The 72,089-nt window shown below is 51.9% G+C and overlaps 1 protein-coding gene across 1 annotated transcript; it reads right to left on the bottom strand.

Moving 5' to 3' along the window:
* Window positions 1-13,022: 13,022 nt before the first annotated feature.
* Window positions 13,023-49,811, bottom strand: RGS10 (regulator of G protein signaling 10). The gene is made up of 5 exons (XM_083149922.1): window positions 49,082-49,811; window positions 37,769-37,884; window positions 34,812-34,898; window positions 34,234-34,377; window positions 13,023-14,296 (listed from the first exon to the last, which is right to left on the bottom strand). The coding sequence occupies exons 1-5, from the start codon at window positions 49,128-49,130 to the stop codon at window positions 14,147-14,149; spliced, it is 546 nt and encodes a 181-aa protein (XP_083006048.1). The 5' UTR covers window positions 49,131-49,811; the 3' UTR covers window positions 13,023-14,146.
* Window positions 49,812-72,089: the final 22,278 nt, after the last annotated feature.

Raw genomic sequence — 72,089 nt, 5'->3', positions numbered from 1 at the left:
AAGTTTTCCAGAGTTTTAGTTGGCAGTATTGACATATGTCAGAATGGACCCTATTGGTACAGGGGCGCCGACAGGTCGGCCAGGCCCCGGTAAAATGGAGGGGGGTGTGTACACTGGGAGGGTGTGTGGCCACAACTGGGTGAACAAAAAAATAAATGAGATGGAGAGAGGGTACAGGCTGCCGTGGCACCGAGCAGGGTCTGCTGAGCTGGGGAGAGAGGCTGTGCTGAATCCTGTCATCTCTCTCACCACACTGCCTGGCTCTCTGCAATGGGGGTGGATGACGCTGTTAGTAGTGTAGTACAGTTCCTTGCTGCGCTCCGCACACCTTCCTAGTCCCAATGGACGTCCACGTGGACCGTAGAGACTGCACAAATCCCCTCCAGCACAATATGGAAAGTTCCCGATCACTGTGTTAGTGCCAAGGATCTACGCCCCCACCCCAATAATGGTCTGTGCCAGTGCACCACAGGGTGCACCCCACAAGGAGCTTGGTCACATTATGAGATAAACGGCAATCTGATAATGATCTCTATTCTGAGAGGCCACGGATGGAGCCACGGGAGCAAGAAATACATCCACCATTACACATCTGCCACGCAGACATCTGTACCCATCATACTGACCGGGAATGTCACCTTATATAGGACGTGGTGTCTGGACCCTAGGTCGGCGTTCATTAGGTCAACACCCTATGGTCGACACCACCGAATGGGTGACAGGGTTGACACAAGCTTTAGGTTGACAATGGGATGGTTGACAGTGAAAAGGTTGTTACGTGTTTTGGTCCGACGTGTCGACAGGCGGTATTTCATGCCCTACCACCCACAAGAGAATAAAAGTGTTGCCAAGCGTAGCGAAACATGCCAGGGGACGCGGTACACTTTTTTAGTGTCCATGTCGACTGTGTTGACATTCGGGACAAAAAAGTGAAAAACTCATTTCAACTTTTTGACTGTTGACCTTCCCATTGTTGACCTAAAGCTTGTGTCAACCTTTAGACCCTGTCGTACATTCAGTGGTGCTGACCTACTGGCTGTTGACCCTAGGGTGTCGTCCTGGCGAATGTCGACCTAGCATACCATAACCATAGGAAATATAATCTTTTTTATTTATATAACAAACTAGTAAGCCCGCTCAAAGCCAAAGCTTCGAAAGCTAGCCTGCTACCTTCTGTGTTTGTGCATGTGTGAGAAAGAGATGTAGTGTCACTCTCTGCCAGCGGATGGCGGTGTGTCAGACACTAGACATATATATATAGACGATGGGCGCGACGCTGACGTTTTTAGCCAATATTTTGCCCCCCTCTCACAGAGATTTTGGCACACAAAGGGTTAATCCGCTTATATTGTATTTTATTTCATTACTTCCTAGTATTATATAGTCTCATGTTCAGCTGTTTCTCAGCTAGAGGGCGCCACACCTGAGATCAGCAACACACATTTGTGTACAGGTATCGGTCCCGGCAGCTGCAGTGCGCGCTGGGAGCTCCGCCCATTACTGATCAGGGATGTAGTTCCGGCAGGGTCCTCCAGTAATTCTTCCCCAGAAGAAGGCTCTGTGGTTTGGCTGTAGCTCCTCACAGCGCGGGGACGGACTCCACTATTAATACATCAGCTTGCGGTGATTACATATTGCAGTGCTATCCTGGGTGGTAAGATCACACCAGGGTTGCCTACCCTCCCGGATTCTGAGGTGCCCTCCAACATGACCCATTGCATTCGGTACACGATGCTCTGCTCCTGGACGTCCCTGGTAATGTATGATTGTCATCACCTGTGTTGAAACACCCTTCTCGTCAATTACCTAGTTCCACACAGGTGCTGGCAATCATACATTACCAGGGAAGCCCAGGAGCAGAGCATTGTGTCCTCCTGGAGAGGGGCATGCTGGGAGGTATGGATAATGTATGATTGCCAGCACCTGTGGGGAGCTAGGTAACTGATAAGAAAGGTGTCACCACAGGTGCTGGCAATCCTACATTACCAGGGAAGCCCAGGAACAGAGCATTGTGTCCTCCTGGAGAGGGGGATGCTGGGAGGTATGGATAATGTAGGATTACCAGCACCTGTGGGGCGCTAGGTAACTGATAAGAAAGGTGTCACCACAGGTGCTGGCAATCATACATTACCAGGGAAGCCCAGGAACAGAGCATTGTGTCCTCCTGGAGAGGGGCATGCTGGGAGGTATGGATAATGTATGATTGCCAGCACCTGTGGGGCGCTAGGTAACTGATAAGAAAGGTGTCACCACAGGTGCTGGCAATCATACATTACCAGGGAAGCCCAGGAGCAGAGCATTGTGTCCTCCTGGAGAGGGGCATGCTGGGAGGTATGGATAATGTATGATTGCCAGCACCTGTGGGGCGCTAGGTAACTGATAAGAAAGGTGTCACCACAGGTGCTGGCAATCATACATTACCAGGGAAGCCCAGGAGCAGAGCATTGTGTCCTCCTGGAGAGGGGCATGCTGGGAGGTATGGATAATGTATGATTGCCAGCACCTGTGGGGAGCTAGGTAACTGATAAGAAAGGTGTCACCACAGGTGCTGGCAATCATACATTACCAGGGAAGCCCAGGAACAGAGCACTGTGTCCTCCTGGAGAGGGGCATGCTGAGAGGTATGGATAATGTATGATTGGCAGCACCTGTGGGGAGCTAGGTAACTGATAAGAAAGGTGTCACCACAGGTGCTGACAATCCTACATTACCAGGGAAGCCCAGGAACAGAGCACTGTGTCCTCCTGGAGAGGGGCATGCTGGGAGGTATGGATAATGTATGATTGCCAGCACCTGTGGGGAGCTAGGTAACTGATAAGAAAGGTGTCACCACAGGTGCTGGCAATCATACATTACCGGGGAAGCCCAGGAACAGAGCACTGTGTCCTCCTGGAGAGGGGCATGCTGGGAGGTATGGATAATGTATGATTGCCAGCACCTGTGGGGGGCTAGGTAACTGATAAGAAAGGTGTCACCACAGGTGCTGGCAATCATACATTACCAGGGACGTCCAGGAGCAGAGCATTGTGTACCGAATGCAATGGGTCATGTTGGAGGGTATTCACCCAGGGTCCCGGTATATAAATAGCGCAACTCTGTGTTTAAATACCGGCTTTTTGGGAGGGGCGGGGCAAATCTCGGTATTTGCCGGACTGGGGGTGGGGCTTGATGATGCCGATATCAGGTCCCGCCTCCGCAGCTCTGATGACAGACTATAGAAGTAGGCATCCCTGAATCACACCCAGATCACATTGAATATGCAATCCTTAATAAATGGGCCCATAGTCACCGGAGTCATAAAAATGAGCAATTTGCAGTCGTGTAACAGTATGTGCAGATTGCACCTCTTAGAGTGCAATGCGTTACCCAGACTGCAGTGCTCCCACAGGCGGGTCGGACTGTCAATGCATGAACTGCAATACCAGGAAGTGCAGGGATTTCAGTTTGCTGCACCTCTCCCTGCTGCTGCACTTCTCCCTCTCTATTCCCCCTCCGCCTCCCTCTCTATTCCTCCCTCCTGCTGCACCTCTCCCTCTCTATTCCCCCTCCGTCTCCCTCTCTATTCCTCCCTCCTGCTGCACTTCTCCCTCTCTATTCCCCCTCCGTCTCCCTCCTGCTGCACCTCTCTCTCTATTCCCCCTCCGTCTCCCTCTCTATTCCTCCCTCCTGCTGCACCTCTCCCTCTCTATTCCCCCTCCGTCTCCCTCTATTCCTCCCTCCTGCTGCACCTCTCCCTCTCTATTCCCCCTCCGTCTCCCTCTCTGTTCCTCCCTCCTGCTGCACTTCTCCCTCTCTATTCCCCCTCCGTCTCCCTCTCTATTCCTCCCTCCTGCTGCACTTCTCCCTCTCTATTCCCCCTCCGTCTCCCTCCTGCTGCACCTCTCCCTCTCTATTCCCCCTCCGTCTCCCTCTCTATTCTTCCCTCCTGCTGCACCTCTCCCTCTCTATTCCCCCTCCGTCTCCCTCTCTATTCCTCCCTTCTGCTGCACTTCCCCCTCTCTATTCCATCCTCCGTCTCCCTCTCAATTCCTCCCTCCTGCTGCACCTCTCCCTCTCTATTCCCCCTCCGTCTCCCTCTCTGTTCCTCCCTCCTGCTGCACTTCTCCCTCTCTATTCCCCCTCCGTCTCCCTCTCTATTCCTCCCTCCTGCTGCACTTCTCCCTCTCTATTCCCCCTCCGTCTCCCTCCTGCTGCACCTCTCCCTCTCTATTCCCCCTCCGTCTCCTCCCTCTCTATTCGTTCCTCCTGCTGCACCTCTCCCTCTCTATTCCCCCTCCGTCTCCCTCTCTATTCCTCCCTCCTGCTGCACTTCTCTCTCTATTCCCCCTCTGTCTCCCTCTCTATTCCTCCCTCCTGCTGCACCACTCCCTCTCTATTCCCCCTCCGTCTCCCTCTCTATTCCTCCCTCCTGCTGCACCTCTCCCTCTCTATTCCCCCTCCGTCTCCCTCTCTATTCCTCCCTACTGCTGCACCTCTCCCTCTCTATTCCCCCTCCGTCTCCCTCTCTATTCCTCCCTCCTGCTGCACTTCTCCCTCTCTATTCCCCCTCCGTCTCCCTCTCTATTCCTCCCTCCTGCTGCACTTATCCCTCTCTATCCCCCCTCCGTCTCCTCTATTTCTCCCTCCTGCTGCATTTCTCCCTCTCTATTCCCCCTCCGTCTCCCTCTCTATTCCTCCCTCCTGCTGCACTTCTCCCTCTCTATTCCCCCTCCCTCTCTATTCCTCCCTCCTGCTGCACTTCTCCCTCTCTATTCCCCTCTGTCTCCTTCTCTATTCCTCCCTCCTGCTGCACTTCTCCCTCTCTATTCCCCCTCCCTCTCTATTCCTCCCTCCTGCTGCACTTCTCCCTCTCTATTCCCCTCTGTCTCCCTCTCTATTCCTCCCTCCTGCTGCACTTCTCCCTCTCTATTCCTCCCTCCTGCTGCACTTCTCCCTCTCTATTCCCCCTCCGTCTTCCCCTCTATTCCTCCCTCCTGCTGCACCTCTCCCTCCCTCTATTCCTCCCTCCTGCTGCACCTCTCCCTCTCTATTCCCCCTCCGTCTCCTTCTCTATTCCTCCCTCCTGCTGCACTTCTCCCTCTCTATTCCCCCTTTGTCTCCCTCTCTATTCCTCCCTCCTGCTGCACCTCTCCCTCTCTATTCCCCCTCCGTCTCCCTCTCTATTCCTCCCTCCTGCTGCACCACTCCCTCTCTATTCCCCCTCCGTCTCCCTCTCTATTCCTCCCTCCTGCTGCACCTCTCCCTCTCTATTCCCCCTCCGTCTCCCTCTCTATTCCTCCCTACTGCTGCACCTCTCCCTCTCTATTCCCCCTCCGTCTCCCTCTCTATTCCTCCCTCCTGCTGCACTTCTCCCTCTCTATTCCCCCTCCGTCTCCCTCTCTATTCCTCCCTCCTGCTGCACTTATCCCTCTCTATCCCCCCTCCGTCTCCTCTATTTCTCCCTCCTGCTGCATTTCTCCCTCTCTATTCCCCCTCCGTCTCCCTCTCTATTCCTCCCTCCTGCTGCACTTCTCACTCTCTATTCCCCCTCCGTCTCCCTCTCTATTCCTCCCTCCTGCTGCACCTCTCCCTCTCTATTTCTCCTCCGTATCCCCCTCTATTCCTCCCTCCTGCTGCACTTCTCCCTCTCTATTCCCCCTCCCTCTCTATTCCTCCCTCCTGCTGCACTTCTCCCTCTCTATTCCCCTCTGTCTCCCTCTCTATTCCTCCCTCCTGGTGCACTTCTCCCTCTCTATTCCCCTCTGTCTCCCTCTCTATTCCTCCCTCCTGCTGCACTTCTCCCTCTCTATTCCCCCTCCGTCTCCCTCTCTATTCCTCCCTCCTGCTGCACTTCTCCCTCTCTATTCCCCCTCCGTCTTCCCCTCTATTCCTCCCTCCTGCTGCACCTCTCCCTCTCTATTCCCCCTCCGTCTCATTTTCTCTATTCCTCCCTCCTGCGGCACTTCTCCCTCTCTATTCCCCCTTCGTCTCCCTCTCTATTCCTCCCTCCTGCTGCACCTCTCCCTCTCTATTCCCCCTCCGTCTTCCCCTCTATTCCTCCCTCCTGCTGCACCTCTCCCTCTCTATTCCCCCTCCGTCTCCCTCTCTATTCCTCCCTCCTGCTGCACTTCTCCCTCTCTATTCCCCCTCCGTCTCCCCCTCTATTCCTCCCTCCTGCTGCACCTCTCCCTCTCTATTCCCCCTCCGTCTCCCCCTCTATTCCTCCCTCCTGCTGCACCTCTCCCTCTCTATTCCCCCTCCGTCTCCCTCTCTATTACTCCCTCCTGCTGCACTTCTCCCTCTCTATTCCACCTCCGTCTCCATCTCTATTCCTCCCTCCTGCTGCACCTCTCCCTCTCTATTCCCCCTCCGTCTCCCTCTCAATTCCTCCCTCCTGCTGCACTTCTCCCTCTCTATTCCCCCTCCTTCTCCCTCTCTATTCCTCCCTCCTGCTGCACTTCCCCCTCTCTATTCCATCCTCCGTCTCCCTCTCAATTCCTCCCTCCTGCTGCACTTCTCCCTCTCTATTCCTCCCTCCTGCTGCACTACTCCCTCTCTATTCCCCCTCCGTCTCCCTCTCTATTCCTCCCTCCTGCTGCACTTCTCCCTCTCTATTCCCCCTCCGTCTCCCTCTCTATTCCTCCCTCCTGCTGCACTTCTCCCTCTCTATCCCCCCTCCGTCTCCCTCTATTCCTCCCTCCTGCTGCACCTCTCCCTCTCTATTCCCCCTCCGTCTCCCTCTCTGTTCCTCCCTCCTGCTGCACTTCTCCCTCTCTATTCCCCCTCTATCTCCCTCTCTATTCCTCCCTCCTGCTGCACTTCTCCCTCTCTATTCCCCCTCCGTCTCCCTCCTGCTGCACCTCTCCCTCTCTATTCCCCCTCCGTCTCCCTCTCTATTCCTCCCTCCTGCTGCACTTCTCTCTCTATTCCCCCTCTGTCTCCCTCTCTATTCCTCCCTACTGCTGCCCTTCTCCCTCTCTATTCCCCCTCCGTATCCCCCTCTATTCCTCACTCCTGCTGCACTTCTCCCTCTCTATTCCCCCTCTGTCTCCCTCTCTATTCCTCCCTCCTGCTGCACCACTCCCTCTCTATTCCCCCTCCGTCTCCCTCTCTATTCCTCCCTCCTGCTGCACTTCTCCCTCTCTATTCCCCTCTGTCTCCCTCTCTATTCCTCCCTCCTGGTGCACTTCTCCCTCTCTATTTCCCCTCCGTCTCCCTCTCTATTCCTCCCTCCTGCTGCACTTCTCCCTCTCTATTCCCCCACCGTCTCCCCCTCTATTCCTCCCTCCTGCTGCACCTCTCCCTCTCTATTCCCCCTCCGTCTCCTTCTCTATTCCTCCCTCCTGCTGCACTTCTCCCTCTCTATTTCCCCTTCGTCTCCCTCTCTATTCCTCCCTCCTGCTGCACTTCTCCCTCTCTATTCCCCCTCCGTCTCCCCCTCTATTCCTCCCTCCTGCTGCACCTCTCCCTCTCTATTCCCCCTCCGTCTCCCCCTCTATTCCTCCCTCCTGCTGCACCTCTCCCTCTCTATTCCCCCTCCGTCTCCCTCTCTATTTCTCCCTCCTGCTGCACTTCTCCCTCTCTATTCCACCTCCGTCTCCCTCTCTATTCCTCCCTCCTGCTGCACCTCTCCCTCTCTATTCCCCCTCCGTCTCCCTCTCAATTCCTCCCTCCTGCTGCACTTCTCCCTCTCTATTCCCCCTCCTTCTCCCTCTCTATTCCTCCCTCCTGCTGCACTTCCCCCTCTCTATTCCATCCTCCGTCTCCCTCTCAATTCCTCCCTCCTGCTGCACTACTCCCTCTCTATTCCCCCTCCGTCTCCCTCTCTATTCCTCCCTCCTGCTGCACTTCTCCCTCTCTATTCCCCCTCCGTCTCCCTCTCTATTCCTCCCTCCTGCTGCACTTCTCCCTCTCTATCCCCCCTCCGTCTCCCTCTATTCCTCCCTCCTTCTGCACCTCTCCCTCTCTATTCCCCCTCCGTCTCCCTCTCTGTTCCTCCCTCCTGCTGCACTTCTCCCTCTCTATTCCCCCTCCATCTCCCTCTCTATTCCTCCCTCCTGCTGCACTTCTCCCTCTCTATTCCCCCTCCGTCTCCCTCCTGCTGCACCTCTCCCTCTCTATTCCCCCTCCCTATTCGTCCCTCCTGCTGCACCTCTCCCTCTCTATTCCCCCTCCGTCTCCCTCTCTATTCCTCCCTCCTGCTGCACCTCTCCCTTTCTATTCCCCCTCCATCTCCCTCTCTATTCCTCCCTCCTGCTGCACTTCTCCCTCTCTATTCCCCCTCCGTATCCCCCTCTATTCCTCCCTCCTGCTGCACTTCTCCCTCTCTATTCCCCCTCCGTCTCCCTCTCTATTCCTCCCTCCTGCTGCACCTCTCCCTCTCTATTCACCCCTCCGTCTCCCTCTCTATTCCTCCCTCCTGCTGCACCTCTCCCTCTCTATTCACCCTCCGTCTCCCTCTCTATTCCTCCCTACTGCTGCACCTCTCCCTCTCTATTCCCCCTTTGTCTCCCTCTCTATTCCTCCCTACTGCTGCACCTCTCCCTCTCTATTCCCCCTCCGTCTCCCTCTCTATTCCTCCCTCCTGCTGCACTTCTCCCTCTCTATTCCCCCTCCGTCTCCCTCTCTATTCCTCCTTCCTGCTGCACTTCTCCCTCTCTATCCCACCTCCGTCTCCTCTATTTCTCCCTCCTGCTGCACTTCTCCCTCTCTATTCCCCCTCCGTCTCCCTCTATATTCCTCCCTCCTGCTGCACTTCTCCCTCTCTATTCCCCCTCCGTCTCCCTCTCTATTCCTCCCTCCTGCTGCACTTCTCCCTCTCTATTCCTCCCTCCTGCTGCACTTCTCACTCTCTATTCCTCCCTCCTGCTGCACTTCTCCCCCTCTATTCCCCCTCCGTCTCCCTCTCTATTCCTCCCTCCTGGTGCACTTCTCCCTCTCTATTCCCCCTCCGTCTCCCTCTCTATTCCTCCCTCCTGCTGCACTTCTCCCTCTCTATTCCCCCTCCCCCTCTATTCCTCCCTCCTGCTGCACCTCTCCCTCTCTATTACCCCTCTGTCTCCTTCTCTACTCCTCCCTCCTGCTGCACTTCTCCCTCTCTATTCCCCCTCTGTCTCCTTCTCTATTCCTCCCTCCTGCTGCACTTCTCCCTCTCTATTCCCCCTCCGTTTCCCCCTCTATTCCTCCCTCCTGCTGCACCTCTCCCTCTCTATTCCCCCTCCGTCTCCTTCTCTATTCCTCCCTCCTGCTGCACCTCTCCCTCTCTATTCCCCCTCCATCTCCCTCTCTATTCCTCCCTCCTGCTGCACTTCTCCCTCTCTATTCCCCCTCCATCTCCCTCTCAATTCCTCCCTCCTGCTGCACCTCTCCCTCTCTATTCCCCCTCCGTCTCCCTCTCTATTCCTCCCTCCTGCTGCACCTCTCCCTCTCTATTCCCCCTCCGTATCCCTCTCTATTCCTCCCTCCTGCTGCACCTCTCCCTCTCTATTCCTCCTCCGTCTCCCTCTCTATTCCTCCCTCCTGCAGCACTTCTCCCTCTCTATTCCCCCTCCGTCTCCTTCTCTATTCCTACCTCCTGCTGCACTTCTCCCTCTCTATTCCTCCTCCGTCTCCCTCTCTATTCCTCCCTCCTGCAGCAATTCTCCCTCTATTCCTCCCTCCTGCTGCACTTCTCACTCTCTAGTCCCCCTCCCTCTCTATTCCTCCCTCCTGCTGCACTTCTCCCTCTCTATTCCCCCTCCGTCTCCTTCTCTATTCCTCCCTCCTGCTGCACTTCTCACTCTCTAGTCCCCCTCCCTCTCTATTCCTCCCTCCTGCTGCACTTCTCACTCTCTAGTCCCCCTCCCTCTCTATTCCTCCCTCCTGCTGCACCTCTCCCTCTCTATTCCCCCTTCCGTCTCCTTCTCTATTCCTCCCTCCTGCTGCACTTCTCCCTCTCTATTCCCACTCCTTCTCCCTCTCTATTCCTCCCTCCTGCTGCACTTCCCCCTCTCTATTCCATCCTCCGTCCTCCGTCTCCCTCTCAATTCCTCCCTCCTGCTGCACTTCTCCCTCTCTTTTCCCCCTCCGTCTCCCTCTCAATTCCTCCCTCCTGCTGCACTTCTCCCTCTCTATTCCCCCTCTGTCTCCCTCTCTATTCCCCCTCCGTATCCTTCTCTATTCCTCCCTCCTGCTGCACCTCTCCCTCTCTATTCCCCCTCCGTATCCCTCTCTATTCCTCCCTTCTGCTGCACTTCTCCCTCTCTATTCCTCCTCCGTCTCCCTCTTAATTCCTCCCTCCTGCAGCACTTCTCCCTCTCTATTCCTCCCTCCTGCTGCACTTCTCCCTCTCTATTCCCCCTCCGTCTCCTTATCTATTCCTACCTCCTGCTGCACTTCTCCCTCTCTATTCCCCCTCCGTATCCCTCTCTATTCCTCCCTCCTGCTGCACCTCTCCCTCTCTATTCCCCCTCCATCTCCCTCTCTATTCCTCCCTCCTGCTACACTTCTCCCTCTCTATTCCCCCTCCGTCTCCCTCTCTATTCCTCCCTCCTGCTGCACTTCTCCCTCTCTATTCCCCCTCCGTCTCCCTCTCTATTCCTCCCTCCTGCTGCACTTCTACCTCTCTATTCCCCCTCCGTCTCCCTCTCTATTCCTCCCTCCTGCTGCACTTCTCCCTCTCTATTCCCCCTCCGTCTCCCTCTCTATTCCTCCCTCCCGCTGCACTTCTCCCTCTCTATTCCCCTCCGTCTCCCTCTCTATTCCTCCCTCCTGCTGCACCTCTCCATCTCTATTCCCCCTCCATCTCCCTCTCTATTCCTCCCTCCTGCTGCACTTCTCCCTCTCTATTCCCCCTCCGTCTCCCTCTCTATTCCTCACTCCTGCTGCACTTCTCCCTCTATTCCCCCTCCGTCTCCCTCTCTATTCCTCCCTCCTGCTGCACCTCTCCCTCTCTATTCCCCCTCCGTCTCCCTCTCTATTCCTCCCTCCTGCTGCACTTCTCTCTCTATTCCCCCTCTGTCTCCCTCTCTATTCCTCCCTCCTGCTGCACTTCTCCCTCTCCATTCCCCCTCCGTCTCCCTCTCTATTCCTCCCTCCTGCTGCACTTCTCCCTCTCTATTCCCCCCCCCTGTCTCCCTCTCTATTCCTCCCTCCTGACTGCACCTCTCCATCTCTATTCCCCCTCCATCTCCCTCTCTATTCCTCCCTCCTGCTGCACTTCTCCCTCTCTATTCCCCCTCCGTCTCCCTCTCTATTCCTCACTCCTGCTGCACTTCTCCCTCTATTCCCCCTCCGTCTCCCTCTCTATTCCTCCCTCCTGCTGCACCTCTCCCTCTCTATTCCCCCTCCGTCTCCCTCTCTATTCCTCCCTCCTGCTGCACTTCTCTCTCTATTCCCCCTCTGTCTCCCTCTCTATTCCTCCCTCCTGCTGCACTTCTCCCTCTCCATTCCCCCTCCGTCTCCCTCTCTATTCCTCCCTCCTGCTGCACTTCTCCCTCTCTATTCCCCCCCCCTGTCTCCCTCTCTATTCCTCCCTCCTGCTGCACTTCTCCCTCTCTATTCCCCCTCCGTCTCCCTCTCTATTCCTCACTCCTGCTGCACTTCTCCCTCTATTCCCCCTCCGTCTCCCTCTCTATTCCTCCCTCCTGCTGCACCTCTCCCTCTCTATTCCCCCTCCGTCTCCCTCTCTATTCCTCCCTCCTGCTGCACTTCTCTCTCTATTCCCCCTCTGTCTCCCTCTCTATTCCTCCCTCCTGCTGCACTTCTCCCTCTCCATTCCCCCTCCGTCTCCCTCTCTATTCCTCCCTCCTGCTGCACTTCTCCCTCTCTATTCCCCCTCTGTATCCCTCTCTATTCCTCCCTCCTGCTGCACCTCTCCCTCTCTATTCCTCCTCCGTCTCCCTCTCTATTCCTCCCTCCTGCTGCACTTCTCCCTCTCTATTCCTCCCTCCTGCTGCACTTCTCCCTCTCTATTCCCCCTCTGTATCCCTCTCTATTCCTCCCTCCTGCTGCACCTCTCCCTCTCTATTCCCCCTCCGTCTCCCTCTCTATTCCTCCCTCCTGCTGCAACTCTCCCTCTCTATTCCCACTCCGTCTCCCTCTCTATTCCTCCCTCCTGCTGCACTTCTCCCCTCTCTATTCCCCCTCCGTCTCCCTCTCTATTCCCCCTCTGTCTCCCTCTCTATTCCCACTCCGTCTCCCTCTCTATTCCTCCCTCCTGCTGCACTTCTCCCTCTCTATTCCGTCTCCCTCTCTATTCCTCCCTCCTGCTGCACTTCTCCCTCTATTCCCCCTCTCTATTCCTCCCTCCTGCTGCACTTCTCCCTCTCTATTCCCCCTCCGTCTCCCTCTCTATTCCTCCCTCCTGCTGCACTTCTCTCTCTCTATTCCCCCTCCGTCTCCCTCTCTATTCCTCCCTCCTGCTGCACTTCTCCCTCTCTATTCCCCCTCCGTCTCCCTCTCTATTCCCCCTCCGACAGCGGACAGAACATTCTGCGGAGCGCGAGGCAGAGACAGAGGACAGAACATTCTGCGGAGCGCGAGGCAGCGACAGCGGACAGAACATTCTGTGGAGCGCGAGGCAGCGACAGCGGACAGAACATTCGGCGGAGCGCGAGGCAGAGACAGCGGACAGAACATTCTGCGGAGCGCGAGGCAGCGACAGCAGACAGAACATTCTGCGGAGCATGAGGCAGAGACAGCAGACAGAACATTCTGCGGAGCATGAGGCAGAGACAGCGGACAGAACATTCTGCGGAGCGCGAGGCAGAGACAGCGGACAGAACATTCTGCAGAGCACGAGGCAGAGACAGCAGACAGAACATTCTGCGGAGCGCGAGGCAGAGACAGCGGACAGAACATTCTGCGGAGCGCGAGGCAGAGACAGCGGACAGAACATTCTGCGGAGCGCGAGGCAGAGACAGCGGACAGAACATTCTGCGGAGCGCGAGGCAGAGACAGCGGACAGAACATTCTGCAGAGCACGAGGCAGAGACAGCAGACAGAACATTCTGCGGAGCACGAGGCCGCGATCCAGCAATTACTGCAGAGACGAAACAACAAGATTTTTAAACTTTTCTTTATTTCCGACAACGGGTAAAAATCTTGCTGCTGTCAAATCCTAAAGAAATGAAGAAGCAAGGAATACAGCTGCTGCAGCGCCTCTTTGCTGGTTAGTTGCTGAGCCGGGCGCAGCCAGGGGAAATCAACTCTGACCTGCTGGGCGCAAGATGGGCCGGGGTGGGTTCAGCCGAGGAAAAAGGTTGAAAGTGACAAAAGGACGACACATAGAAGGCGCGCTGGAAACACTTTACACTTATATGGTGTCCATGTCGACTAAGACACGAAAAAATGTGGGTGCCGACCTAACCACTGTCTACCATCTATACCGTAACCCAGGACGAAGGGTCCAGGCGTCGGTCATGGGCCAGATTCTCCGGTAATGTCCCTTCTGCGCCAGCGGCCCTCCAATCAGATACAGACCGCGTCCAGGTGGTTACGGTGTGGATGCAGGACCCTCTGTCCTCGTCTGACACATTAATATCATCATACAGAGGATTCCAAATATATTCTTATCATTTTTAATTGTATTTTGAAATGCATTAGTAATCAGACGGGGTGGCACTGCCACGTGGGCAGGTAGCATTATTAATCAGACAGGGTGGCACTGCCACGTGGGCATGTAGAATTAGTAATTAGACAGGGTGGCACTGCCACGTGGGCATGTAGCATTAGTAATCAGACAGGGTGGCACTGCCACGTGGGCATGTAGCATTAGTAATCAGACAGGGTGGCACTGCCACGTGGGCATGTAGCATTAGTAATCAAACAGGGTGGCACTGCCACGTGGGCATGTAGCATTAGTAATTAGACAGGGTGGCACTGCCACGTGGGCATGTAGCATTAGCTCATGGGGGGCCAAGAGAAGCTCCCTGAGGATAGATGCAGTCATTATTATTATATGGGACTATCGGGAAACCACCGGAGAACGTTCTCTACCGCTGCTCATAGGTAAAAAGCGTATAATGGGCGCTGGTGGCGCCTGCCTCTGTCCATGTGCGTGGAAGCATAGCGCTATATTAATAGCGGCAGATGGTGGCCGCAGTCGCCTCCCATCTGCCCACTCAGAAGCCGCAGTCTTGTGATGCGCTAATCTCCTCCTCAGACCCCTTTCCTCGGGGTGGCGCCGTCACGTGTTGTAGACGATGGACGCTCTCTTTGCTGCGGATTCTCCGGCGCTGGAGGCCGCGCACTCGTCGCCCTCAGAGATTTTGAGCTTTTGGAATTTCTCCGACTTGAGAAAGCGTCCGTAGCTGTCATATTTCATCAGGTTATAAATCTGTGGAGACATAAGGAAGCGTCAGCAGTCTGCCGGCACCGTGTCAACACCGTGTCAGTAAGCTCCGAGGCGCGGAGCGTAAGAGACACCCCACAATGTCTGCAGTGCCAGGCAGGGGCATGATGGTCCATCCGGGGGAATGCAGTGGTAGGGGCCCATGTGTAAGGGTGTGGCCAAGGGTGTAGCTACGATAGGTGCAGGGGGTGCAGCTGCTATGGGGCCCAGAGCTGAGAGGGGCCACCTTCCCTGTCACAGTTACATGTGTTATATAAAGGGGTGTAGCTACCATAGGTGCAGGGGGTGCAGCTGCTATGGGGCCCAGAGCTGATAGGGGCCACCTTCCCTGTCACAGTTACATGTGTTATATACAGGGGTGTAGCTACCATAGGTGCAGGGGGTGCAGCTGCTATGTGGCCCAGAGCTGAGAGGGGCCACCTTCCCTGTCACAGTTACATGTGTTATATACAGGGGTGTAGCTACCATAGGTGCAGGGGGTGCAGCTGCTATGGGCCACCTTCCCTGTCACAGTTACATGTGTTATATACAGGGGTGTAGCTACCCTAGGTGCAGGGGATGCAGCTGCTATGGGGCCCAGAGCTGAGAGGGGCCACCTTCCCTGTCACAGTTACATGTGTTATATACAGGGTGTAGCTACCATAGGTGCAGGGGGTGCAGCTGCTATGGGGCCCAGAGCTGAGAGGGGCCACCTTCCCTGTCACAGTTACATGTGTTATATACAGGGATGTAGCTACCATAGGTGCAGGGGGTGCAGCCAGGGCCGTTTCTAGACAATTTAGCTCCCAGGGCAAAGGAATAAAAATGCGCCCCCCCCCCAAAAAAAATAAAAAATTAACACGTCATAGAAGAAATTGCGCGCGCTGTAAAAGGGGGCATGGTTTATTTGTAAAAGGGGTGTGGCTTAATATAAGGGCATGGTCTAGCAGGAAAACAATTACCTTACATCTCATGTTTGCAGCCTGCATGACCAGACATTGGTTACCGCAGGAATTGTCATTGTCCTCCCGCACTTTAGTTGGCGGGCTGAAGGCCACACAGTGACATAAAAATATAAAAGGCCCACACAGTGACCTAGTACGCCTCACGGATCAAGGCCAAACAATGACAGGCTACTTGAATTATTATACACTATTTATCCGTGATGCCAATTACACATGACGCCACACACCGTGATGACAATTACACATTGTCGCACACCGTGATGACAATTACACATTGTCGCACACCGTGATGACAATTACACATTATATCGCACACCGTGATGACAATTACACATTATATCGCACACCGTGATGACAATTACACATTGTTGCACACCGTGATGACAATTACACATGACGCCACACACCGTGATGCCAATTACACATGATGCCACACACCGTGATGACAATTACACATTGTCGCACACCGTGATGTCAATTACACATTGTCGCACACCGTGATGACAATTACACATTATATCGCACACCGTGATGACAATTACACATTATATCGCACACCGTGATGACAATTACACATTATGTCGCACACCGTGATGACAATTACACATTATATCGCACACCGTGATGACAATTACACATTATATCGCACACGTGATGACAATTACACATTGTTGCACACCGTGATGACAATTACACATTATATCGCACACCGTGATGACAATTACACATTATATCGCACACCGTGATGACAATTACACATTGTCGCACACCGTGATGACAATTACACATTATATCGCACACCGTGATGACAATTACACATTATGTCGCACACCGTGATGACAATTACACATTATATCGCACACCGTGATGACAATTACACATTATATCGCACACGTGATGACAATTACACATTGTTGCACACCGTGATGACAATTACACATTATGTCGCACACCGTGATGACAATTACACATTATATCGCACACCGTGATGACAATTACACATTATATCGCACACGTGATGACAATTACACATTGTTGCACACCGTGATGACAATTACACATTATATCGCACACCGTGATGACAATTACACATTATATCGCACACCGTGATGACAATTACACATTGTCGCACACCGTGATGACAATTACACATTATATCGCACACCGTGATGACAATTACACATTATGTCGCACACCGTGATGACAATTACACATTGGCGCACATTGGCGTCTGAGAAAAGACAACATAACTATAAAGGGAAATGTGAACTACTCATATTTATCAAACTTCAATTGTAAAATTAATTCGGAAGGGTCCCTAGTGATAATATTGCCACTTCTTAGAGGCGTTATGTAGGTATTATTTGCAATAAGGCTGCCTTAGCAGCCCCCCTCCCCCCCCCCCCTTCTCTCTCCCCCAATTGTGTGCAGTTCTCTAGGGAACAGATACCTTTTATTAATCTACTCTAAGCATTGTGACTCCATGCTTCTGTGCACTGTATGGGGGAAGAGATCCCTGCAGCTCCGTCTCTCACCTGTCCCCCCTCCCTCCCCCTCCTCATTTCTCCTGCGGGGGACTGTAATGTATAACAGCACAGGCAGGAGTGATTCTAAAATAAACATGTCCTGCTGTATATTCTATGGCACCAGCGCAGGGGAGGGAGAGGGGACAGGGGAGAGACAGAGCTGCAGGGATCTCTCCCCCTGTGCTGTGCAAGGAGGCAGAGTAAACCACATGAAGAAAAGTAGGAGCTGGAGCAGATGATCAGCAGAGAGGGGCCAGGTGCTTCTCTATATTAGTTTGTGTTAATAAAACAGTGTAAAGAAACATGTGTAGCCGGTGACCTCTCCCATGTCTGCCCTCCCTCCTCACTGCTGCCGGGGACTGAAATGTAGTGTACTGCAGCACTTCGAGCTCAGGCAGAAGTTCATGAGCCCACTGTGATTCTTCAGCAAACAGGGACTCTCCTGCCTGAGCTCCTGGGCGGCTGCTGTACACTCCCATCCATAGCAGCAGCGCTGGGGAGGGAGAGGGGACAGGGGGAGAGACGGAACTGCAGAATCTCTCCCACTGATACTAATGAAATCAGGAGCTGGGGAGGGAGGGGGGGACGGAGAGACGGAGCTGGAGGGCGGACGGACGTGGGAGAGACAGAGCTTACCTGCTCCACATGGATGTTTCTTTACAATGTTTTATTGAAAATATATATGGAAGCATCTGTCCCCTCTCCTCTGATCAGCTGCCCCAGCTCCTGCCTGCTTTATAAGCAAGGAGCAGCTGCTGCAGGGCACACGGGGAAAGTGAAAGTAAGCCTGCTGGCTAACTTTCTATTAGCTGCACATGCGCAGTAAGATCCTGGACTATTACACTGCGAACGGGGGGAGAGCAGGGAACTGAGTGGCAGCATTTAAAAAGAGGGGATGAGCCGTGCGGCGCCCCGGGCAGATGCACGGCTCGTCCCCCTGTAAAAACGGCCCTGGGTGCAGCTGCTATGGGCCCAGAGCTGAGAGGGGCCACCTTCCCTGTCACAGTTACATGTGTTATATACAGGGGTGTAGCTACCATAGGTGCAGGGAGTGCAGCTGCTATGGGGCCCAGAGCTGAGAGGGGCCACCTTCCCTGTCACAGTTACATGTGTTATATACAGGGTGTAGCTACCATAGGTGCAGGGGTGCAGCTGTTATGCGGCCCAGAGCTGAGAGGGGCCACCTTCCCTGTCACAGTTACATGTGTTATATACAGGTGTGTAGTTACCATAGGTGCAGGGGGTGCAGCTGTTATGGGGCCAGAGCTGAGAGGGGCCACCTTCCCTGTCACAGTTACATGTGTTATATACAGGATGTAGCTACCATAGGTGCAGGGGGTGCAGCTGCTATGGGGCCCAGAGCTGAGAGGGGCCACCTTCCCTGTCACAGTTACATGTGTTATATACAGGGGTGTAGCTACCATAGGTGCAGAGAGTGCAGCTGCTATGGGGCCCAGAGCTGAGAGGGGCCACCTTCCCTGTCACAGTTACATGTGTTATATACAGGGGTGTAGCTACCATAGGTGCAGGGGGTGCAGCTGCTATGGGGCCCAGAGCTGAGAGGGGCCATCTTCCCTGTCACAGTTACATGTGTTATATACAGGAGTGTAACTACCATAGGTGCAGGGAGTGCAGCTGCTATGGGGCCCAGAGCTGAGAGGGGCCACCTTCCCTGTCACAGTTACATGTGTTATATACAGGGGTGTAGCTAACATAGGTGCAGGGAGTGCAGCTGCTATGGGCCCAGAGCTGAGAGGGGCTACCTTCCCTGTCACAGTTACATGTGTTATATACAGGGTGTAGCTACCATAGGTGCAGGGGGTGCAGCTGCTATGGGGCCCAGAGCTGAGAGGGGCCACCTTCCCTGTCACAGTTACATGTGTTATATACAGGGGTGTAGCTACCATAGGTGCAGGGGGAGCAGCTGCTATGGGGCCCAGAGCTGAGAGGGGCCACCTTCCCTGTCACAGTTACATGTGTTATATACAGGGTGTAGCTACCATAGGTGCAGGGGGTGCAGCTGCTATGGGGCTCAGAGCTGAGAGGGGCCACCTTCCCTGTCACAGTTACATGTGTTATATACAGGGTGTAACTACCATAGGTGCAGGGGGTGCAGCTGCTATGGGGCCCAGAGCTGAGAGGGGCCACCTTCCCTGTCACAGTTACATGTGTTATATATAGGGTGTAGCTAACATAGGTGCAGGGAGTGCAGCTGCTATGGGGCCCAGAGCTGAGAGGGGCCACCTTCCCTGTCACAGTTACATGTATTATATACAGGGGTGTAGCTACCATAGGTGCAGGGGGTGCAGCTGCTATGGGCCCAGAGCTGAGAGGGGCCACCTTCCCTGTCACAGTTACATGTGTTATATATAGGGTGTAGCTAACATAGGTGCAGGGAGTGCAGCTGCTATGGGGCCCAGAGATGAGAGGGGCCACCTTCCCTGTCACAGTTACATGTGTTATATACAGGGGTGTAGCTACCATAGGTGCAGGGGATGCAGCTGCTATGGGGCCCAGAGCTGAGAGGGGCCACCTTCCCTGTCACAGGTACATGTGTTATATACAGGGGTGTAGCTACCATAGGTGCAGGGGGTGCAGCTGCTATAGGGACCAGAGCTGAGAGGGGCCACCTTCCCTGTCACAGTTACATGTGTTATATACAGGGAGTAGCTACCATAGGTGCAGGGGGTGCAGCTGCTATGGGGCCCAGAGCTGAGAGGGGCCACCTTCCCTGTCACAGTTACATGTGTTATATACAGGGGTGTAGCTACCATAGGTGCAGGGGATGCAGCTGCTATGGGGCCCAGAGCTGAGAGGGGCCACCTTCCCTGTCACAGTTACATGTGTTATATACAGGGGTGTAGCTACCATAGGTGCAGGGGGTGCAGCTGCTATGGGGCCCAGAGCTGAGAGGGGCCACCTTCCCTGTCACAGTTACATGTGTTATATACAGGGGTGTAGCTACCATAGGTGCAGGGGTGCAGCTGCTATGGGGCCCAGAGCTGAGAGGGGCCACCTTCCCTGTCACAGTTACATGTGTTATATACAGGGGTGTAGCTACCATAGGTGCAGGGGTGCAGCTGCTATGGGGCCCAGAGCTGAGAGGGGCCACCTTCCCTGTCACAGTTACATGTGTTATATACAGGGTGTAACTACCATAGGTGCAGGGGGTGCAGCTGCTATGGGGCCCAGAGCTGAGAGGGAATTCTCCCATTTATTAAAACTTGCAACAAAATTTACAATATATTACAATAAATAAACAAATAAATAACAAGTATTTTACATCTTAACACACATGAAATATTAATACATAACATAATTTAATGCAAACCGCAATAGATCAATTTTTATTAGTCACCTTCTTAGAAGTGACTTTACCCTTCTCAACCACCATATTTCAAGGGTTTAACTAGGAGAGGAACCTGGGTCTGGCGGTTCACAAGCAGACTTAAGTACCAGGCACTGATCACCCAGTACCTTGTCTTCCATCCCAATACTTGGACCAATTACTGACCCAGATGACACTAAGCTATCACTCTGGGATACAATCATGTTTTTCCCTCCACTACTTAAATCCACACCACTTCCCTCCCTTATACTTTCCACACTGTTTTTAATCAGCTCTGTGCCAACTGGGTCCCAGTCCAGACTATCCTGGATTTCTTCATCAGAAACCATTTCAGTTACCTTTTTCTTTCCAAAATTCCCTTTCTTACTCTTTTTCACCCGTGCCACCCCTACCTTTGAGCTTACTACCACTTTCCTTGCTCCCCCATTTCCAACAATTTCCCCTTCATTTTCCTCATCTGAAGTAAAACCACCAAACCTGTTACTTAAACTGATTTCTGCTTCCTCTCCTTTTCTCTTTTTTTTACGACTTTCCTTTACTACTTGATAGGAATCTTTTTGATTTAGTACTGCAGAATTTTCCACTACCACAACAGATGTTACTTTCTTATTCTCAGTTTTCTGATTTCCCTCCTGACCTGCCACTTCCTTACCCATTACCCACTGAAAGGTTGGCATCTGGTCATCTTTCTTTCCCCCAGTTGGCACATTCTCCTCCATATTGTGTTCTGCCCATGGACATCTACTGTAGGGGTGACCCTCCTCTCCACACAGATTACACATAACATTGTTACATTCCTTGGAAGTATGTCCCACTTTACCACATAAAGCACATTTAGTCACTGTACAGTCACTACTTAGGTGGCGGAAATCGCCACAACGAAAGCATGTTCTTGGTTGTCCCTGATAAAAACATTGTATGCGGTCTCTACCAATATAGGCAGCAGAAGGAATGTGTGCAAAACCCCTGTCTGTATTCCTTAATTTAACCATTGCAGCCCATGCTCCTCCCCACACTCCCATGGTAAAGCCAACCTTGGTCAACTCGGATTCCACATCACAAAACCTTGTTAACCAGTATTTTATATCTTGCACAGGAATGGATTCATTTCTCACCAATATATTCACCTTTACCTTATCCTGTTTTGTAACAAGCACTGCTTTATATGCATCATATGGCTTAGATGACCTGCACGCCTGCCATTTCATCCAAAAGGCTTGAAGCCCCTGATATGAAATAAAACTCAGATCAAAATCTGCAGTTTTCACTGGATGGATGCAGGCGTACAGGTCAGTTGCACGGAACCCCAAACTGAAGATCATTTGCAGAAACTCTTCTTTGGAAGGCGCTTCACCTTTCCCCAACCATTTAAATTGAATTAAATTTCTCCTTTTCCCCACCTGACCTGATCCCACATTTGTTTGGGGAATACTGGCGCTTACACCTGGTTTAGCCTTAACCATGTTTGCATAAGAAATAATACCTGGGACTGGTTGCTTATTGACATTAACAGGGACATTAGCACATGGTACAGATATTGCATTACCTTCCCCAGTCCCCTCTTTCAGTCTTACTTGTTCCTTTTGCAATAATTGAGCTGCAACTTTAGCTCTCTCAGGAACTAGCATCTGTCCATATACAGTCTCAATGATCTGTTGTTCACCAGGTGACAGTTCATTTTTATCCAGAATTGACATTCCTTGTGCTGCTTGCAGGTGTTGATGTTCTTTACCTGTGGAATAAACAGACTGCACTTCTTGGGCATTAACCCCTGGTTTGCCATCTGATGTCAGACACCTATCTGCACCTGATGTTGCCCCAGAGGTCGCTGCCTCAGTGCCTTTTTCCGCCCTTGCCGCCAACAAGATTTCCGTGCCAGTTATATCCATTCTTAGCTGGAAGTCAGAACGCTCCACTTCCAGACCTTTACATTCAGCTGCTGCATCAGCATTAGGAGTTTCACACAGCATGGGCGTCGGCCCAACAAGCTCAGGAGTAATTACTCCTGCACCTGCCACATCAGGCACCTGCCACATCAGTGCACCCTTCTCTGCCTGCAACACATCTGAAACTTGGGGAGACGCCTCCCCAATCTCCGCAACCACCGGTACCTCCGCAACAGAATTTTGTCTGTCCAATTGACAGACCTCCATTTCTTGTGCATTTTTCACTTCAGTCTCACAGGAAACAGCAGGTAATTCACTTTTTGCCTTTTTCTCCTGTAACCGCTTCAATGCCAATTGAGCTTTAACCCTTTCAAGGGCAGATGTTAGTGCCAGGATCTCCTTTTCTATAATTGGCTTCTCCCATTTATAGCGTGAGTTTCTTTTCTTCTTTTTATTTGCTATTTTACGGCTTATAGAAAGACTTTCTCGCTGCAGTTCTTTAATAGTGTAGCTCTCAAACGTCTCCTCCTCATCCTCGGTGTCTTCCGGGGATACATTCTCTCCAGCGTCTAAAGGCCGGGACCCCCCCGCTTCACTAACAGTCAGGCTGGCAACAGCTGCTGCCGCTCCACCCTGAGTTAAATCTTCACTCAGAGGAGCTCCCTCCTGCAGTTTGGGGGAATCCACATTAATAGAACAATTGGCTCCTTCTGCCACTGGCTGGCCACCTATTACTGTGGCTCCATGGAGTACTGTATTAGCACTTTCAGCGCTCCGGACACAGTCCATACTCAGGGAGCTTTCTTCCCCGGGGAGATCCATCCCTCCCGGGGAAGCCAGCAGGGAAACCCCCCGTGCAACACTAGAGCTGCGAGCTCACCTCCTGACAACCTGCTCCCTGCACAAACAGCTCACTTCTGCAGAGTCTCCACCCACAGGCCCAGAGCTGAGAGGGGCCACCTTCCCTGTCACAGTTACATGTGTTATATATAGGGTGTAGCTAACATAGGTGCAGGGAGTGCAGCTGCTATGGGGCCCAGAGCTGAGAGGGGCCACCTTCCCTGTCACAGTTACATGTATTATATACAGGGGTGTAGCTACCATAGGTGCAGGGGGTGCAGCTGCTATGGGCCCAGAGCTGAGAGGGGCCACCTTCCCTGTCACAGTTACATGTGTTATATATAGGGTGTAGCTAACATAGGTGCAGGGAGTGCAGCTGCTATGGGGCCCAGAGATGAGAGGGGCCACCTTCCCTGTCACAGTTACATGTGTTATATACAGGGGTGTAGCTACCATAGGTGCAGGGGATGCAGCTGCTATGGGGCCCAGAGCTGAGAGGGGCCACCTTCCCTGTCACAGGTACATGTGTTATATACAGGGTGTAGCTACCATAGGTGCAGGGGGTGCAGCTGCTATAGGGACCAGAGCTGAGAGGGCCACCTTCCCTGTCACAGTTACATGTGTTATATACAGGGTGTAGCTACCATAGGTGCAGGGGGTGCAGCTGCTATGGGGCCCAGAGCTGAGAGGGGCCACCTTCCCTGTCACAGTTACATGTGTTATATACAGGGGTGTAGCTACCATAGGTGCAGGGGATGCAGCTGCTATGGGGCCCAGAGCTGAGAGGGGCCACCTTCCCTGTCACAGTTACATGTGTTATATACAGGGGTGTAGCTACCATAGGTGCAGGGGGTGCAGCTGCTATGGGGCCCAGAGCTGAGAGGGGCCACCTTCCCTGTCACAGTTACATGTGTTATATACAGGGGTGTAGCTACCATAGGTGCAGGGGTGCAGCTGCTATGGGGCCCAGAGCTGAGAGGGGCCACCTTCCCTGTCACAGTTACATGTGTTATATACAGGGGTGTAGCTACCATAGGTGCAGGGGGTGCAGCTGCTATGGGGCCCAGAGCTGAGAGGGGCCACCTTCCCTGTCACAGTTACATGTGTTATATACAGGGGTGTAGCTACCATAGGTGCAGGGGTGCAGCTGCTATGGGGCCCAGAGCTGAGAGGGGCCACCTTCCCTGTCACAGTTACATGTGTTATATACAGGGGTGTAGCTACCATAGGTGCAGGGGATGCAGCTGCTATGGGGCCCAGAGCTGAGAGGGGCCACCTTCCCTGTCACAGTTACATGTGTTATATACAGGGTGTAGCTACCATAGGTGCAGGGAGTGCAGCTGCTATGGGGCCAGAGCTGAGAGGGGCCACCTTCCCTGTCACAGTTACATGTGTTATATACAGGGTGTAGCTACCATAGGTGCAGGGGGTGCAGCTGCTATGGGGTCCAGAGCTGAGAGAGGCCACCTTCCCTGTCACAGTTACATGTGTTATATACAGGGTGTAGCTACCATAGGTGCAGGGAGTGCAGCTGCTATGGGGCCCAGAGCTGAGAGGGGCCACCTTCCCTGTCACAGTTACATGTGTTATATACAAGGGTGTAGCTACCATAGGTGCAGGGAGTGCAGCTGCTATGGGGCCCAGAGCTGAGAGGGGCCACCTTCCCTGTCACAGTTACATGTGTTATATACAGGGGTGTAGCTACCATAGGTGCAGGGAGTGCAGCTGCTATGGGGCCCAGAGCTGAGAGGGGCCACCTTCCCTGTCACAGTTACATGTGTTATATACAGGGTGTAGCTACCATAGGTGCAGGGGGTGCAGCTGCTATGGGGCCCAGAGCTGAGAGGGGCCACCTTCCCTGTCACAGTTACATGTGTTATATACAGGGGTGTAGCTACCATAGGTGCAGGGAGTGCAGCTGCTATGGGGCCCAGAGCTGAGAGGGGCCACCTTCCCTGTCACAGTTACATGTGTTATATACAGGGGTGTAGCTACCATAGGTGCAGGGAGTGCAGCTGCTATGGGGCCCAGAGCTGAGAGGGGCCACCTTCCCTGTCACAGTTACATGTGTTATATACAGGGTGTAGCTACCATAGGTGCAGGGGGTGCAGCTGCTATGGGGCCCAGAGCTGAGAGGGGCCACCTTCCTGTCACAGTTACATGTGTTATATACAGGGGTGTAGCTACCATAGGTGCAGGGAGTGCAGCTGCTATGGGGCCCAGAGCTGAGAGGGGCCACCTTCCCTGTCACAGTTACATGTGTTATATACAGGGGTGTAACTACCATAGGTGCAGGGGGTGCAGCTGCTATAGGGACCAGAGCTGAGAGGGGCCACCTTCCCTGTCACAGTTACATGTGTTATATACAGGGGTGTAACTACCATAGGTGCAGGGAGTGCAGCTGCTATGGGGCCAGAGCTGAGAGAGGCCACCTTCCCTGTCACAGTTACATGTGTTATATACAGGGGTGTAGCTAACATAGGTGCAGGGAGTGCAGCTGCTATGGGCCCAGAGCTGAGAGGGGCCACCTTCCCTGTCACAGTTACATGTGTTATATACAGGGTGTAGCTACCATAGGTGCAGGGGGTGCAGCTTCTATGGGCCCAGAGCTGAGAGGGGCCACCTTCCCTGTCACAGTTACATGTGTTATATACAGGGTGTAGCTACCATAGGTGCAGGGGGTGCAGCTGCTATGGGCCCAGAGCTGAGAGGGGCCACCTTCCCTGTCACAGTTACATGTGTTATATACAGGGATGTAGCTACCATAGGTGCAGGGGGTGCAGCTGCTATGGGGCCCAGAGCTGAGAGGGGCCACCTTCCCTGTCACAGTTACATGTGTTATATACAGGGGTGTAACTACCATAGGTGCAGGGGGTGCAGCTGCTATGGGGCCCAGAGCTGAGAGGGGCCACCTTCCCTGTCACAGTTACATGTGTTATATACAGGTGTGTAGCTACCATAGGTGCAGGGAGTGCAGCTACTATGGGGCCCAGAGCTGAGAGGGGCCACCTTCCCTGTCACAGTTACATGTGTTATATACAGGGTGTAGCTACGATTGGTGCATGGAGTGCAGCTGCTATGGGGACCAGAGCTGGGAGGGGCCACCTTCCCTGTCACAGTTACATGTGTTATATACAGGGTGTAGCTACCATAGGTGCAGGGAGTGCAGCTGCTATGGGGACCAGAGCTGGGAGGGGCCACCTTCCCTGTCACAGTTACATGTGTTATATACAGGGTGTAGCTACCCTAGGTGCAGGGAGTGCAGCTGCTATGGGGACCAGAGCTGGGAGGGGCCACCTTCCCTGTCACAGTTACATGTGTTATATACAGGGTATAACTACCATAGGTGCAGGGAGTGCAGCTGCTATGGGCCCAGAGCTGAGAGGGGCCACCTTCCCTGTCACAGTTACATGTGTTATATACAGGGTGTAGCTACCATAGGTGCAGGGGGTGCAGCTGCTATGGGGCTCAGAGCTGAGAGGGGCCACCTTCCCCGTCACAGTTACATGTGTTATATACAGGGGTGTAGCTACCATAGGTGCAGGGGGTGCAGCTGCTATGGGGCCCAGAGCTGAGAGGGGCCACCTTCCCTGTCACAGTTACATGTGTTATATACAGGGTGTAGCTAGCATAGGTGCAGGGAGTGCAGCTGCTATGGGGCCCAGAGCTGAGAGGGGCCATCTTCCCTGTCACAGTTACATGTGTTATATACAGGAGTGTAACTACCATAGGTGCAGGGAATGCAGCTGCTATGGGGCCCAGAGCTGAGAGGGGCCACCTTCCCTGTCACAGTTACATGTGTTATATACAGGGGTGTAGCTACCATAGGTGCAGGGGGTGCAACTGCTATGGGGCCCAGAGCTGAGAGGGGCCACCTTCCCTGTCACAGTTACATGTGTTATATACAGGGTGTAGCTACCATAGGTGCAGGGAATGCAGCTGCTATGGGGACCAGAGCTGAGAGGGGCCACCTTCCCTGTCACAGTTACATGTGTTATATACAGGGAGTAGCTACCATAGGTGCAGGGGATGCAGCTGCTATGGGGCCCAGAGCTGAGAGGGGCCACCTTCCTTGTCACAGTTACATGTGTTATATACAGGGGTGTAGCTACCATAGGTGCAGGGGGTGCAGCTGCTATGGGCCCAGAGCTGAGAGGGGCCACCTTCCCTGTCACAGTTACATGTGTTATATACAGGGTGTAGCTACCATAGGTGCAGGGGATGCAGCTGCTATGGGGCCCAGATCTGAGAGGGGCCACCTTCCCTGTCACAGTTACATGTGTTATATACAGGGTGTAGCTACCATAGGTGCAGGGGATGCAGCTGCTCTGGGGCCCAGATCTGAGAGGGGCCCACTTTACCTGTCAAAGTATCATGTGCTGTATACATTTTTCAGCATTAGGTGATAAATAGGGGCCCTTACAAACTTTTGTTGAGGAGCCATGTATCTAGTCATGCCACTGGGTGTGGCCAGGCTCCAGATGGGATGTGGCCTGCCATGATATATATATATATATATATACAGTGGTCGAAGTGGGGCGGTATACATATATATATATATATATATATATATATATATATATATATATATATATATATATATATATATATATAGCCAGGGGGTTCCGCACTCACATCCAAATGTCAGGACTATAAACGGGGTGCACAGCAAAAGGTCATCCAATCCGGATAGCCAATTATATTCCAAAGTGCTTAATAAAAAGCGAGGGCACTCACCATAGCAGCAAAAGTCAGCCAATTTTAATAGTCACACATAATAGTCGACGTTTCGACCCGCATGGGGCCTTTGTCAAGACACAAAGTAGGCCTTCTCTGGTGTACCTTTGGACCTACTTTGTGTCTTGACAAAGGCCCCATGCGGGTCGAAACGTCGACTATTATGTGTGACTATTAAAATTGGCTGACTTTTGCTGCTATGGTGAGTGCCCTCGCTTTTTATTAAGCACTTTGGAATATATATATATATATATATATATATATATATACACTGAGGGCCAGTCCAACCCTGCTGATTAGTGCTTGATGCATAAGTATTCAGCCAACGAGCTGGTGGTGCCAATACATTATCAGCCAATCAGATGGAGGCTGCACCGCTGCTGATGGTGCCAACACTGATGGCACATTTATGTGAATACGGCCCTCGCTGTACTCCGCTTACACTCACACTTCCTGTCTGTCGGAGCAGGATGGCGCAGGTCTACCATAATGCTACAGAAATAAATACATCACGCAAGAAGGGAGACGGCAAAGCTGTAAATGAGGCCCCTGCGGACAAGTCTATGATTTGAGCATCTGCCCCCCCCCCCACCCCCACCCTGAGATTCTTGGGAGGCAGTACAGAATGAGACAAGTAGGAGTAGTATCATGCACAGGACAAAAAAAGGGGTCAAATGTATTTAAAGAACCAACTAGAGAAACTGTATATTTGATGACATATTATTATTATTATTATTATTATTTTATTTATAAGGCGCCACAAGTGTTTCGCAGCGCCGTACAAAGGAACAATACAGGGAGACAAAAACTTGTCATAACATTGAATAAATAACAAAAATACAGTACAAATAAAGAGCACCACAGTTCAATACACATTACAGCTTAAATGTAAGTAGTGACGACCCAATCAACATACAACTAGAGGCTTGAGGCCAATGATGGAGATGAGTATGAAGATGGTCACTGAGTGTTGGAGTAAAGGAGAGCTGTGAGTGAAATGTGAGGAGAAGTGGGCTTTGACAACAGGAGGGAAGAGGGCCCTACTCGGAGGAGCTTACAATCTAGTAGGAAGGGGAGACAGACAGATTACAAGAGGTGCAAGCGAGTGGGTGGTGGTTAGATAGCAGGATGTAAACAGGCAAGGGGTCGGAGAACCAGCTGGTTTATGCAGTGGAAGGGTACGCTTTGATGAATAGGTGAGTTTTCAGTGCCCGTTTGAAGCTTTGCAAGGTCGGGGAGAGTCTAATGGAGCGAGGGAGTGCGTTCCACTGAAGGGGTGCAGCACGGGCAAAGTCCTGTACTCTAGCATGGGAAGCAGTGATCAGGGTGGAGGAGAGACGACAGTCGTCAGCTGACCGTAGAGGGCGGGAGGGTGTATGAATGGAGATGAGGTTAGAGATATATGGAGCAATGGAATTAGAGATGGCCCTGTATGTGAGTGTGAGGTGTTTGAAGAGGATTCTGTAGGGGAATGGAAGCCAGTGCAGATTTTGTTGAAGGGGAGTAGCAGAGTTAGAGCGGCGGGAGAGGAAGATAAGCCTGGCTGCAGCATTGAGGACAGATTGGAGAGGAGCTAGTTGGGATTGAGCGAGGCCAGTGAGAAGAGCATTACAGTAGTCAAGCCGTGAGATGACTAATGAGTGGATGATCAGCTTAGTTGCACTCTGTGAGAGAAAGGGCCTGATGCGAGCAATGTTGCGTAACTGGAACCGGCAAGAATGGGCCAGGGCTTGGATGTGGGGTGCAAAGGAGAGGGAGGAGTCAAGTGTGACACCCAGGCAGCGGAGTTGGGGAACAGGGGAGATGATGGTGTTGTTAACAGTGATAGAGATATTAGTAGGGGGCATAGCTCTGGGTGGGGGAAAGATAATAAGTTCGGTTTTGTCCATATTCAGCTTCAGAAATCGCTCAGACATCCAGGTAGAGATGGCAGCGAGGCAGTTGGAAACTTGAGAGAAAACAGTGGGGGACAGATCAGGAGAGGAGAGGTAGATTTGGGTGTCATCTGCATAGAGGTGATATTGGAAGCCAAAGGAGTTAATGAGTGCACCCAGAGAGGAGGTGTACAGAGAGAACAGAATGGGGCCAAGGACGGAACCCTGAGGGACCCCGACAGGAAGGATAGAAGGTGGTGAGGTAGAGCCAGAGGCAGAGACTGAGAAGGAACGGTTGAAGAGGTAAGAGGAAAACCAGTTGAAGACTGTGCCAGAGAGGCCAATGTTTTGGAGTGTGTGGAGGAGGAGAGGGTGATCCACAGTGTCAAAGGCAGCAGATAGGTCCAAAAGGATAAGCAGGGAGAAGTGACCCTTGGATTTGGCTGACAGCAGGTCATTGGTGACTTTCACTAGGGCAGTCTCAGTGGAGTGAAGTGGGCGAAAGCCAGATTGAAGGGGATCTAGGATGGAGTGGTCAGACAGGTAGCTTGTGAGACGCCTGTAAACCAGCCGTTCTAGTATTTTAGAGGCAAATGGGAGAAGAGAGATAGGGCGGTAGCTTGTGGGAGATAAAGGGTCCAGGTTAGGTTTTTTAAGAATAGGCGAGACCAGAGCGTGTTTGAAGGGTGAGGGAAAGATGCCAGTAGAAAGAGATAGGTTAAAGAGGTGAGCAAGGTGGGAGCAGCCAGTGGGGGAGAGGGAACTGAGGAGACGGGAGGGGAGAGGGTCCAAGGGACAGGTAGAGGGGGGAGAGGATGAGATGAGTGAGCGGACTTCCTCAGCTGTAGTAGGGCAGAAGGATGACAGAGTGGGGTAGTTGGTAGGGGAGGATGATTGGGGTGGGTGGGCTGCAGAGGGGGTATGGAAGGAGATATCATGTCGGATTACCTCAATTTTAGAGAGGAAGAAGGAGGCAAAGTCAGTGGCAGTGAGGGATGAAGGGAGGAGGGGTGGTGCAGGGCGAAGTAGAGTGTTGAAAGTATCAAAGAGACGTCGGGGATTGGAGGAATGGGAAGAGATGAGAGATTTGAAGAAAGATTGTTTGGTATAGGAGAGAGCAGCACTGTAGGAGGAGAGAATAAACTTGAAATGGAGGAAGTCTTCCAGAGAGTGAGATTTCCTCCAGAGGCGTTCAGCAGAGCGTGCACATTTTTGCAAGAATCTAGTTATTTTGTTGTGCCAGGGTTGTGGTTTAGAGTGTCGAAGGGGAACAGTGTGGAGGGGGGCTACAGAGTCGAGAGCAGAGGTGAGAGAAGAATAATAGAAAGAGGCAGCCTGGTTGGGGCAAGTCATGGTTGAGAGAGGAGAGAGGAAAGTCTCCAGGGAAGACAGGACAGTGGGGTCAAGAGATCCGAGGTTACGTCTGGTGACTGTGGGTCTGGGCAATGAGGGGAGAGGGGAGGATGAGAGGGTGAAAGAGAGCAGATTGTGGTCAGAGAGTGGGAAGGAAGAATTAGAGAAATCAGAGAGATTACAATGGTGGGTGAAGACTAGGTCAAGGGAGTGTCCGAGATTATGAGTGGGGGTGGAGGTCCATTGAGAAAGTCCAAAGGAGGTGGTAAGGTCAAGAAGGTTAGAGGAGGCAGCATTATTGATGTCAATAGGAATGTTAAAGTCACCGAGGATGATAGAGGGGAGGTCAAAGGCAAGAAAGTGTGGAAGCCACGCAGCAAAGTTATCAAGGAAATGGGAGCAGGGGCCAGGGGGGAGGTAGATTACAGCCACAAGGAGGTGAATGGGGTAGAAGAGACGGATAGTGTGTACCTCAAAGGTGGAGAATGTGAGGGAGGGCTCAGGTGGGATGGCGCGGAAGGTGCAGTTGGGGGAGAGGAGGATGCCCACTCCTCCACCCTGGCGGCCATCCGGTCTGACCGAGTGTGTGAAGGAGAGGCCTCCATAAGAGAGGGCAGCAGGGGAGGTGGTGTCAGAGGCAGACAGCCAGGTTTCAGTGATGGCAAGAAGGTTAAAAAAGTGGGAGATAAAGAGGTCGTGGATAATTGGGAGCTTGTTGCAGACTGATCTAGCATTCCAGAGAGCACAGGAGAAAGGAAGGGAGGGGACAGGTGAGATAGTAATTAGGTTGTGTGGGTTGTGGGTGCGTGTGAAAGGTGTGGAAGTTGAGAGGGGGCGAGACCTGGCAGCAAGGACTGGTATGGGACTGGATCTAGGAGCCATATTTCTGTGTAAAGTTGGTCAGAGTAGTAATAGAGTGAGATTGGAGTGGCCTAGAATGAGCAGTGAGAAGGTGGAGTACTGGAAGCGTGGAGAGCCTACAGGAAGTATAGTTAATGTATAAGTGAGACAGAGGCAGTGCGTGACAGCATTTAGTTCAGCATGGAGATCAGTGTCCAGGTTGTGCAGACTGTAGGTGATGATGAGGCAGGTAACTCACTGCAGTATGTTGATTGCTGTGGTTGCAGATGGAGGACGAAGTGTTCTTTGTCCTCCTGTTTCCCTCCTGTTCATCTCCTGTATATCTCCTATGTTATATTACTATAGTCTGCATACTTTACACTAGAATACTTCACAGCCAGAAGGCCTAACAGCCTAGCATATAGTGAATAAATAGCAGCACAGGTCCTAGTGATCCCCACCCCCTAACTCCACCCACACCTAATTGATTTATCAAGGTGTGATCAAAGACACACCACTGCCCCCGCTAATACACAGACATTTCTTGTTTACTATATATTCCAAAGGGAATAATAAAAACAAAGGTTTGTGGAATTGTCAATACCTAACAGACATACAACAATTATGCTAAAATAGTGATAACTCTATTAAATGATATGAGGCAAAATTAGCCGTGTAGAGTTAAACAACAATTTAAATATTTTGCATATTTTCATGTGAACAAAAAGAGGGCCACTGATATATTTTAATAAATTCGTATCACAATCAGTGGCAATTGGTGGTGTTATTTTACATAGACATGTAGCATAAAAGTTTTGATAACATTTTTTGAACCTGTAATAGGTTGGCTGATGACAGACTCAGGATATGTGATTTATCTAAAATACTTATTTATATTTAAATTTGAGAGTATAATATAAAGAGTCACATATAGTATCCCCAGTTGGTAGTTAGCCGTGTGTTGTAGAAACCATATCAGTATGGTAACTGGCGCAGGTATCCTTACAAAGATGGGAAAGAGAAAAGTACAGTGAGTTAGAATCTAATCTTTCTGCTGCCCACCTTCTTCATAAAACTGAGCGGAGGGGGGTGAGAGAAGAGTTAGATGCACTGATGGAAAATATAGCAGGTGAGAGGAGGACACTTCTGTAAGTGGTGTTAGGTCAGCCCTGGTACCGGAGCATTGCAGGGCTGAAATTCGCCACCAGAAAGTCTCTCTTAGCACGGAAAAGGAAAATTAGGATGAAGGGGGGGGGGGGGGGGGGGGGGGGGGGGAGGGGAGAGTTTGGAAAAAAGAGGCTGAGGTACATTTTCTGACACAAGCTAATGGATCTTAATAGCTGGCAGCAGACAAAAAAAGGGGGTGTCTGGCTTGATGTATGGCAGCAGATTTATAAAGATGTACACTCAGAATGAGGATATGGAATTCAATCTATTGCAGCCCATTAACATGATAATTAGTTGCAATGTCTTCACAGATGTATGAACAGAAAGACAGACAAAAAATATATATGCACAAAGGCATGCGCACATAATTCATATGCCAATGATGTTCGGCAGTTTGTTAACATTTACTGTGTGGCTGTAATAAAGTTAGTAACAGAGTGCTGGTAGACAAGCAATTATAGGCATTTTATATATATATATATATATATATATATATATATATATATATATATATATATATATATATATATATAAATATATAAATAAGTATTTTAGATAAATCACATATCCTGGGTCTGTCATCAGCCAACCTATTACAGGTTCAAAAAAAAATTTTTTTTTAAATCAAAACTTGCATAATTTATGCTACATGTCTATGTAAAATAACACCACCAATTGCCACTGATTGTGATACGAATTTATTCAAATATATCTCAGTGACCCTCTTTTTGTTCACATGAAAATAGGCAGTACAGAATATCAGAGCGGCCAGGCAGCATTCTCTTCCACCAATCAGAGTGCAGCATTCTCTTCCTGCTTCCCAGCCTGCAGCCAGACAGTGAATGGCTGTCAGCATGCTGATTGGTGGAGGACTGGAGCTAGCCACCAATCAGAGTGCAGCATTCTCATCCTGCTTCCCAGCCTGCAGCCAGACAGTGAATGTCTGTCAGCATTCTGATTGGTGGAGGACTGGAGCTAGCCACCAATCAGAGTGCAGCATTCTCTTCCTGCTTCCCAGCCTGCAGCCAGACAGTGAATGGCTGTCAGCATTCTGATTGGTGGAGGACTGGAGCTAGCCACCAATCAGAGTGCAGCATTCTCTTCCTGCATCCCAGCCTGCAGCCAGACAGTGAATGGCTGTCAGCATGCTGATTGGTGGAGGACTGGAGCTAGCCACCAATCAGAGTGCAGCATTCTCTTCCTGCTTCCCAGCCTGCAGCCAGACAGTGAATGGCTGTCAGCATGCTGATTGGTGGAGGACTGGAGCTAGCCACCAATCAGAGTGCAGCATTCTCTTCCTGCTTCCCAGCCTGCAGCCAGACAGTGAATGGCTGTCAGCATGCTGATTGGTGGAGGACTGGAGCTAGCCACCAATCAGAGTGCAGCATTCTCTTCCTGATTCTCACCTGTTCCTGCAATTTCTCAAACATCAGCGGATGAAACTGTTTCAGCATCTGCTCCCCAATTCGGGACTGACCCTCAACATTGACCGGAGAAGATGCTTTGCAGGAGAGGAACCGTGTGTAGATGTCTTTGGCCTTTTTCTTCATCTGAACAGGAGATAGACAGACACAAGTTACCAGTTAGTGGTATTCTACCCCTGTTCCTCAGGAGCTGCGGGGACAGCGCCCCGGATGACAGAACCCTCGCTGTGTACAACATCTCTAATACAAATATACTGTATAAAGAACAACATAGTATTCCAGGAAAATAACAAAGATATGAAACACATAAAATGACAACATATAGACGGCCTCCTACACAATAACAATACGGGATAATATATAAAAGAATGTCTCCCTGTGTGGATATAACACCCGGCTTTCCTCTCCTCCATACACAGTCTAGGAAAGACGGACCATGATCTCAGAACCTCGTTCCCCAGACCCGATGGAGCTCTAGGCAAGATCCTGGTTTGGGGTCCTCTCCACATAAGAGAGATCAGGGTCACCCAGGCCCAGGACCACCTAAGGGATGTCTGTACCTTTTCCTGATCTCCTGTTTTCTTGAAGTCCTCACAGGCCAGCCAGAAGAGCAGGTTCTCCTCACTGAACTCTTTCTTCAGGAAGTCCTACATTGGGAGATGGCATTATGTAACACTGTGCGAGATACTCATAGGAACACTATATAATACCGTAGACATTATTAAATTCACAGCGCATTGTATAGGGGGCAGGAGTTCCACCCATATCTCATGTAAAAATGCCAAATGGTCAGTGAGCGCCCATGGGCCGATTCAGACCTGGACCGCCCACCTCGCCCCATTCCCACCTCTTCATCTACTGCTTACAGTACAAGTTGGGGAAAGTGTGACGTTGCTGAACTACATATACAAAACTAGCCCTCACACTAATGCGGCTTCCATCTCAGAAAGGGTGAGTTGGAAATCGTTTCAGATGAAGATAAATATTTCCTCGCTCTGCTCCCTGGCAGCGGCGACCGACACATCCGGGCGTCATAATATTTACAGAACAACTAAACGGATGAATTCACTGAGAGACTTGAAGCGGTGAGGAGTGCGCTGTTTGTGAGGGGCGGGTCTGATAGTATGGGGTTGTAGCCACAGGATGCTGGCCTTACATTGTAGCCACAATATATAACATGGATTTTATGTAGTATGCAGCGGCGCAGCTCATAATGCGCAATCCGCGCACACACTGCATTGTCTCGTGCAGCAGAGATAATGGGGCTCATTCTATTAGCACCGCAGACCGCCGGAAATCGTCAACTGCAATTTAAGTAGTGTTGGGGAGCAGTGACAACGCGATGGGGGGGGGGGGGCAACTAAGCATTTGCAGTGCGGCATTTGAGGCGGGATGCAGTTAAAATCCCGGCGATCGGGATCCCGACACATTCTCCCTCCGTGGGTGTCCACGACACCCCTGGAGGGAGAATAAATTAGTGTGCCGAGCGTAGCGAGGCACCGGGCCCGCTGCGTGGCGAGCACAGCGAGCCCGCAAGGGGGGAGATCCACGTCCCCCCCCTTGTCGGGATTTCGGCTGTCGAGATTCCGGCGTCGGGATTCTGAACGCCGGGATCCCGACCGCCGGGATTCAGTACTGAATCCTTTGAGGCACGTGCCAATGGGTGGCACCTGCTGGGGGCGGCACGGCATACTATCTTCTCGCGGGAGGGGGGGGCTCATGGGAGGGGGGTCACGAGGGGTCCGCAAAACACAGGGGGGTCCAATGTGGGTGGCCGATCACTGAAATCCGTCCCTGCGCACAGGGGGAGGGCCACAGTGGTTGCATGACGGAACACGTAGTTAATGCAGCTTAAAACATTTCCGGCCTGCATCTGGCTTGGCAGCTAGGCTGCCGATGTTGAATAGTGATGTGCAGGACTCAGCGTGCGGGGCAGCCTTCCACAGTCTGCCGCCACGGGTTGTATATCTGTGAGGATTCGCAAAACTACAACCTAATCTGAATTAGGCCCAGTGACTGGAGCCGTGGCCATATAAAAAAGCCCCCTGACATCTCCCCCCTACTCTAATTACTACCAGGACTACGACATACCCTGGGCTGGTATAGGCATTATCAGGGGTGACTCAGGGGTGTAAATACAGGAGACAATGGAAGGCAGTCATCTCCGGACACCAGTCCTGAAGGGGGCACCCTGACCTCCTCCATTGCTCCAGGTTCTGCTTTATGTGCCCAAGAGCAGGAATAATCTGGGAGCCGAGGGGGCATGTGCCACGGAATCCTGTGTGGGTGCTGGTCCCTCCACCCTTACCCTCCCGCTCACAGCTGCACAGGGGGACCATATCCTAACAAGCTTGGGCCACAGTAGTCTGCCAGCCTTCTCTGCGGCCCAGGAGAGTGTGTGGGTCTGGGTGCTGCCTGGAGAACATGAATAGACCCATTGCTGTCATAGTTACAGTGTGTCTGACATTGTACAGTACTGTATGTAGATGGCACAAGCGACACCATTACCCTCCACGTTGTCATACAGGAAGTGTTTGTTACACAGGAAGTGCTGCTGCAGCCATTGCTCAGTATGACTGCAGCTAGTAAAGATACACTTCTGCAGATCTCCAGAGTCCTGTGGTGATTTGTGCACAGAACACAAGGCCAGTCATTACTTGAGGCGGATTTAGACCTCGTGGGGCCCTAGGCAAGATACCAGTTTGGGGCCCTCCTCAAACAATCCATAGTAGAACCTTGGTGCGGGTGCAGTCTACCGATAAATACGCAGCTACGTGACCGCCGGCATTGCGTACAGATCTGAATCAGGCTTATTACCTTGTCACACAGCGGCGTAACTATAGCACCGCAGCCCCCGCCACCGCGGGGGGGGGGGGGGGGGCGCTGTGCATGTGGGGGCGCCGGGGGCTGCGGTGCTATAGTTACATCCCCCCCCAATCCCCCGCAGACTTACCTATCGCGCTGGTCCCGGCGGCTCCGTTCGTCTGCTGAGGACCACCACAAAATGGCCGCCCCCATATAGCACACTGTTCTCTGAAACTGTCTGCTGTATGGGGCGGCCATTTTGTGGTGGTCCTCAGCAGAAGAAGAACGGAGCCGCCGGGACCATCGAGTTGCGTGCGCGCGCACGTGCGCACAGCTTAGAGGGAACACTGGGTGAGAGTAATGGGGCGTAAAAAAGCTTCAATTTCGACACTTTTTTGATTCGATTTTGCTTCTGGAAGCAAAATTGAATCAAAATTGAATGTAAACTGAACAATGTTAACTGCCACCAATCTAGATTCAATTCCGATGCCCGGACCCCCAAACGAAAGCAGAAATAGACTCTGCTCTATGCAGCATTCCCAGTCCCTCTCCTTGTGCCATCCTCCATCCTTTTGGACTCTGGCAACCCCTCCGGGTCCCGCCGACTGTCGATATCGGATCCGTATCGATGGCCCCCGAGATTGAACTGTGTGTACTGACAGGGTAAGAAATGGGGTGTTACATATCCGGAACGAGGCAGTGCCGGACTTACCGTGAACTCTGCTACGCCCTCCGGATCTGATAACAGGCTGTCCAGAGATGTGGCCCATTTCTGAGTTCCATTAAGGTTTTGGTCTTTGCTGTGTGACCCGTCATTGACATGATATTCTGGGGAGAGAAAGTCTGGTTTATACCATCAGTAGCCGGATACACAGATTACACAACCGGTGATGGTCACCGGTACTACACATGCGTGGGGTGTCGGGCATGGCCATTAGCATATGTGTACGCCCTGCGTTTCATGGGCGTTTCCATGGAAACGCTGGGCATACACATGCTAATGCGGTTGTGATGCACGTGTGGGGGGCGGACAGCTGACATGACAGCGGCCCACCCGATTCCCTGGAAATATACACGCATATGGACGAGTGGTCTGGACGTGCGCTTTCAGCATCATTCGATGGTTGGTGTGCCTGTAATGCAGCACACTACCCCCTGTAATGCAGCACACTACCCCCTGTAATGCAGCACACTACACCCTGTAATGCAGCACACTACCACCTGTAATGCAGCACACTACCCCCTGTAATGCAGCACACTACACCCTGTAATGCAGCACACTACACCCTGTAATGCAGCACACTACCCCCTGTAATGCAACACACTACCCCCTGTAATGCAGCACACTACACCCTGTAATGCAGCACACTACCCCCTGTAATGCAGCACACTACACCCTGTAATGCAGCACACTACCCCCTGTAATGCAGCACACTACCCCTGTAATGCAGCACACTACCCCCTGTAATGCAGCACACTACCCCCTGTAATGCAGCACACTACCCCCTGTAATGCAGCACACTACCCCCTGTAATGCAGCACACTACCCCCTGTAATGCAGCACACTACACCCTGTAATGCAGCACACTACACCCTGTAATGCAGCACACTACCCCCTGTAATGCAGCACACTACCCCCTGTAATGCAGCACACTACCCCCTGTAATGCAGCACACTACACCCTGTAATGCAGCACACTACCCCCTGTAATGCAGCACACTTCCCCCTGTAATGCAACACACTACACACTGTAATGCAGCACACTACCCCCTGTAATGCAGCACAATCCCCCCTGTAATGCAGCACACTACACCCTGTAATGCAGCACACTACACCCTGTAATGCAGCCCCCTGTAATGCAGAAATCTGCCCCTGTAATGCAGCACACTGCTTCCTGTAATGCAGCACCCTGCCCCCTGTAATGCAGAAATCTGCCCCACTTCCCCCTGCAATGCATCACATTCCCCTCTATAATACGACGCAGACACCCTGTAATGCAGTGAAATCAGCCGCATTTTCAGTTTAATACAATTAGCCGATGTACGATTCCCAGGCGAGAATTGGTACAACATTCATAACCACTTGATCTTAGTAAATTTCCCTTTAAGTATCTTCTGCACCTAGTATGCAGCTGGGGCAGGCGCTCAGTGATGCGCTGCTCACGGCGGTGTAGTGTCTCTTGTTGCGCACTTCTATGTATACATGTAAGATGCTCATTGCGCAATGTTTCCTGCAGCGAGCTGGGGGGCGACCGCAGACGTCTCCGACAACACGTTAGCTTGTGAGGAAGAGCAGAGTCACCTGACCATTTCCTGTCATAAATAAATACATCTATTTTTTTAAAGCAAGTGGTTATGGGAGATGATGTGTTGGTACTGTGACAGCAGGCGAGAGGCGCATTTCCGGGGCATTTCTGTTGAGTTGCAAAATCTGTGTGTATTACATCTAGCGACTGATCTGCAGCAATATATACATCGGGAATCTATTATTACATTCCCTCTATGTGGGGGTTTTATTCATTCCAAAATACATCCCAACTTTTCTATTGGATTAGATGAAATACACAGAGGGGGTTATTCTGGTTCACTCACAAAGGCACAATCACTCTCTAATGGACAAAACCATGTGCACTGCAGGTGGGGCAGATGTAACATGTGCAGAGTTAGATTTGGGTGGGGTTTGTACTTCAAACTGATATCTATATTGCAGTGTAAGAACAAAGCAGCCAGTATTTACCCTGCACAGAAACAAAATAAAACACTCAAATCTAACTCTCTCTGCGCAAGTTACATCTGCCCCACCTGCAGTGCACATGGTTTTGTCCATTAGAGAGTGATTGTGCCTTTGCGAGTGAACCAGAATAACCCCAAAATGTAATGCTGGTTCTACCTATGAAGTGTTGTATGAGGGTCCCTAGATATGAGAATCTGTGCTGTGCGCCATACATTATAAGAGGGACATTTACTAATACTTCTAAATAATGGAAAGAGGTGACGTTACCCATAGCAACCAGAGACTGTCTATTATTTCTCTATTGCATCCTATAAAATTATAGACAGAATCTGATTGGTTGCTACCTCACACCTCCCAACTGTCCCAATTTTTGTGGGACAGTCACAATTTTTTAGGACTGTCCTGCACTGGGGGGAGGGGGAGTTGGTAGTCCTCCTGGCGCACAGAGACAGATGGGCTGGGGGGTTTTGCAATCCCGCCATCCCTGTGAAGACACACCCCTATTATGGGAGCACGTGGTGGCTGTTTATGTGGCAGAGTGCAGTGTAGGAGGCAGGATGGTGGTGAGCCAATGATAAAATCCCATCCCTCGCCCCATCACTGACCCTAAGGGGGACATATGACCACAATTTACTTCATTTAATATTTTCTTCTGAATCTCAATGAGAAATGTTTGGTTGAGATATATATTCGGATTCTCTGGGGCACCGTGACTGTTCTATATGTGACTGACAATGGGGTGGAAGACGCGGCTGGGACAGGCGGAGACATTCCTAGCGGTCACATTCCCTACACGTCTATGCTTGCCCTCATAGCAGAGTAAGGGGCCGGATTCAGGCGCTGCAGCTGGAACTGTCTGCAGGGAAACGTGAAGGTGACAGAGGATGAATGTTGCACACACTCCAGGAGAACTGTGAAACACTTCCTCCCCCGGAAACCACGCTTCCTCTTGTGGCAGCTGTGCCACGCACCCCCATAGCAATAGGCCATAATCTGTATCGTGACATGTCCAGGGCCGGCTCTACCACTAGGCAGCTTTAGGCAGCTGCCTAGGGCACCAGGATCTGGGGGGCGCCACCAAGTCTACAAATCAAAAAATCAAGGATGTCTATGAGGATCCTTGTTGTAATTAATGCAGTTGGTGGCTGTGGAACTTCTAACCTCACCTCCATACTTTCCCTTGAGTCATACTTCCTACATTGCTTCCCCCTCCTCCTTGTACTCTGTTGTGGGTGGCAAAGCGGAGGGTGGTGGTGGAGGGGGGGGGGGGGGTGTCACGGGGATTGGATGACCACATGATCTAAAAAAAAATTATGTGGGGGGGGGGGGGGAGTAGGTTGATGTTTTGCCTAGGGTGCTGAGAAGCCTTGCACCGGCCCTGGACATGTCACATCTGCGTCATGACATGTTCCCAGACAGCAGCTGTATTATATATAGTGAGGGATCGTTCCCCATAGGGCCTGATTGTGAGTAGAAGGGGCGGGATCCCTTCCTATTGGGCCTGATTCTGAGTAGAAGGGGCGGGATCCCTTCTTATTGGGCCTGATTCTGAGTAGAAGGGGCAGGATCCCTTCCTATTGGGCCTGATTCGGAGTTTGATATAGTTGCAGCCATCCTTGTGTCTTTTCCTGCAGTTGTATCTTTGACTTTATGCTAATCCCAATATTCTGCCCTTTACCAGCCTGCCACCCTCTACCCCCTAATACACCCACATCACCAGCCTGCCACCCTCTACCCCCTAATACACCCACATCACCAGCCTGCCACCCTCTACCCCATAACACACCCAAATCACCAGCCTGCCACCCTCTACCCTCTAATACACCCACATCACCAGCCTGCCACCCTCTACTCCCTAATACACCCACATCACCAGCCTGCCACCCTCTACCCCCTAATACACCCACATCACCAGCCTGCCACCTTCTACCCCTAACACACCCACATCACCAGCCTGCCACCTTCTGCCCCCTAACACACCCACATCACCAGCCTACCACCCTCTACCCCCAAAACACCCACATCACCAGCCTGCCACCTTCTACCCCATAACACACCCACATCACCAGCCTGCCACCTTCTACCCCATAACACACCCACAGCACCAGCCTGCCACCTTCTACCCCCTAACACACCCACATCACCAGCCTGCCACCCTCTACCCCCTAACACACCCACATCACCAGCCTGCCACCCTCTACCCCCTAACACACCCACATCACCAGCCTGCCACCCTCTACCCCCTAACACACCCACATCACCAGCCTGCCACCCTCTACCCCCTAACACACCCACATCACCAGCCTTCTACCTTCTACCCCCTAACACACCCACATCACCAGCCTTCTACCTTCTACCCCCTAACACACCCACATCACCAGCCTGCCACCTTCTACCCCATAACACACCCACATCACCAGCCTGCCACCTTCTGCCCCCTAACACACCCACATCACCAGCCTGCCACCTTCTACCCCATAACACACCCACATCACCAGCCTGCCACCTTCTACCCCCTAACACACCCACATCACCAGCCTGCCACCTTCTACCCCCTAACACACCCACATCACCAGCCTACCACCTTCTACCCCCTAACACACCCAAATCACCAGCCTGCCACCTACTGCCCCCAAACACACCCACATCACCAGCCTGCCACCTTCTACCCCATAACACACGCACATCACCAGCCTCCCACCTTCTACCCCCAACACACCCACATCACCAGCCTGCCACCTTCTACCCTCTAATACACCCACATCACCAGCCTGCCACCTTCTACCCCCTAACACACCCAAATCACCAGCCTGCCACCTTCTGCCCCCAAACACACCCACATCACCAGCCTACCACCTTCTACCCCCTAACACACCCAAATCACCAGCCTGCCACCTTCTGCCCCCAAACACACCCACATCACCAGCCTGCCACCTTCTACCCCATAACACACGCACATCACCAGCCTCCCACCTTCTACCCCCAACACACCCACATCACCAGCCTGCCACCTTCTACCCTCTAACACACCCACATCACCAGCCTGCCACCTTCTACCCCCTAACACACCCAAATCACCAGCCTGCCACCTTCTACCCCATAACACACGCACATCACCAGCCTGCCACCTTCTACCCCATAACACACGCACATCACCAGCCTCCCACCTTCTACCCCCAACACACCCACATCACCAGCCTGCCACCTTCTACCCTCTAATACACCCACATCACCAGCCTACCACCTTCTACCCCCTAACACACCCAAATCACCAGCCTGCCACCTTCTGCCCCCAAACACACCCACATAACCAGCCTGCCACCTTCTACCCCATAACACACCCACATCACCATCCTGACACCTTCTACCCCATAACACACGCACATCACCAGCCTGCCACCTTCTACCCCATAACACACCCACATCACCAGCCTCCCACCTTCTACCCCAACACACCCACATCACCAGCCTGCCACCTTCTACCCCCTAATACACCCACATCACCAGCCTGCCACCTTCTACCCTCTAACACACCCACATCACCAGCCTGCCACCCTCTACCCCATAACACACCCACATCACCAGCCTGCCACCTTCTGCCCCCTAACACACCCACACCACCAGCCTGCCACCTTCTACCCCATAACACACCCACATCACCAACCTGCCACTTTCTACCCCATAACACACCCACATCACCAGCCTGCCACCCTCTACTCCATAACACACCCAAATCACCAGCCTGCCACCTTCTACCCCCTAACACACCCACATCACCAGCCACCACCTTCTACCCCCAACACACTCACATCACCAGCCTGCCACCTTCTACCCCCTAACACACCCACATCACCAGCCTGCCACCTTCTACCCCATAACACACCCACATCACCAACCTGCCACCTTCTACCCCATAACACACCCACATCACCAGCCTGCCACCTTCTACCCCTAACACACCCACATCACCAGCCTGCCACCTTCTGCCCCCTAACACACCCACATCACCAGCCTACCACCCTCTACACCCTAACACACCCACATCACCAGCCTGCCACCTTCTACCCCCTAACACACCCACATCACCAGCCTTCTACCTTCTACCCCCTAACACACCCACATCACCAGCCTGCCTCCTTGTACCCCCTAACACACCCACATCACCAGGCTGCCACCTTCTACCCCCAACACACCCACATCACCAGCCTGCCACCTTCTACCCCCTAACACACCCACATCACCAGCCTGCCACCTTCTACCCCCTAACACACCCACATCACCAGCCTGCCACCTTCTACCCCCAACACACCCACATCACCAGCCTGCCACCCTCTACCCCATAACACACCCACATCACCAGCCTGCCACCTTCTACCCCCTAACACACCCACATCACCAGCCTGCCACCTTCTACCCCATAACACACCCACATCACCAGCCTGCCACCCTCTACCCCCTAATACACCCACATCACCAGCCTGTCACCTTCTACCCCCTAATACACCCACATCACCAGCCTGCCACCCTCTACCCCATAACACACCCACATCACCAGCCTGCCACCTTCTACCCCCTAACACACCCACATCACCAGCCTGCCACCTTCTACCCCATAACACACCCACATCACAAGCCTGCCACCTTCTACCCCCTAACACACCCACATCACCAGCCTGCCACCTTCTACCCCATAACACACCCACATCACCAGCCTGCCACCCTCTACCCCCTAACACACCCACATCACCAGCCTGCCACCTTCTACCCCATAACACACCCACATCACCAGCCTGCCACCCTCTACCCCATAACACACCCACATCACCAGCCTGCCACCCTATACCCCCTAATACACCCACATCACCAGCCTGCCACCTTCTACCCCCAACACACCCACATCATCAGCCTGCCACCCTCTACCCCATAACACACCCACATCACCAGCCTGCCACCCTTCCAGCCACAGACAGACCTATAGGTGCTTTGGCACACCGGTGATCTTCCCTATGGCTTCTGTTGCCAATCCATCCCTGATGATGCTCCCATGATGTACACAAACACAATAATTGAAAGACCCCCCTAACACACCCAGGCCACCAGCCCAGTTATGGTTGTCAGGTCAGGGGGGGAGGGAACCTGAGCGGATCTCACTGATCTGCGCATGGCTCTGTAAGGCTCGCCAGCCAGAAGCTGGTATCAGTTTTTGGCAACGTGTTAGGTACAACTTCACAAGTCGCATTCTATGACAAGTTCCACACTACAGTGGCAAAACATCTGGAAGGGAGTTTTACCATTGTGAGTGTTGGGACTGCACAACGTAATGTCTTAGACTGAGCAGATCCCCTTCCCACCGTCCCACCATTACATTATCTAGTGATGGCACTATTGTCTCCACTAGCCCCCAAGTGCGCTGTCTTGGAGTGATCCTTGGTTCCTCCATAACTCTCGCAGTCTAGCCACTCCCATCTCAGAGATATCTCCCTCATCCACTCTCTGGTCATCTCCAGACTGGACTACTGTAATCTCCTCCAATATGGCCTCCCTGACATGATCCGCCTCAGTCCTCAGTGCTGCTGCCCGGCTCATCTCCCACTGTAAATATACTACATATTATATACTCCCCTCTCCTACAAGCCCTGCACTGGCTCTTCTTCCCTTTCAGAATCCTATTCACTCTTCTCACACTCATTACAAAGCTCTCACCCACTCACATCTCTGATCTCATCTCCCTTTACACTCCTTCCCCCCGTCCTCTTCTCTCACTAATACACGTCACCTCTCCTGCCTGTGCACATGCCGCTCCCCCCCTATGGAACTCTCTACCTCTCCCCCTCACACTCACTTACAAAGCGCTGACATCTCTGACCTCATCTCCCATTACACTCCTGCCTGTCCTCTTCTCTCCACTAATACACCTCTCCTGCCTACCGATTACTTCCTCCCACTCCTGCCTGTGCACATGCCGCTCCCCACCTATGGAACTCTCTACCTCTCCCCCTCACTTTAAAGCTCTCACATCTCTGACCTCATCTCCTTATTTCCTCTCACTCCTGCCTGTGCACATGCCGCTCCCCACCTATGGAACTCTCTACCTCTCCCCCTCACTTATAAAGCTCTCACATCTCTGACCTCATCTCCTTATTTCCACTCACTCCTGCCTGTGCACATGCCGCTCCCCACCTATGGTACTCTCTACCTCTCCCCCTCACACTCACTTACAAAGCTCTCACCCACTCACATCTCTGACCTCATCTCCCATTACACTCCTGCCTGTCCTCTTCTCTCCACTAATACACCTCTCCTGCCTACCAATTACTTCCTCCCACTCCTGCCTGTGCACATGCTGCTCCCCACCTATGGAACTCTCTACCTCTCCCACTCACTTATAAAGCTCTCACCCACTCACATCTCTGACCTCATCTCCTTATTTCCTCTCACTCCTGCCTGTGCAAATGCCGCTCCCCACCTATGGAACTCTCTACCTCTCCCCCTCGCACTCACTTACAAAGCTCTCTCCCACTCACATCTCTGACCTCATCTCCTTACTTCCTCACACTCCTGCCTCCAAGGTTGTGCATATGCTGCTCCCTACCTCTGGAACTCACTACATCTCCCTCTCAGACTCTCCATAAATCTTCAACCAAGATCTCAGGCCTCCACTTCTTCACCAAATTCTCTCATCCTAACCCTCTGTTCCATGCTCCCGTGTCACCCGTCTGTCTGCCCCACCATACTGTAAACACTCACAAGCAGGGCCCTCTCTCCTCATGTACTTTCCCAATTACCTAGGTTGCACCTACCGATACCTATCTCAGTGTCATGTCCGCTGATGAACCTTGTACTTGTCCTACATTGTTTTGTATTGTCCTCGGAGATTGCAGCGTATAGGTGGGGGGGGGGGTTTGAATGGATTGTGGGTGCATACATACATACATACATACATACGTGTGCTTCGGCTATCCTGTGCCATGCATCCCAGTCTATGAGGACACTTCGTGGTCACTGTTTTCGTGTCTTGCTCTTGTGTCTATGTGCTCTGTCGGGCGCTGCAGAACCTTTATGGCCCCGTATAAATAATAATAGTAATGAGGGTCTGTCTGATGGGGAAATCAGAGACGGGGGGGGGGGGGCACATAATATATTTATAGGTCTTTTCATAGTTGGTTACTTTTTTTAAATTGAAACCGATAAACTATAATTCAGGGGAAGAGAAATATTGGGGTGCAGGCAGGGACCATCTAAGGGTACATCTGCCTCTTATAGAGACACTGTATGGTGCTACCTGAATATATCATTGCTATACTTATCCTCCTACACACGCATGACATGCAGATTACATACAGGTGACATGTTACTGTACATGCGGATACATGTAGTGTTACATATAGGTCCTTATTCAGATCTGATCACATACAGATATATGTAGAGTTACATATGACATGTAGTGTTACATACATGCTGATACATGCAGGGTTACATACAGATATATGTAGAGTTACATATGACATGTAGTGTTACATACATGCTGATACATGCAGGGTTACATACAGATATATGTAGAGTTACATATGACATGTAGTGTTACATACATGCTGATACATGCAGGGTTACATACAGATATATGTAGAGTTACATATGACATGTAGTGTTACATACATGCTGATACATGCAGGGTTACATACAGATATATGTACAGTTACATATGACATGTAGTGTTACATACATGCTGATACATGCAGGGTTACATACAGATATATGTACAGTTACATATGACATGTATTGTTACATACATGCTGATACATGCAGTGTTACATACAGATATATGTACAGTTACACACATGCTGATACATGCAGTGTTACATACATGTTACATGTAGTGTTGCATACAGATATATGTAGTTACATATTACCTGCAGCGTTACATACATGTTACATGATGTGTTACATACATATATATGTATAGTTACATACATGTTACATGTAGTGTTACATACAGATATATGTAGTTACATATTACCTGCAGTGTTACATACATGTTACATACATATATATGTAGAGCTACATACATGTTACATGCAGTGTTACATACATATATATGTAGAGTTACATACATGTTACATGCAGTGGCAGACAGCAGAGAGCGCAGCTGGAGCACCTTGCCAGATATCACACAGACACTTTATATCACGGGCGGCCAAACCTGTCCTCAGGATCTACCAACAGTCCATGTATATCAGGTAACCTCTGGATGTAGAATAGGAATGAATGCAGCACATGTGACAATGTGACAGATAGTAATGACAGCTAGGTGGTCTGGGGAATGTGACAGTTAGTAATGACTACACCTGTGCACAGCTAGGTGATCTGGGGAATGTGACAGTTAGTAATGACTACAGCTATGCACCAGCTAGGTGATCTGGGGAATGTGACAGTTAGTAATGACTACAGCTGTGCACCAGCTAGGTGGTCTGGGGAATGTGACAGTAATGACTACACCTGTGCACCAGCTAGGCGGTCTGGGGAATGTGACAGTAATGACTACACCTGTGCACCAGCTAGGTGGTCTGGGGAATGTGACAGTAATGACTAGACCTGTGCACCAGCTAGGTGGTCTGGGGAATGTGACAGTAATGACTAGACCTGTGCACCAGCTAGGCGGTCTGGGGAATGTGACAGTAATGACTACATCTGTGCACCAGCTAGGCGGTCTGGGAAATGTGACAGTAATGACTACATCTGTGCATCAGCTAGGTGGTCTGGGAAACGTGACAGTTAGTAATGACTGCACCTGTGCACCAGCTAGGTGGTCTGGGGAATGTGACAGTTAGTAATGACTACAGCTGTGCACCAGCTAGGTGATCTGGGGAATGTGACAGTTAGTAATGACTACAGCTGTGCACCAGCTAGGTGGTCTGGGAAACGTGACAGTTAGTAATGACTACACCTGTGCACCAGCTAGGTGGTCTGGGGAATGTGACAGTTAGTAATAACTACAGCTGTGCACCAGCTAGGTGATCTGGGTAATGTGACAGTTAGTAATGGCTACAGCTGTGCACCAGCTAGGTGGTCTGGGCAATGTGACAGTTAGTAATGGCTACAGCTGTGCACCAGCTAGGTGGTCTGGGGAATGTGACAGTTAGTAATGACTACAGCTGTGCACCAGCTAGGTGGTCTGGGGAATGTGACAGTTAGTAGTGACCTCAGCTGTGCACCAGTTAGGTGGTCTGGGAAACATGGACCGCGGTAGATGTAGAGAAACAGTTTGTCCAGCCCTGCTCTATACAGTATGTACCTGATGGGGGTCTCTTCCTGCTCAGCCTGACCACAGCTCGCGTGAACATCTTCTGGAGCAGAGCTGACACTCACTTCTGCATTCTGCCTCTCCTCAGCTCTGCTGCTGGGTGGCCCAAGGCGCGGGATCCCCTCCCCTCTCTCTGTTATTTCCCTCTCACTGCTTGTCTCACTCACACAAAGCCAGTCTCTCCCGCTCACTGCCTGTCTCTCATTTACAAAGCCTGTCTCTCATCCTCACTGTCTGTCTCTTATACTCTATCTGCCTGTATCTCTGCCATAACTGCTTGTCTCTCTTCCTCACTGCCTGTCTCTCACACTAACTGCCAGTCTCTCATTTACAAAGCCTGTCTCTCATCCTCACTGTCTGTCTCTTATACTCTATCTGCCTGTATCTCTGCCATAACTGCTTGTCTCTCTTCCTCACTGCCTGTCTCTCACACTAACTGCCAGTCTCTCATTTACAAAGCCTGTCTCTCATCCTCACTGTCTGTCTCTTATACTCTATGCCTGTATCTCTGCCATAACTGCTTGTCTCTCTTCCTCACTGCCTGTCTCTCACAAAAAGCTGGTCTCTCTCTGTCACTGCTTGTCTCTCACACACACAGCCTGCTTCTCTCCCTCACTGCCTGTCTCTCCCTCACTGCCTGTCTCTCCGTCACTGCCTGTCTCTCCGTCACTGCCTGTCTCTCCGTCACTGCCTGTCTCTCCGTCACTGCCTGTCTCTCCCTCACTGCCTGGTCTCACACACACAGCCTGTATCTCATTCTCTAACTGCCTGTCTCTCTCTAAGGGGCCCATTTATCAAACCATATTTGCGGCTAAAACCCCGAAAACACACGTTTTCGGGGTTTAGTATTTAGTATTAAGTATCCCCTAAATGTATCATAGGGGGACCGCAGCAGGAATCTCCGATCCCTGCTGCGATCCCCCCTGCAGCGCCGCCGGCCGCATCCCCCATAGGTTTCTATGGGGGATGCGAAGCTGCTCGATGTATTAACATCGGGCAGCCCGGCATCGCACCCCTGGGCTATCGCCATTCTGATATGGCGATAGCCCATTGTAGCCTATGGCTACACATCTCACTGTCCGAGCGGGGCAGTGCAGTAAGAGGGGTCGGCGGGGGTCAGCGCATTACCGATGCGATGACCCCCCGGCTTCCGGGTTAGGGCTTCGCAGGGACGGGCTCTTTTTGGAACCCTGTCCCTGCGCCCTTAAAATTGTTACATTGCCCCGATATGATCGCATTGTACAATGTAATATTCCACCCAGATCGCATTGTAAATGCGATCATGATAAAGTGTGACCCTATACATCTCTCTCTCTCACACTGCCTGTCTCTCTCTCACTGCCTGTCTCTCTCTCACACACAGCCTGTCTCTCTCCCTCACTGCCTGTCTCTCTCTCTCTCTCTCACACAGCCTGTCTCTCTCCCTCACACACAGCCTGTCTCTCTCCCTCACTGCCTGTCTCTCTCTCACACACAGCCTGTCTCTCTCCCTCACTGCCTGTCTCTCTCTCACACTGCCTGTCTCTCTTCCTCACTGCCTGTCTCTCTCCCTCACTGCCTGTCTCTCTCTCTCTCTCTCTCACACAGCCTGTCTCTCTCTCACACACAGCCTGTCTCTCTCCCTCACTGCCTGTCTCTCTCTCTCTCTCTCACACAGCCTGTCTCTCTCCCTCACTGCCTGTCTCTCTCCCTCACTGCCTGTCTCTCACACACATACACAGCCTGTCTCTCTCTATGGGGGGCATTTATCAAGATCGCATTTTACAATGCATTTTATTACCGCACCAGTATCGCATTGTAAAATGCGATCATATCGGGGCAATGTATCATTTTAAGGGCGCAGGGACAGGGCTCCGATAGGCGCCCGTCCCTGGGAAGCCCTAACCCGGAAGCCGGGAGGTCAGCGCCTGCGCGGTTATGCGCTGACCCCTCTTACTGCACTGCCCCACTCAGGCAGTGCGATGTGTAGCCGTATATCAGAATGGCGATAGCCCAGGGGTGCGATGCCGGGCTGCCCGAGGTTAATACATCGGGCAGCTTTGCATACCCCATAGAAACCTATGGGGGATGCGGCCGGCGGCGCTGCAGGGATCGGAGAGTCAATATTTGCGGCTAAACCCCGAAAACGCACGTTTAGCCGCAAATAAAGTTTAATAAATGGGCCCCGTATGTCTCTCTCACACACACTGCCTGTCTCTCTCCATCACTGCCTGTCTCTCTCCCTCACTGCCTGTCTCTCTCACATACAGCCTGTCTCTCTCCCTCACTGCCTGTCTATATATAATCCTATTAGGCCTGCCTCATAAAAATGTGGGCAAGCCCTCCACAAAATACTCTGGCCCCCCACTTGTGTTCTGTGGGGGTACGGTGGGGGCCCTGCTAAATCGCATCATCAGAGCCCTTCCCCCGGGATATCGCTCCTGTTTTTCAGCGCTGTATGGTGGGGCGGAGCCACAAAGTCACAACCCCAATCCACTCATCTACCCGTCACTCACACCCCAAAAGACACCGATCACATGGATGTATCAATTTTCACATCAAGAGATAGCTGCCCCCTGCGATGGCTCCCCACAGCATTACAGGGGTATTTGCTGTTAACGCTGCCAGTGCCCCCCCGCCCCCCCCCCCCGCCCCGTCATGAAAGTTGCAGGGGACCGATCTGTGGTGCATTGCACAAGATGTAATAGGAGGGATCTGTATTCAGGGGTGGTAACTTGTCATTATATGTGTGTGCCAGAACAATGCCAGCATGCCCAGGTATCTGTGATGTCAGCGATGACCACTTACAGCCTGTCTCGGATTAGTGGTAGCATCACAATTACACAGATTACAAAAATGTTTTCAGGGGTTTTGGATGGATTCACAAAACGATAGCGATGATAAATTATCAATGCTTTAGCTATTTAGCAAGGTGCGTCGTCTTTCTGTCAGGGCGGCTTTACACTCCTCGCAGTCCAGTGAAAATTCTTACATTAGCGGCCCAGTCTGAATAAGGCCCAATGTTCTGCATCAAAGGATCTAATGTATCACTGGAAAACATCTCCATTCACCGTGTCTGTACCATTTAGTCATTTTTTTTTAACGTTTGGCGCAGGGCCGCGGGTGGTATGCAGTCGGGCCTGGCAGGGAGGGTGTGCAGCCATGTAACTGTAATGTTGTAAATGTGGCCTCGGCTGCAAGCTAATTGGTAGAGCTTGTAGTCCGGCAGCCAATCAGGCAATAGTGGTTCCTGCTGTGGAGAAGGGGGGCCGTGTTCCCCTGCTGTGGGGAGGGGGACAGTGTTCCCCTGCTGTGGGGAGGGGGACAGTGTTCCCCTGCTGTGGGGAGGGGGACAGTGTTCCCCTGCTGTGGGGAGGGGGACAGTGTTCCCCTGCTGTGGGGAGGGGGGCCGTCAGTAGCGCACACAGGGGGGGTTTCTGAGTACCCAAAACCCCCCTAGGAATCTAAGGACCCTAGTCTGAAAGCTGAGGGTCCCCTCTTTCCATGGGTATAAGAATTTTAAAAATCGGCCCTGGGGAACCGGAGATATGACTTCAAAGCAGTGGTCCCCATCCAAGCCTGTTAATTGCTGTTCCCAGTCAGATATTTCAGGTTCTGTCTGACTTAGAGTTTTTCTGAGGGTATATTCCAAAAGCTGGGACTCTCCCCCTTTGATGAACACTAGTAGCTCATAGTTGCCGACCCTCCCGCATTTCGCGGGAGTATTCCGCTTTTTGATTCTTTCTCCCGGTCTCCCGGGAATCTACTGGATCCTCACGGTTTTTAGGCAAAAAAATCAGTGACTGCCATGCGCAAGTCACAAAGCGCAGCTCCGCCGGTAACCTCTGTGCGCCGCGGCTGTCCTATTAAATGACAGCCGGGGGCCGGATGTGGTCACCATTATAGCGACAAGCCGGCAGCAGCAGCACAGCATGGGGCAGCCGCGGGATCATCACCAGCGCACCAGCGAGCAGCAGAGGAGAGGAGGCTACAGGACTCAGGAGCAGCAGAGGGCAGGCCGGCAGCACCGCAGATGACAGTAAGATAGCGGCTGGCTGCTTCGGTACTTCCCTCCTGCTTCTCTTCCACTGCTCCCCGCTGCGCTGTTTACAGAATTAGGCTGTATCCCAAACCCCCGCCCCCCTCAATACAGACACCAACGCTGCCGCTGCTTCATAAAAATTGTTCCCCTCCCCACTGCCTTATAACATTTTTATGAAGCAGTAATGAGGGTGCAGGAGGAGAGGAACAATTATTTTTATAAAGCAGCAGCAGCAGCAGCGTGGAGGGAGGGAGGGAGGAAACGAAGGATTCCAAGTTGGAAAAATGTAAATAGCGTACCATCTGAAATGTACTTTGGATAGCTCCGCCCATGGCCCCGCCCCATTTACATGCCGTAAATGGGGTGGGGCCATGGGCGGAGCTATCCAAATTACAATTGAGTGCTCCCACGCCCCCACTCTCCCGCAAAGACCAGCTAAGAAGTCGGCAAGTATGTAGTAGCTTGTCTCTACTGTTCCCAGAACCAGAGATATCAGCCTTCCAGCAGCTGGTTACTGCTCCAGCTCCACACACCTGGTATGTAGTATTATATACTCGTGGGCAGATTGCTCTGCCTCCTGAACTCTGATCCCCTAGTCCCCAGTACCATTTGGTAGGTGGGATTCTCTAGTTTTTAATTCCATTAAAAGCTAAGAAATCTATTTCCGGGAACTGGAGATATCTGCAGTCGAGCAAGCTGTCCTCCCACCAGAAAATTATGAATAATGAGCCCACTCCACTATACACCCCTCCTCTGCATATTAAACATCCTCTACCACCCTGGAAGTTATGTATCAGGGCCCCTTCATTCAGCCCAATGTCCCCTTCTCCCACCCCATCTCCCACCATCTGTGCAGTAAAGGGGCAATAAACCGCTGAGCGCCTGATGCCCCTCACCAGTCAACAAACCTTGAACCCAAAGCACCATCTCCTCCCCTTCTTTCCCCTTTTGTAACCTTCCCCTTGTACCTGAAATAACCAGTCGGAGTATAGTATTTTTGGCGAATTAAATGGTCACAATTTATTAACTTGATTTTAGATTTACTGTTACTTAATTTGGGTGGCAAAGATAGCACTGCGGTCCACCAGCCCTTATCAACTGAATCATGTAACCGCCTGGGGGGCCGGGATCCCCTTCTCGCAACTGACGACCTGTACCCGTGGGTGATCCCGTTTTGCCCCCCGACGCCAGGCCTGGCGCCCACCTTGGCTGGCCCGCAGTACTTCCGCCCCCGACGCCAGGCCTAGCGCCATACCATGGCTGGTCCGCAGTACTTCCGTCTGCTGCTTTGCCTTCTTGAAGTTGCTTAATGTTGTTCCTTCTTCCTCTTGTGGTGGGTGGGTGGGATCCTTGCGGGGGGTTGCTTCTGAGTGTAATGACCCCCTTCCTGCAAATTTACTGTTACTTAATTTGGGTGGCAAAAATAGCACTGCGGTCCACCAGCCCTTCTCACAACTGAATCATGTAACTGCCTGGGGGGCCGGGATCCCCTTCTCGCAACTGACGACCTGTACCCGTGGGTGATCCCGTTTTGCCCCCCGACGCCAGGCCTGGCGCCCACCTTGGCTGGCCCGCAGTACTTCCGCCCCCGACGCCAGGCCTAGCGCCATACCATGGCTGGTCTGCAGTACTTCCGTCTGTTGCTTTGCCTTCTTGAAGTTGCTTAATGTTGTTCCTTCTTCCTCTTGGGGTGGGTGGGTGGGATCCTTGCTGGGGTTGCTTCTGAGTGTAATGACCCCCATCCTCCCCCTTCCTTAAGTATGGCCTATCCACTGGGGAGGGGCCATTTACCTTTTGTTCTTCACCTTATCTTCCCTCTTGCTTTAAGCTGGCACCTACCCTACCTGCCTTCCCCCATGCAGCAATTATGTCTCTTTTTTGTGGAGCACAGGCTGAGCGTTTATACTCATTCATTGCTATTTGCAGCTCATTCTCTTTAAACCGCTGAGCGCCTGATGCCCCTCACCAGTCAACAAACCTTGAACCCAAAGCACCATCTCCTCCCCTTCTTTCCCCTTTTGTAACCTTCCCCTTGTACCTGAAATAACCAGTCGGAGTATAGTATTTTTGGCGAATTAAATGGTCACAATTTATTAACTTGATTTTAGATTTACTGTTACTTAATTTGGGTGGCAAAGATAGCACTGCGGTCCACCAGCCCTTATCAACTGAATCATGTAACCGCCTGGGGGGCCGGGATCCCCTTCTCGCAACTGACGACCTGTACCCGTGGGTGATCCCGTTTTGCCCCCCGACGCCAGGCCTGGCGCCCACCTTGGCTGGCCCGCAGTACTTCCGCCAACGCTAGGTCCTAGGACCGTAGCCCGCCACCCTACCGTGACCCTACCTCGCCCTGGACTCTAGTCTGATGGGTTTTTCTGTCCCCTAATGCCTGCTGGTGTCCTAGTCCCCAGCTTACTCTCTGCCCAGATGGCTGTGACCGAGCTATGTTCTTGTCCATACTGTGCTCTGACCTTTGTTGCCTGTTGTTGTGGTAACACCTCGTCTTCACAATCTGCCATAAGTGATGAGAACAGGTTAAACCTTGCAGCTGAGCCTGCGGTGCTGCCTCCCTAAAGGCTTCGCATTTTCCCCTGGGGAGGGCATTGGCTACTTTGTTGTCTACACCTGGCACGGAAGTTAATGTTGTGTTGCAGACACCCCAATACCAGGTGCCTGATCAGGTTAATCGCTGGCGGGGAGGAGGCCTTTCCTTGTTGACCACCTGCACCACCCCAAGTTGTCACACCAGAAAGTTATCTCCTTGTTGGCTAACCTGCTGCCCCACAATTCAACTGCTACTATTATTGGGAACAGCTCCAGAAGCAGCAAGTTCTTAGTCAGCCCCTCCTCTGCCCAGCTCTGGGGCCACCGCGCCGCGCACCATTCTCCCTTTATTGGGGACAGCTCCAGTAGCAGACCCTCCTCTTGCCTGCATGCCGGGTACCTCATACCTTCTCCATGCTGGCCTTAACTTGTTCTTTCCTGGGGCCCCCTGAATGGCCATGCTAGCTTCACCCCTCCTTCCTGTCAAGGAAGAGTACTTTTGCATACTACGCTTTCGGCATTGCCGTAGCTCAGCGTCCGTCCAGGTAATCTGACTGCCCGCCTCCTCCGATCATTAGGCATCTGCATGTGGAAGAAGAAGGGTTGCACTGCGAGGTGACATAAAGCATGTTAGTTTGTACTGTGTGTAAATACGTTGGACCATGCAGCCTCCCAAACCTGAGCAATAATCCTATAATGCCACCTCCATGCATTCTCATTTTTCCGTTTCTTAAACTGCCTCTATCCATATACAAGTGACTGAATTTGCGCTGATAACTACCCCCATGGAATTTGTAACGTCCCCTTAAGCCCCATTGGCATTAGACACTTCACTAAGCTTGTTCAGTAAATAGTTCATTACCTTTGTTCTAAATGACCATGATAGAGAACTTGTACTAAGCTTAAACAGAGAACCCAATTTCCTAATGAAAATTGGGGTTGTTAAACGGCTAGCATGTTGTCGAAGGGGCTGTTATCCCTCGTATTTGCATAAAGGTTAGAAGTATTAGCCACCACATTGCTGGCAGGTGCACTGCGCATATGTCTGCTTGCACCCTTCTGATACCTGTCATTATTGCAGCTATGATGGTTTACTACCCAAGTTACATAAAATGACATAGCTTTTCTTATAATTATTGTGCTTTGCTTATTCCATGTCAGAATTTCCAGCACATTCCTCCTAATTGGCAAGCTAATGCCCACTGAGCAGTTACCTGTACTGTGCAGTTTATTTATTGATTTATTAACAGATTCTTATATAGCGGCAGCAGATTCCGTTACAGATTCTTATATAGCGCAGCAGATTCCATTGTGCTTTACAATTGTAAACCGAGATAAAACAAACTGGCTAACAACAGCTAGACTTGGAGGGAAGATTATGTATACACCCATTTTTATTTACTTATTTATTTTGCCTTATCTGTTAAAGGATCCATCTACCTTTTCACCCAGCATCAGTAATATTTCCTCCATGCGAAGGCCATGCATGTACCGCAAACTTAGTTGCTATCAGAACTATGGTTCCCTCCCTGTGCCCTTATTAATAATACCCATTACATATTGCGCAGCGCTTTACAGAGAATATTTGAACATTCAGTCTAATACTGAAGTAACATAATGAATTCACTTATTGATATCATGTACTACCATTATGATTGTACATATAACATGTAACAATGAAGTTTCTATTTTGTATGCAACACCATATTATACTTCTGAATGCAGCTTAATTTAACCTGATACAATATATCATTCCCCCATTCAGCGACATCTTTCTAATACTGTATATTATAACCCTATGGTGCCTTGCACGCTGAAAAATGTGCCACCATATTAATACTCCTGCCTTATATTGCATTATATTAACATTATAAATATACACTTGCAACCATGCATTCCCATATTTGCATTCTGCCTCTTACATTATTGATTAGCCATATCTTAATAACGCTGCTACGCAATATTATATTATGTTACTGAAAAAACAATTCAGTTCTTCCAACATTTATCTGTACAAAACTATGCATTTGTTTTCCATTGCTAGGCAGCCTGGTTCATGGTTCATGTTGGGAGCAGTAGATGCAGGGTGAAAGGCGATATCATCTCTATCAAAGAAAATCCCCCCTGCTATGTCATGTAAACAAGCCCTCAGTAATTTCATTAAGGGGGGTGGGGGGGGGGGATCATGAGACTTGTTTTAAACTTGCTTGTCTCCATTGGGCCTAATTCTCTGCTGCTTTGCTAAAGGTTGCAGGGAGTATAATCTTAAATCCCTTATATATATATAAAGTACTTATATTTTGGCCTTGTCCCTTGTAGTAACCTCCTATTAAGCAGCATTGAACTACTCCTGCCCTGAATCCCAACTGTACTGTTAGGTAATTGGTGTACAAACCCTATAAGGTGCCTTTATTCCTTAGGGGAAAGTTGCCCAAACAGTATGTGGTATTACTGAGAGAGGACAGATGCTTAATAAGAGAGCAGCAATGGCAATCCTGCCCACTGTGCCCAGGCAGAACCAGAACCTCTGTGACCAGGCAGAACCAGAGCCACTGTGACAGGCAGAACCAGAACCTGTGTATGCTGCATTGACTATTGAATTCATAACATACATTGGGAGTTTGTGACGGGCGACTATAGAGGGTGGCAGGGTGCCGAATAGGAGATTAAGTAAAATAATAAGAAGGAATACTTGTAAATAAATAGATACTTAGCATAATTTCTGGTTCCATTTCTTGCTGCTGGATGATCCTTGCTGGGGTTGCTTCTGAGTGTAATGACCCCCATCCTCCCCCTTCCTTAAGTATGGCCTATCCACTGGGGAGGGGCCATTTACCTTTTGTTCTTCACCTTATCTTCCCTCTTGCTTTAAGCTGGCACCTACCCTACCTGCCTTCCCCCATGCAGCAATTATGTCTCTTTTTTGTGGAGCACAGGCTGAGCGTTTATACTCATTCATTGCTATTTGCAGCTCATTCTCTTTTAGTGGAAATTACTGATCCAGGCCTTACATGCTGAGCGGTTGATATAATATCCCCTACCACCCGCGGGACATCAAAGCTTCCACTCATAGCACCCCCCACCCCTACCACTGGAGGATAGGTAGGGGCCCCTATGCCCAGGGGTCTACACTGCTGTTATGTATGTATATATATATATTTTATTAATATACATTTGGTCTATCTATAATACTTTAACTGACCCGGCATATACTGGGTCACCTAAGTGTCCATCTCCGTGCTTTGCTCCGCCCCTCTCTGGAAACCCCCTTCTGAAAATCCTGCGTTTGCCCCTGGCCGTGTTCCCCTGCTGTGGGGGGGGGGGGGGGGCGTGCTCCCCTGTTGTGGGGAGGGGGGCTGTGTCCCCCTGCTATGTGTGGTGCACCATCCCCAGTATGGGAGGGGTAGAGTGGGTAATTGCCAGGAGCATGGGATGAAAGGGGTAACAACATCAAGGGTACAAGGGGCAATAAGTGGTAGAAAGAGCCAGAGGGTTAACAGGGCAAAAGGGTATAACAATGCTAGAACCACAGGTGTGATAGTTGTAACAGGGGTTCATGGGGTGTCAGTAGCCCCATACACACTAAGCAATTTTTAAAAAATGATATCGCTCATTTTTCCCCTTCTGAGCGATATCATTTATACACGAGAGTTATGGTAACTCTTTCTTCGAGGTTCATGGGACCCACAGGGTGACATTGTGGTTGTAGACGGATCCAGAGGACCGTGGCACCAATCAGCAATGCTTTGAGGCTTCCCAGGATGTACGGCTCCTCTCCCCTATAACCCCGCCTCCATGCTCAGCTCCTCAATTTTGTTAACCAGCCAATAGTAGGAAGCGGAGAAGGAAGTAGACAGGTGAAGAACAAACCAGAACACTCATACATAGAGAGAGTGAGGGAAGTAGTGAGGCCGCCACTCATCTGCAGGTAATACGAGCAGGTGAGCGCTGCTACACACTCCCGCATCACCGCTGCCGGCCGCCACTCATCTGCAGGTAATACGAGCAGGTGAGCGCTGCTACACACTCCCGCATCACCGCTGCCGGCCCACACGCATCTGCAGGTAATACAAGCAGGTGAGTGCTGCTACACACTCCCGCATCACCGCTGCCGGCCCACACGCATCTGCAGGTAATACAAGCAGGTGAGCGCTGCTGCACACTCCCGCATCACCGCTGCCGGCCGCCGCTCATCCGCAGGTAATACGAGCAGGTGAGCGCTGCTGCACACTCCCGCATCACCGCTGCCGGCCGCCACTCATCTGCAGGTAATACGAGCAGGTGAGCGCTGCTGCACACTCCCGCATCACCGCTGCCGGCCGCCGCTCATCCGCAGGTAATACGAGCAGGTGAGCGCTGCTGCACACTCCCGCATCACCGCTGCCGGCCGCCGCTCATCCGCAGGTAATACGAGCAGGTGAGCGCTGCTGCACACTCCCGCATCACCGCTGCCAGCCGCCGCTCATCCGCAGGTAATACGAGCAGGTGAGCGCTGCTGCACACTCCCGCATCACCGCTGCCGGCCGCCACTCATCTGCAGGTAATACGAGCAGGTGAGCGCTGCTACACACTCCCGCATCACCGCTGCCGGCCGCCACCTATCCGCAGGTAATACGAGCAGGTGAGCGCTGCTACACACTCCCGCATCACCGCTGCCGGCCGCCACTCATCTGCAAGTAATACAAGCAGGTGAGCGCTGCTACACACTCCCGCATCACCGCTGCTGGCCGCCACTCATCTGCAGGTAATACGAGCAGGTGAGCGCTGCTACACACTCCCGCATCACCGCTGCCGGCCGCCACTCATCCGCAGGTAATACGAGCAGGTGAGCGCTGCTGCACACTCCCGCATCACCGCTGCCAGCCGCCACTCATCCGCAGGTAATACGAGCAGGTGAGCGCTGCTGCACACTCCCGCATCACCGCTGCCAGCCGCCACTCATCCGCAGGTAATACGAGCAGGTGAGCGCTGCTACACACTCCCGCATCACCGCTGCCGGCCGCCGCTCATCCGCAGGTAATACGAGCAGGTGAGCGCTGCTGCACACTCCCGCATCACCGCTGCCAGCCGCCACTCATCCGCAGGTAATACGAGCAGGTGAGCGCTGCTACACACTCCTGCATCACCGCTGCCAGCCGCCGCTCATCCGCAGGTAATACGAGCAAGTGAGCGCTGCTACCCACTCCCGCATCACCGATGCCGGCCGCCGCTCATCCGCAGGTAATACGAGCAGGTGAGCGCTGCTGCACACTCCCGCATCACCGCTGCCAGCCGCCACTCATCCGCAGGTAATACGAGCAGGTGAGCGCTGCTGCACACTCCCGCATCACCGCTGCCAGCCGCCACTCATCCGCAGGTAATACGAGCAGGTGAGCGCTGCTACACACTCCCGCATCACCGCTGCCGGCCGCCGCTCATCCGCAGGTAATACGAGCAGGTGAGCGCTGCTGCACACTCCCGCATCACCGCTGACAGCCGCCACTCATCCGCAGGTAATACGAGCAGGTGAGCGCTGCTACACACTCCCGCATCACCGCTGCCAGCCGCCGCTCATCCGCAGGTAATACGAGCAAGTGAGCGCTGCTACCCACTCCCGCATCACCGATGCCGGCCGCCGCTCATCCGCAGGTAATACGAGCAGGTGAGCGCTGCTACACACTCCCGCATCACCGCTGCCGGCCGCCGCTCATCCGCAGGTAATACGAGCAGGTGAGCGCTGCTGCACACTCCCGCATCACCGCTGCCGGCCGCCGCTCATCCGCAGGTAATACGAGCAGGTGAGCGCTGCTGCATACTCCCGCATCACCGCTGCCGGCCGCCGCTCATCTGCAGGTAATACGAGCAGGTGAGCGCTGCTGCACACTCCCGCATCACCGCTGCCGGCCGCCACTCATCTGCAGGTAATACGAGCAGGTGAGCGCTGCTGCACACTCCCGCATCACCACTGCAGGCCGCCGCTCATCTGCAGGTAATACGAGCAGGTGAGCGCTGCTGCACACTCCCGCATCACCGCTGCCGGCCGCCACTCATCTGCAGGTAATACGAGCAGGTGAGCGCTGCTGCACACTCCCGCATCACCGCTGCCGGCCGCCACTCATCTGCAGGTAATACGAGCAGGTGAGCGCTGCTGCACACTCCCGCATCACCGCTGCCGGCCGCCACTCATCTGCAGGTAATACGAGCAGGTGAGCGCTGCTGCACACTCCCGCATCACCGCTGCCGGCCGCCACTCATCTGGAGGTAATACGAGCAGGTGAGCGCTGCTGCACACTCCCGCATCACCGCTGCCACACACTCCCGCATCGCCGCTACCGGCCACCACTCATCCGCAGGTAATACGAGCAGGTGAGCGCTGCTACACACTCCCGCATCCCCGCTGCCGGCCGCCACTCATCTGCAGGTAATACGAGCAGGTGAGCGCTGCCGCACACTCCCGCATCACTGCTGCCACACACTCCCGCATCGCCGCTGCTGGCCGCCACTCATCTGCAGGTAATACGAGCAGGTGAGCGCTGCTGCACACTCCTGCATCACCGCTGCCGGCCGCCACTCATCTGCAGGTAATACGAGCAGGTGAGCGCTGCTACACACTCCCGCATCGCCGCTGCCACACACTCCCGCATCACCGCTATTTCTTAGATGGACAAAACCATGTGCACTGCAGGTGAGGGGCAGGTGTAAAACCCCACCCAAATCTAATTATCTCTGCACAAGTAACACCTGCCTCACCTGCAGTGCACATGGTTTTGTCCATCTAAGAAATATTTTGTCAGAAAGAGTGAACTAGAATAAGGGCCCATGTCAGGTTAAGCCCAGGACAACACCATATCCTAAGACACTACATAAATATACTGTATACTATATATCGCACTGCACCTTTCCGCAGCATTGCCCGTTGCTTCTGCAGGCTCCGCTGTCTATGGTGCATTGTCCCTCCACCTCTGCTGTAGCTGCCTAATGCTGCGGTCCTGTCCTAGAGGTGTGTGGCCCTCCCTGTGGGCTCTGGTATAGGCCCGCTGCTGAGAGGCCTGTCCGTGCACCTCACCAGGATGAAGAGCTCAGCGCCAATGTATCTCCTCATCCTGGCACCCATTCCGACAGTGAATAACCGTATAAGACGCAATTGTGATGCTACAGTGGTGTGGAGCGGGCGCATGTGCGGGTTCAATGCTTATGACTCTGCCCACATTTATGTTTTCAACTGGAACGCAAAACATATACATAGATAATCAATGAAAACAAATATATATATATATATATATAGCAGCACTACTTTCACATAACAGCAAGGCAAAGGGCAGCACACCATTTAAATTGATTACAAAAAAACTTTTTTAGAAAATAGGATTTTAGATACCCACCTGTAAATCCTTTTCTCGTAGTCCATATGGGATACTGGGGTTCAATACTATGGGGATAGAGTTCCTCCGCAGGAGAGACAGGCACATAAGATCTTTCAGTGTGGGTGCACTGGCTCCTCCCCTCTATCACCTCCCACTTCCTCTCAGTTAATGAAAAACTGTGCCGAAGGAGAGGCGACTGTATGAGGAGGTATGTGAATAAGTCAGTGTGGTGAGATTTGCACCAGCACACCACAGTCAAACAAGAAACCGCAGGTGAATACTTAATATTCAGATGCCACCTAGCGATTGAAAAATTGTCAGAATTGACAACAAGGCATCAAGCCAACATTACTGAAGTTACAGTATGTTAGGTTTCTGAGGTTAGACCTCATTGGTCCGACTGGACAGCAGAGTATCCGCACAGAGGCGGGCGCCCAGTATCCCATATGGACTACGAGAAAAGGATTTACCGGTAGGTATCTAAAATCCTATTTTCTCTAACGTCCTATGGGATACTGGGGTTCAATACTATGGGGAGGTTTCAAAGCTACCAGAACAGGCGGGTATGTGCGGAGACTGCTGTAACACAGCTTGCCCAAACTGGGAATCCTCCCTGGTCAGAGCGTCAAACTTGTAAAATTTTACAAATGTGCGTTGACCTGACCAAGTTGCAGCTCTGCAGAGCTGTAAGGCTCCCCACTGATCTGGTTGATGAGCCTTCAACGAAGGCGGTAGTGTAAGACCAGCCATTCTGTAAGCCTGTTGAATAGTGGAATGTATCCAACGGGCAATGGTCTGCTTGGGTGCTGGAGAGCCCTTCCTTTGAGCATCATACAGCACGAAGAGGCAATCAGACCTTCGAATCCGAGCAGTACGTTTTACATACACCTTAAGTGTATGGACCACATCCAGAGAAGGAGGGATGTCAGGATGAGCTGAACTGAAAGGAACCACAATAGGATGATTGAGGTGAAACGCCGACAACCCTTTGGAAGGAAATGCTGCCTAGTTCTAAATTGCGCTCGATCCTCATGGAACACCAGGTAAGGGCTTTTACATGACAGAGCTTCAAGTTCAGAAACCCGTCTAGCTGAAGCCACTGCCAGCAGGACCACCGTCTTCCATGTAAGGTGTTTCAGATCTCCAGCGGATCAAACCAGGAAGACTTCAAGCAGGACAAAACCACATTCAGGTCCCAAGGCGCTGTAGGTGGTACGAAAGGGGGCTGAATTCTGACAACCCCTTGCAGAAAAGTTTGAACCTCCGGCAAGGACGCCAGCTTCTTTTGAAGAAGATTGACAATGCCGAGATCTGGACCTTCAAGGAACCCAGTCGAAATCCAAAGTCCAAACCAGCTTGGAGAAACCTCAATAGATTGTTCAACTTAAAATCCGCTGGTGGTAGGTTCTTCTTTTTACACCCGGCCACATATTTTCTCCAAATGAGATGTTAGTGGGACGCCGTAACCGGCTTTCTGGCTTGGGTCATAGTAGAAATGACTGAGGGGGTGTAGGCCTTTCTGGCCTAAAATCTGCCGCACAACCTCCAAGCGGTTAAACGCAGCCGCTGTAAGTCCTGGTAGATGAACTGCCCCTGGAGCAGTAGATCCTCTCAGAGAGGTAGACGCCATGGATCTTCCACTTGCATTGCCTGAAGATCCCTGTACCAGGCCCTTCGAGGCCAATCTGGTGCCACTAGGATGACTTCTGCTCTTTGAAGCCGAAGAGAGGTAGCGGTGGGAACAGATATACCAGTCGCTAACTCCAGGACCAAGTCAGGGCATCCACTGCTTCTGCTTCCGGATCCCTGGTCCGTGAACAGTACTTGTCCACTGATTTAGCCGAGAGGGCATGAGGTCTATCTGAGGGAGCCCCCCAGATTCATAATGATCCTAAACACCTGGGAATGTAGTTCCCCGTTCCCCTGGGTGTAGGTCTTGACGACTGAGGAAGTCCGCTTCCTAGTTGTCCACTCCCGGGATGAATACTGCTGATGCCATCACATGTTGTTCTGCCCAGGAGATGATCTAGCTCGTCTCTCTCATGCAAGTCAGGCTCTTTGTTCCGGCTATAATAAACCTCCCTCAACTCCAACTTGTTGATGTGTAACCTGGATTCCAATAGAGACCATCTGCCTTAAAGACGAACTCCCTGAATCACCGCTCCCCAGCCTCTTAGGCTGGCATGGTTAACAGGAGCCAATCCTGGATCTGGAAACACCGACCTGCCAGGATATTGGTTTAGTTCAACCACCATTGGAGTGAGATCTTGGTCTGAGCTGACAGCTGAATCCTTCTGTGCATCTGAAGGGGGGACCCCGACCACTTTGCCAGAATATCCAGTTGAAATGTTCTGGAATTAAATCGGCCAAACTGGATTGCTTCAAAGAAAGCCACCATCTTGCCCAAAAGTTTGAGGCAAAGATGAACAGTCAATTGAGGGGTCGTTAGCACCTCCTCCACCAACAGCTGAAGAGCTGTTACCTTCTCCATCGGTAGAAAAACCTTCTGCTCTACCGTATATAGGATCATACTCAGAAACAGCATTTTCTGTTTTGGGACCAGCAATGACTTTGGCAGATTTAAAATCCACCCATGATGAGTCAATGTCTTCATTGTCAGCTGGTTTGCACTCCACAAGGCCTCATCCGATCCTGCCTTGATTAGCAGGTCATCCAGGTATGGTTTTACATTTACACCTTGGTGAGGAGAGACATCATTTCTGCCATTATCTTTGTGAAAATGCGTAGTGCCGTGGACAGACCGAACGGCAACGCCTGAAATTGATAATGGTCGTCGCCCAGCACAAATCTTAGGAACATTTGGTGCGGGGTCCATATAAGTATGTGTAGGTAGGTGTCCTTCACATCTATGGAGGCTAGGAACTCCCCTTGTTCCAGACTTATTACCGAGCGGAGCGACTCCATTATGAACTTGAACACCTGAAGAAAAGGGTTCAAGGATCTCAGAGTCAGAATGGGTCTTACCGACCCGTCCGGTTTTGGTACAAGGAAGTGGTTTGAGTAACAACCCTGACCTTGTCCCTGCCTCGGAACCGTAATAACTACCTTTGACTGAAGTAATCTCTGTATTGCTCCCTGAAGGAGTGTACGATCCTGTTCCGATGCTAGAAAGGATGATCGGAAGAAGCTTCTGGGGGAGGCCTGGCAAATTCCAGCCTGTAGCCCTGCGAAATAAGATTTCAGGCCCAGGGATCTAGGCACGAGGCTTCCCATACGTGGCTAAAGTGTGACAGTCGAGCTCCCACCTCGAGAATGTCTCGTCGTGGGCAGACCCCGTCATGCCGAGGACTTGGAGGCAGTGGTCCTTTTGTCCTGAGGTATTAGTCTCTTTGAACTTACCACTGGATCCTCTGTTGGCATTTGAGGCACCCCTGGCCATGAAGTGGGTTCTGATGCTGGACTTGAGTCGTGATGGACGTTTTACTGCAGCTTGTGCTGATGGGAGGAATGTGGACTTACCAGCAGTGGCCTTAGAAATCCACTCATCCAGCTCACTCCCAAGCAGTCTATCTCCCGCAAAGGGAATGTCACGCTGCGTTTTGAGTCCACGTCTGCTACCCACTGACGTAGCCACAGGGCTCTTCTGGCCGGCACAGCCATGGCTGAATTGCGTGCATTTATAGCACCCAGCTCCTTATGTGCTTTGCAAGCACCTATGCTGTGTCTTGAATGTGGCGCAGCTTTTCACCCAGCTGTGCGACAGACATGTCCCCCAACAAACCTCTTGGATTTGTGTGGACCAGGTATAAATGGCCTTGGCCATCCAACAGCTGGCTAGAACAGGACGCTGTGAAGCCCCACTTGCTGTATACATGGACTTGAGCTGTAGCTTCAAGTCTCCTGTCAGCTCCATCCCTAAGAGTGGATACTCCTGGGACTGGAAGCAATACCTTCCTTAAAAAGCACGAAACTGAGCAGTCCGCAACAGGTGGCTCCTCCCACATTTTCCTACCTGCAGGGTCGAAGGGATATGTATTAACAAACCACTTACAGATGGGGCAGGTCCCATCTTTGCAGGGGATGGCGACGCCAGCCGCCATCCCCCGCCAGCGTCATCTCTATAGCGTCCCCTTCCAACGGCACTTCCAGCGCTTCCCCCTAGTCACCGCCGGCTTGTCGGCGGTGACCCGGGGTCCCCGCCGTCCGTCTCCCTGCCGACAGAGATTGAGACTCAGTCAGATGTTGAGCCAGGCTGCTGGCGGATCGCCAGCGGTGACGTTCTGGCGATCTGCCAGCAAAGAAGAGGCCTGCCCCATCTGTAGTTAATTGGAACCTCTTTTCCCGGTTCTTTCATGTGGTTTTAAAAGCGCCCTCTAGTTCCGATTGTTCCTGAAAATAGACAGGCTGCTTTTTCTGGGTCATAAAGAAGGAATCCTCATCCGTGGGTTACTCTAGAGCAGGGCTGGGCAACAGCGGCCCTCCAGATGTTAATGAACTACACATCCCAGGATGCTTTGCATTAGTTTTGCTATGTGGCCATGCTGAAACTGATGCAAGGCATGCTGGGATGTGTAGTTCATCAACATCTGGAGGGCCGGTGTTGCCCAGCCCTGCTCTAGAGAAAGGTCTAAAACCTCTCTTATAGCTCTAATCAAGGGCTAGGGCCCCTGTGCCAGAGCTTGCCCCTGAACAGATCTCTGTTCTTCCTCTTCCTCCCCTTCTTCATTAAATCCTCCTCTGTCTCAGAGGAAATCACTGCTGCAGGCCTTTTCTGAGGCTGTGCAGGAAGGGGGGTGAGAGTCACGGCCGCCGAGAGGCAGGGGGGCCCGGGTCCGGACACACACTTTAAAAAAAATATTTATTGGGCTGCGGGTGCGTCGGGACGACAAGGACCTGTCCGCCTGCCCATGTGACCGGCCACCCGCCCGTCAGCTGCGGCTGCCTCGGCCTTCCCGTCTGTCCTTCCCCTGCACACAGAGAGACAGACGCTAAAAGATATAGTTCACCTCTAGCGTCTGACAGGAAGCACAGCTCTGCACTTCCTGGTAACGCTGCCGGGCTGTGCTCCCTGTCAGAGACGCTGGAAGTGAAAAATGACTGTCTCTCTGTGCGCAGGGGAAGGCAGGGGCAGCAGCAGCTGATGGGCGGGTGGCAGGACACACGGGCACATATTAACCCCTTGGCAACGAGCTAGAACCCCTGGCAATGGAAATCCCCCTTGGCAACGAGCATTAACCCCTGGCAAAAAATATTAACCCCCTGGCAACATCCAATAACCCCTGGCAACGCATATTACCCCCTGGCAATGGACAATAAACCCCCCCTTGGCAACGAGCAAGAACCCCTGGAAACGGACATTAACCGTGACATCCCATTTTTTTGGGACGGTCCTGCGGGAATTAGACACTGCATGCGTCTAATTAGGCAGGCAGGGAGGCTGAGGGCATGGCCAGCAGTTCACACAGCACTGGCCATGCCCTCTGTCACAAACTTGGGGTGCACTACCACTCGGGGATTGGCTAGACCTGACACAGGGGCGCGGAGTCTAACCGTGCCGGGGGTTTTCTGCCAGTGACCCCTCCAAGCGGGATATGGGCTTCTGCGGCACCCGACACGTCGGTCGCGGCCCCCTGGTCAGGTTCCCCGTATGAGTGGCGGTAGCTTGTGAAATATGGAGCGTGGATGTCAAGCTGGGTCAGTAACAGGTGGACAGAAACGATACCAATGGATGCAGCAATGATTAGTCAGAGTCAGGCCGGGTCATACACAGGAAGGCACAGGATGCGGTACACAGGGAGCAGGCAGGAGGATGGTCACAGAACTAGCCAAGGTCATACACAGGAATCACTGGACACGGTACCGGAGGATCAGGCAAGAGAATGGTCAGGAACAAGCCGAGGTCAGATGCAATAATCAGAAGTCTGGAATAGTACAAGGCACTGGAACGCTGGAGCTGGTGTGAACCTATACTCTGGCAGCTTCTGTCTCCCAGAGACTGCCTTTTATAGGAAGCACAGGGAACTCACAGGTGAACTAATCAGTGGGCTGAGCATGCTCAGTTTACACTGAACTCTCCTGCAGGAGAGTTACCCAGGTGTAACTAATTAGCTGAGCTCAGATCTTACAGCACAGTTCAACTATACAGAGCTGTCAGCAGCAAGGACTCCTCCAGGTGCTGTAATTAGCAAAGCTCAGGCCACACAGACTTTCCTTGCAGCATGGAGCAGGCTGAACAGACAGGAGAAGCCACAAACCAGGTAAGAAACAATACAATAACTGAATGTTGTGACACCCTCACAGCGACAAAACGGCGCCCAAAATTTTTTGGCGCGTGCCTCTGGCACGCAAATATATTCCTCTCTCCACTGCCAAGGTTGGGAGGTATGCATTAGGTGTGAGGGGCATTGCAATGTGTGGCATAATGTGTCAGGGGCATTACAGTGTGCAGCATAGTATCATAGGCATTGTGGTGAGCTGCATCATGTTTCAGAGAAATGGCGGTGTGTGGCATAATGTATCGCTCGCTCAGACACTGCCCAGCTTTTCCCGACCCGGCGTGCAGCCTGCGCTGCGTGTCTCGATCATAGGTCACGCTGCGCAGGCTGCAGCGCTGACCACCAGCGCCGGAACCTGCTTGCCGCCGGGCCTCCCACATCATACCCGACGCCGATACCTGGATTGAGCATTTTTCAATCCCAGGGATATTGGTGTACCGGCCCCAAGATTTCTGTTGCCATCCCTTACATAGAAATGACCTTCTAGACCTAATTTGTCTCTGTCCCTGCGTCCCCACCATCTCTGTCCCCACCCTCTGGCCCTTCGTCACCACCGTCTCTGTCCCTGCATCCCGCCATCCTGCTCTATGCACCTTTGTCCCCGCCATCTCTCTCCCTGCATCCCCACCATTCCTCTCACTGTCCCTGAATTTTGCCACAATCTGTGTGGCATAATGTGAATTTTGGCACAATCCATGTGGAATAATTTGAATTTAGTGTCATTCCATGTGGCATAATGTGAATTTTACGACATTCCATGTGAATTTTGGCTCATTCTGTGTAGCATAATGTGTAAGGGGCAAGTATAAGGAGTCTACTATTGTGTTTGCATAAAGGGGATATGGTGTGGTACACACCCCTATATCCTTTTAATGGCCACACCTCTTTTCTGTAGCTCGCCACTCCAGGGGGCCCCGTGACACTGTTGTACCGGGGCCCAGGATTTCTCTTGGCAGCCCTGGTGAGAGTATTAACCCTTGCAGATAATATGGATACTTTTCTCTGCACTCTCTGGGTCTGCTGTTATTAGCAGCCAACTGAGAATAACAGAGTCCAGCAGTGTGAATACTGTTGGCCCACACAGGCTCTCTTTCAACCTGTGACCCTCCATGCAACTGTGGGGGCATCCCACTGACCTGTGTGATAGCCCCACCGGGCTGTGGTGACCTACATGGTTCACAGGTAACCTGTGATTGAGATGCAAATTTCGTGCTGCAAACCATGCAGGTCATTTCACCATTTTGCTGTAGTCACCATAATAACACACACACACACTTCACTCACACTATCTGTGTACAGAGTGAAAATATATATATATATATATATATATATATATATATATATATATATATATAGCAGTATAGACTAAGTGTAAGAGACCGATTGCAGTGTGTTGACAGCGCTTATTAATAGTCAGTGGGGTAGGAATCAGAGCCACTTGGGGACCAGTGTTGAACCTAAGCTCACGTGATCTGAGAGCAGGGTCTGATATAATACACACAGTGATATACGCTAGGCAACACTAGACAAGGGCTAAATAGCGTTTAGTTTGCTGTCTCTGCCTGTTCAGGATCTCAGTACCGCTGATAAGCTCCTGTAATGGCGCCTCAAACGCAGTGAAGCAGTAAACACAGGGTTGCCAACCCTCCCGGAATGGCCGGGAGGATCCCGAAAATCAGGTCCCCCTCCCGGTCCCCCGGAAAGGGGGGCAACCCTCCCGGATTCTGGCTTTCCCCTTCCCCCCTCATGTACCTTGTGGTGTCCGTAGCGTTAAATTGCCGCGATTCGTGGCATTTCATTGGAAGGGGCGGGGCTAAATAGGCAAAGCGCGCATATTTAGCCCCGCCCCCTCATCGGAGACCCGCGTATTGCGGTATTTGCATCACTGGGGGCAGGGACTGATGATGTCTCCATCAGGCCCCGCCCCCAGAGGTGATGTAGACAGTCTCCTCTCCGGGGTTCTCCCAGAGAGGAGATTGTAAAAGTCGGCAACCCTGAGTAAACAGTGTAAAAACGCGCCCAGCAGAGACAGGTCCCGCTCTGAGTGAAGCCCCGCCCCCTTGCACGGAGCTGGCGCCTTCAGTGTATTATACCGGCAATCTTGCGCTTATCTGTGTAAAAACATATTTAAGTTATAGCCCTGGTGGTCCAGCAGCTATCTGTGTGTGTCAGTCGTAAGGATGGGGGGTTCACGCGGTCCCTGCATGACGGCCGCCACTACTGCCGCCGCCATCTTGCCGCACATAAAAGTCAGGGTGTCCCCTGTGGGGAACCCTGACTGGTACTCACCACTCAACGTCTTCGGACCTTGCCAGGGGTGTGCGGCAGCTGGGAGGTCTGCTCGCCCCAGCGCAATGCTGTGCGGTGACAGAAACCCCTCTCAGGACAAAGTCCTGCAGCAGGGCAGCTCTGCGGCTTAAGAGGCCGGTGACTGACCCTTCCCCTGGCACCCTCGAAGCAGGACTGCTGCCTAGGTCCAAAAGCAGCGCCCCAAAATAATAAACAAAAGTTTGAAGAAAAATCCTCTGGAGCTTCCAGAAGTGCAACCTCTCCTGAGGCATATTTATCTAAACTGAGAGAAAGTGGGAGGTGATAGAGGGGAGGAGCCAGTGCACCCATAGTGAAAGATCTTATGTGCCTGTCTCTCCTGCGGGGGAACTCTATCCCCACAGTATTGAACCCCAGTATCCCATAGTACATTAGAGAAAGGACATTTTTAAAGCAGATGGGGCGGATGGTAGAAAAACTGGTACTATAGCCACAATATCCAGTTCGGATGCAAATAAGAGGGAGCTCTCAGAGGGAAGTGCTTCCAGGGTTTCCTTAGAGTCAGGATTTGCGTTCCAGGAGTG

Source organism: Crinia signifera, chromosome 6, assembly GCF_055691185.1.
Source record: "Crinia signifera chromosome 6, ASM5569118v1, whole genome shotgun sequence".
In the NCBI taxonomy this organism is placed as follows: Eukaryota; Metazoa; Chordata; class Amphibia; order Anura; family Myobatrachidae; genus Crinia; species Crinia signifera.
The sequence above is the reverse complement of the archived record's forward strand: the minus strand, read 5'-3'. Positions and strand labels throughout refer to the sequence as shown.

What these genes read in the sequence shown, in the direction of transcription:
- RGS10 (XM_083149922.1), bottom strand. Translation starts at nt 49,130, where the DNA reads ATGTTCACGCGAGCTGTGGTCAGGCTGAGCAGGAAGAGACCCCCATCA. An exon ending in CAGGAAGAGACCCCCATCAG is followed by an intron (nt 37,885 to 49,081) that starts GTACATACTGTA and finishes TTCTCTCCCCAG; the next exon opens with AATATCATGTCAATGACGGG. An exon ending in TTGAGAAATTGCAGGAACAG is followed by an intron (nt 14,297 to 34,233) that starts GTGAGAATCAGG and finishes ATGTCTCCACAG; the next exon opens with ATTTATAACCTGATGAAATA.